General features: G+C 51.4%; 2 protein-coding genes across 5 annotated transcripts in view; both read right to left on the reverse strand.

Moving 5' to 3' along the window:
- LOC111145954 (solute carrier family 29 member 4) overlaps positions 1–1,471 on the reverse strand; it is a 24,816-nt gene extending 23,345 nt beyond the window's left edge. Inside the window, exon 1 of the mRNA XM_022501279.1 lies at positions 1,429–1,471. The gene's annotated coding sequence lies outside the window, so the exon portion shown is untranslated. The remainder of the gene's footprint in view (positions 1–1,428) is intronic.
- Positions 1,472–20,876: 19,405 nt separating this feature from the next.
- LOC111145977 (WD repeat domain, phosphoinositide interacting 2) lies at positions 20,877–57,299 on the reverse strand. 4 transcript variants are annotated; one of them, XM_022501326.1, is made up of 13 exons: positions 57,061–57,299; positions 50,520–50,602; positions 32,969–33,138; positions 31,546–31,642; positions 31,082–31,179; positions 30,612–30,704; positions 27,459–27,529; positions 24,753–24,860; positions 23,845–24,009; positions 22,998–23,105; positions 22,201–22,291; positions 22,058–22,064; positions 20,877–21,119 (listed from the first exon to the last, which is right to left on the reverse strand). In XM_022501326.1, exons 1-13 carry the CDS (start codon positions 57,132–57,134, stop codon positions 21,007–21,009), a joined length of 1,278 nt encoding a protein of 425 aa, XP_022357034.1. In that variant the 5' UTR covers positions 57,135–57,299; the 3' UTR covers positions 20,877–21,006. The 4 variants fall into 4 exon arrangements, with proteins under 4 accessions (XP_022357034.1, XP_022357032.1, XP_022357035.1 ...); XM_022501324.1 differs by lacking the exon at positions 22,058–22,064 and having other exon boundaries at positions 22,161–22,291; XM_022501325.1 differs by lacking the exons at positions 20,877–21,119; positions 22,058–22,064 and adding an exon at positions 21,516–21,882 and having other exon boundaries at positions 22,161–22,291.
- Between the last annotated feature and the right edge of the window lie 13,237 nt (positions 57,300–70,536).

Here is a 70,536-nt window from a genome sequence, read left to right on the forward strand (position 1 = left end):
CGAGGACACAGAGCCAGCCCAGCACACCGCCCCTGTCTCTGTGCAAGGACGGCGACGTCAGGCTTGGGAGAAGAGGAGACCCAGCCATCTGGGCAAAAAAGGCAAATCAAATAAACAAGCAAAGCCCATAATTCTCTCCTGAGAGGGCAGAGACACCCATGCAGTGCTGAGTGGGGTGGGATGGGGGGAGGGGGGTGGACACATAGAGACAGCAGCCAGGGGCCAGGCTCTGCTCAGATTCTCACCGCGACTCTGGGAGGGGAAGCTAGGACAGAGCAGGGAGGCTCCTGTCACACAGCCAAGCCAGGTTGACACACGTCCCTCCTCGGCCACCCCTGTCTGTCCTGTGGGTTATGCCATGCCCGGGACCCCTACACCCCAGGCCTGGAGCTCAAAGGGGTAGCATCCCCTGACCAGGCTCGAGGACCGGAGCCCCCAAGCCATAAGTGGGCTCCCAGGTCTCCACCCCTCAGGATACCCCAGGTCGGCCAGCGGGCTGCGATGAAGGCTCCCGGGGCTGCCACCGCTGGAGGCAGGCCAGGGTGACAGAAACTGCCTGGCCTGGCTCCCAGAGCATTGAGCAGGGAGAGCTCTTCATTATGGCTGCCGTGGGTGAGGTGGGGGTGGGGGTGGGGGAAGCTTGAGGACCCTGGGACCTGCGGGGAGCCCTGACGCCACCCTCCCTGCCGGGTCCAAACCTTTGGCTCCCCTTTCCACCTGGCCCATGCACCACCTCCCTGTCACCCCAGCCACACCCAGTCTTCCTGTGGCTTCCCCCTCCCCCCACAGGGAGGCGACTCCTTCCCGAGCTTTACTCACAGAGTTCCCTCTACCTGGAGGGCGCATTTGTCATCACGAGCTCCCCTCTACCCCATCAATATCCGTTTGTCTGCAAAGGCTGTGGGCCACTGTCCCCTCCTCCAGGGATCCTCCCCTGACTTTGGTGAGGTAGGGATGACCCGGAGCTCTCACTGGGTATCCAGCATCATCGAACCCTTGCTGAGATGACGGCCTGATTTACAGGTGGGGATGAGGCCCAGAGAGGTGAAGGCATTTGGCCAGCATCACACAGCTAAGCTGCTCTCTGTGTCTCGGCACAGGGCTGGACCTTGGTGGGAGGGGGGCGCTCCAGAAGTGAAAGGGGCTGTTCACAAGTGGGCTCTTGTCCATGGGGGGCGGGGAGGGCAGAGTGACACCAGCCTGTTCGCAGAGCCCCTACACGCTGTCTCGCGTCCCGCTGCTCTCACGCCCATTTCACAGATGAGAGAAGGATGCCAGGGAGCCCCAGAGGCTGGCCCGGGCTTTCCCAGCCGGCCTCGGCAGAAGGGGCGGAAGCAGGGCTGGAGCCCGCGCCTGTCTGCGCCTCGAGCCGGTACCCCGCTTGCCGACGGGGCTCCGGGCCACACCCGCGCCACACCTGGGCCTTACCTGGGACTTGCTGTGCTCCGCTTGAGGGCTCTCCGGTGGACTCGGAATTTGCTGGTCGGGCACGCTGTTCGCGGGAGCCTTTGTACTCTCTATTTACAAGAGGAGGCTTGTGAGCAAATTAGCAGGGTAACCAGGGAAAATGTTTGGCTTCCGTGGGTGGGAATTGGAGCCATCTGTTCCCAAGCGCCGAGAAAACACTGGAGCAGTCCAGGGGGGCCGCGGGGGAGGGCTCCCTAGAGCCTGCAGGCTGTGTGTCCCAGGGCGGGGAGGTCACCCTCTCTGGACCTCACTACCTGCCCTCTGTAGAGCCGATGGGGACTGCACAGCTGCCACAACCTCAGAAGACGGCCCACCCGCCTCCCCTCTCTGCCCGCACTCCCCCACCCCCTGTGGTGTAGACGCGGCCCCTCCCAGGCAGAGGAAACACAGGAAGCTGACAGCGAGGACAGCTCGGGCCTTCCCAGCACCAGCTTCTGGGGTTTTATCTACCATTGGATTCGTTTTGTTCCCAGGCTGAAAATAGCTTTATTGTTTCCTCTGACTATAAAGATGGTAATTCACCAACCCAGGCAGGTCAGCCGAGTGAGAGGCGCTGCTCCTTGGATGGAGGACAACTGTTGAGGGGGCTACGGGTCTAGACGTTTCCGTGAGCTGCTTGCCACGTCTGGGGGCCTCGTGTGCAGTGAGATCACCGACCGGGAGACGGCAGAGAGAGACAGAGGGGGGCCACCCCACCCAGGACCCTTTGGTTCCTCATCAAGGTCCCTGGAGACTGTCCCCCCGGCACCTTGTCCTTTCCTCCACTCGGGTGAGCAGAAAGCTTGAGTTTGAGCCTCGTCATCAGACGAATCTGAGTCCAGCCCGGGGCCTTCTGCCTCCTAGCCGTGGGACCGCTGAGCAGGGCTCACTTGCCTCATTGGCCAGAGGAGGTCCTGACAGTGGCTGCATCACAGGATCGTTGCTAATGACGTGAATAACACGTTCCGACCATCGAGCCCGCTGGCACTGAGGTCAGTGCACGGCAGCCGCGAGCCACGCTCGGCAGGATCAACAGTAAAGTGCCCGGGGCGTCTTGCCAGGCATGACTCTAGATGCTCTGGGCTCTGTGCCCGGCGTGCAGGGTTTCACGGTGAGGCTGGACCGCCCAGCCCGAGGTCCGTGCAGGTGGTGGCTCTCTGCAGGCCGCCCGGTGCAAGGAACAGCTCAGCCTGCAGATGCACGTGGAAGAACAGGTGACGTGCCTTGTTGGGCGGTGGGGGGTGCTTTTCGTCCCACGGTTCCAGAACATCCAGGCAATCCGGTGGGGGGATTAGCAGCCCGGGCAGGCCTGAGCAGGAACCCCTGCGGGGCAGGGCAGGAGAGGAGCAGGGGCCCCCAGAACACTTAGGGCGTGCGGGCCTGGGTGCTGGGGGCCGATGCAGGAGGGGTCTCCACCAGCGACAGGGATCCTCAGCCTGCCCACAACCAGAGCGTCGGGGTCTGCAGGTGTGTTCGGCACCTGGAGGTCAAGCTGTCCTCCAGGCTGGGAAGGGGGCTGGATGGGGCCCTTGGGGGGCGGTGGGCACAGTACCCATGTCCCTGCACCCTGTGGGATTTAGTGAGGGAACATTCTAGATGCTTCAGCTCTGCCTTCTCAGCTCCCCCAGATCCTGCCAAAGGGACGCTGCCAAGTGTCCCCACACTGGTTCCCTATCTGAGCAGTCCCGAGCCCCCTACTGGGGCTCTGCGGGGACGTTTTCCCTGATGACAGGCTACGTGGCTGACGTGCAGCCCCGGAATGAGGGTGACCAAGGGGCGTGCAGGCGTGGAGTGTGAGGATAGAACTTGGCCTCGAAGGCTGGGGTGTCCATACTCCTGCACGTGTGACGTTTCACCGGGAGCAACGGGGCTGGCAGGGGTGGAGAAGAAGGGAGGTAGTGGACTGGGGTTGGCTAAGATGGGGGACGAGAAGTCAGAGGTCGGCAGTGGCATTGCCTACCACCCCCCAACCCCGTGTCCTGGAAGGGAGCCCGGTTCACGCCAGGTTGTTAGAGGGTGTGAGACAGAACACATTTGTTCAACATGTTTGCTTGATTTATACCCACACGGGGGGCAGGGTGTGTGTGTGTGTGTGTCTTCTGTTTGACCTTTGACCCAGTCCCTGCAAATTCAGGGACAGGCCTGAGCCCACGTTCCAGATGGGATACCTTTGTTCACGTGGTTGGATCCCCTCTCAGAAGCCTTCCTGAGCTGTTAGATGCCGCCAATGCCTGTGGTCGTTGTAATCAATCAAGGGCTGTGGGGTTAGGAGGCGGGGCGGTCCGGAGGCCCAGAGTATTTGCTGTGGGGTCTCCTGCCTGTTCTCCAGGGGCGGGCCGACACTCAGAAGAAACGCAGCGCTGCTGGAAGGCAGCTCTTTTGTCCCTGGAAGGAGCTTAGCTTGGCTGCATTTTCCTAATCCCCTTGGAGGATTAAAGAAATTCAGTCCTTGTCCCTTGATAATGCCATTTAAGGATTTACAGATCTCAGACTCTCCCCAGAGAAAGCCCAGACGACTTTGTTCTCCGCGTGCTGGGTGACCTTGATCTGGGGCTCTGCTCCTCCTCCTGTAAAGGAAAGAGGTTGGCAGTGGTCAGTGGCCCCTGGAATGTCCGGTGTCTAAGGGGGTGGACTGTGGTTGCCGCAGTTAGTGCTGGTTCGAAAAGCTTCCTCATGCCACCCCACCCCCCAGCCCCTGTGGGGGAGGTAGGGCTGTCGGGCACGAGGCAGAAGGCCAGTCTCAGGACAGCATCCATGGGAACACAGCGGTTGGTCAGGCATGGGCGCATGGCTTGTGCACGGCCCCCCAGAGCCTTCCTCAGAACTGTGGCTGGATTGAGCTCGTGGGCTTCCCCTGTGGGGTCTCCTGTCTTGGGAAGCTAATATCAAGCTGTCCACTATGTGCCAAGCACTGACATGCAGAAGGTGAAGTTCAGGATGACAAGCAAAGGAGAGAGAGGCAAAGCCCTGGCCATGCTGTGACCCTGGATCTAGCCTTACCTGATACCTACTCTATGCGCCAGTAAATTCCCTTTCTGGTAGAAAGCTGTTCCAGCTGGTGTTCCTGCTGCTTGGGATTGGAGGAGATGGGGATGTGCCTAATGCCAGGAGGAGGAACACTTGGATTTCATCAGATCCTCAGTGAGGCCCCCGCTTCCTCCCAAAGACCAAGAAGCCTCCAGGGAGATTTCTTCCAGCTCTGGAGGCCCACACATCTCAGCAGCACTGATAGGATAGCCATGGTGGGTTCATCATCAGACTACACAGAATGTCTTCCTGTGTTTGCCTTTCGGCTCCCTCCAGTCTGCTCTGTGCCCAGAGAGGCTGACCCGTAGGTGCCACACCAGCGGGGTCCCTCCCTCGGCTCCTTGTTGGGTTTGGTCAGTGGAAGTCCCCAACGAGAGACTAGAGAGAGGGAGGAGGGTGGGCTCAGGGCATGTCTTCGCTGATTCCCGTCTGGGGACCTCGGCTGGCGGCTTCTCTGGTCCCGGTATGGCCTCCCAGGGCCCCTCTCTGCGTGACCCTCTCCTTCCAGGCTCCAGTATCTGACGCTTCCCTGACTCCCTAGGTTTGGGGGCAGCTGCTCGGGTCTCTGTCCCTGCTCTTGGAGACGAATCGTCCTGGAATTATCCCAATCTGAGTGTGCCATCTGTTCTCTCTGGGGGTCCGGGTGACACGCAAGCTGTGAACACCACACAAGATTGGTTGAAACGTGGCGGCTCTGGATGGAGCAGCAAGGGGGGCGGCAGGGGTCAAGGGGCCAGTAACGGGCCCACGGTAGTTCTCGCACGAGCCACGTGGCTCTGGCACTCTGCTTCCCCATGTGAGGGACCAAGACTCCCCAGACAGCCGGGCTCCAGAAGGCGCATCGTGGGCTCACAAGCTGGCGTCTCATATCATTTACCAACCATCAAATGGTCACAACAGCGCTGGACGTGATGACACGCAGTGACGGTGACGTGAGGGAAGAGCCCCGCCCAGCCCTTGCTGGGGGGAGCATGACATGCTGTGGCCATTTTGGAAAGTGGGGTGCTGGCTCAGTGATCTAGTGAAGCCTCCCCAAAACCGAGGCTGAGGCAACGGCAGCCACTCATTCTGCTCACGGATCTGGAAGCGAACTGGGCTCAGCCGGGCAGTTCTCACTCTGCGTCTCAAGTGCGGTCTGTCCCATGCTGAAGGTGGCTTTTCCCCTCGTGGGTCTGCTTCCTGGGCCACGGCTCAAAGTGCGGGGGATGGAGCTGCCGTGGCTTCCTCGCTACACCGCTCCCCTCTATATGGTGGCCTCACACGTGGTGGCACGTCGTGGCTTTAATTGTGGCCACTAAAAGTACGCCTAAGTCCTAAGCCCCAGTGCCGGTGAACGTGACCTTGTTTGGAAATAGGGTCTCCGCACAGGTTAAGAGGAGGGCCGGATGGATTGACGTGGGCCCTATTCCAATGTCCAGTGTCCTCAGAAGCAGAGGGAGATGCAGCTACAAGCAAAGGAAAGCCCAGGATCACCGGCTTTCAGCGGGAGCTGGGAGGGAGCCCGGAGCAGACCCGCCTCTGGCCCCAGCAAGATGCCGCAGGGATGGTCTCTCTCGAGGCCTCTCTCCTTGGCATGTAGGTGGCCGTCTTCTCCCATGTCCCCACGTGGCTGTCCCTCTATGCTTGTCTGTGCCCTGAAATCCTCCTCTTCTAAGGACACTAGTCCCGCTGCATTAGGGGCCCCCCTTGGGACCTCATTTTACCTTAATCCCCCTTTAAACACCTTGTCTCCGAAGACACATTTTGAGATCCTGCGGGTTTTGGAATGCATCATTAATTTGGGGGTCGCAGTCCAGCCCACAGGATGCTCTGAGTCGTCGGTGTGTGGTACGTGTTGCAGAAGCCACAGGGGCCGGGTCCACAGCAACTCTGGGCTCCCGAGCGCCTTTCCCGAGAGACCCGGTCACTGCGGCCTGTTCTGTCCACGGTGGGTTTGCAGACGCCCTCTGACCCTCGCTGAGGGAGGCGTGGGCTGGGAGGAGAGGTGAAGGTGAGAAAGAAAAGAGGGAGATGGAAAGTGACTGGAAATCAAGGTTCGAGCCCGTGAGCCCGTGAAACGTTGCACACACTGTGATGTTCGGGGGAATGTGCGTCGCTTTGTGAAGTCTGAGTGAGACCCGTGTAATAAATATTCATGGGGACAAAGAACGCCGCCCTTAGCCAAAGGTTCGCCTCTGGGCTCTTGAACATCTGTCCACGGAGCCTGGGGACACGGAGGATTCGGACGTGTTGACGACCACACACCCTAAGGCATCACGGTCTCCAGCCCCCTGGCCTCCAACATGTCACAGGGATGAAGGACCAGGCCTGCCTGGAAATCCCTTCCCTCTTTGCAAAGGCCTATCCTCAGTGGGGCTCAGACGTGGAGAGCTCTTGGCCTCTGGGGTTTGTGGCTTCACACCCACCCCAGACCTAATTGTCCCGTTGTGGCCAGAGGCTGTGAGGGGCCCAATGGTGTCCCCATCTCAGTTTTCCTGGGCTTTTAAGGGATTTTTAATAATTGATGGTATGACTGCCTTCCGAGCCACTGGGAGCTGAGGGGGGCTCTGGATTTTTCCATGTCCCTGCATGGGGGAGGCAGCCTCCCTGACCGGGGGGCTCGGGCCAGGGGAGGCAGGGCCTCGGAAGCACTGGAACCGGGGACCGGCCTGCAGGGAGGTCCTTTGCCTGGTCACTCACGGCTCTCCACCCCCATCTCCCAGGAGGGCCTGACCCTCCTCTCTCCATCCCAGCGGGAGAGGCCCAGGGCAGAGTCCTGGTCGACCCGGTGTGGGTCCCGTGGCCACCCAGTGGTTGACGGGAAGCAGTCGGACGGCCCCGTGGCTGGGGGAGCTCATCCCAAGAAGGGGGTACTGTTCCCAGACAACATTCATAGTGATGAGGGTCACACTACAGCATCTAGAATATTCATTGGGAGGAGAAAGCCAGAAATTGAGGGAGAAAAAGTGTCGATGAGTTAAGTGGGAACCAGCCCTTCTATTCTGGTCCCTTTGATCCTTATCGGTGTTGTGAGGTGCTGTCAACTCCATGACGACAGGGCACCTGCGCTTTGAAGCTGCAAATGATTTTTGTAAGCAACCAAGTTTGTATTTTTATCCCCTACAAACCCTCCCAACGACGGCTTTCTCAGGGGCGGTGGTCAGGGCACGGAAGGCTCTAGAGGGCTGTGCTGCCTGCAGGGCTGGGGACGCTCGGTGGGGGTGGGTAGCTTCTGATTCTGTCCTGTGACTTCATCGTGCTGCTGGGCTGGGCACGGTGCGGCTCAGCTGGTGCCCGGGGCCCCTCCCCCTCAGCTGAGACAGCCCGTGTCCTTTGCCTCCTCAAGGACATTTACAGGCTCTGAGTGTCTTCCCTCAGCCTGTGTTTCACTGGAAACCACAACCTGGAGCTCGAGAGGCCACACACAGTGACACAGACACACACACACACTCAGCAGACATCCAGACATGAACACACGTGCACACGCACGCACGCACGCACGCACACACACACACACACACTGACACGCACAGACCCTCTCCGCAGACCAGTCTCTCCATGCCGGTGCCAAGGTCGGCCTGGATTTGAATCTTACTCTGCTGTGTGTCTTTGGTCACTCTTCTCAACCTCCCTGAGCCTCAGGTTTCTTATAAAATGGGGAGACCCGTGCAGTGCTGATGCAAAGAACATGCATGTTTGGGAAGGCGCCCGTGCAGAGCCTGGTGCGCGGCGGTCCAGTGGCCAGAGGCCCAGGGCCACAGCAGGCCAGTGCTCTCCAGCCTCAGGGCGGCTTGGGCTGAGGCTCCCCACTGTTCTTGGGTGGGACTCGGGCTCCCTCCAGGGGTACAACTTGGGGCCTTGCCAGCTTCTGGAGCCTGGTCTCCTCCCTCCCTGTCCCTCATGCTCCCCAGTTTGCCCCCAACACACCAGAAATCTGCGTCTTGGGCCTTTGCACAGTCTGGTCCCCACCCCCCGACCACCTGCTTACTCACCCCTTTGTGGGTCATCAAAGCCCCATCACCAGCAGCTCCCCAGGGCAGTCATTCCTGACGCCACCTGCTACCCTCGCTGTGGGGCCCTAAGATCAGGGGCACACATTTTGTCTGTCTTCCTGAGAAACTGCCAGCTCCAGAGGACAGAGGCTAGTCCGACACCGTGTGTGGCACGTGGCAGGACGACCGCATTGTCAGGTTGGGACCAAGTGGGTCTAGAGGCTCAGCGCCCCGAGAAGCTCTGGCCGGCATCGATGCAGGCGTGGCCTGGGAGCAGCAGCTCCTGGCTCTTGGGGACTCCACCCCAAACAACCCCAGAGCCCCGCCTGCATGTCCCAGTGCCCGTGTGTCCCCGCGGCCTCCTCTGCCGCAGGAGTCCTTGCTGACAACCGCACTCCGCCGGGTGTGCCCCAGAACTTTGGAGCGCCCCAGCTCTGGCAGGAGGCCCCGGGAGGCCCCGCACGGCGTGGTCACACGCTCTCCATGCTGGCCGCCAGACCCAGGTCTGATGGTGACCGTCACCCCCCGCAGGCCAAACCTCAGTCTCTGGAGCCCCACCTCCTTCCTGCGCCCCCAGACTGGAGGGCTTGCCAGTCTGGATGGGGGCCGAGGCATTAAGGGCAGGGGTGGCCAATCTGGCCTCGAGATGAAGAAATTTAGCAGATTGGGACCAGGGTAAAAACCAAACCAGTAAGCCCAATGTAACCTGGTGCCGTCCCTTTGGAAGAGAGTTCGGCGGTTTCTAAATAAACTCCGCCTCTTTCTTCCATATGATCAGGGGTTGGACCCCATGCTCCAAGCCCCCTTGAGCTCCCACGGGAGCGAAAAGCTCATGTCCCCATGAAAACCTCTGCATGGATGCCTACGGCAGCTTTATCCACAACTCTGCAAACTAGGAGGCAGCCAAGACGTCCGGCACAAGGTGATGGGGAACGTGTGGTCCATCCAGACGGGAACAGTGTTCTACAACGGGTTCACGTTCATACTACAGAGGAAGGAGCCATCCAGGCGTGAGAAGACAAGGAGGAACCTTAAAGGCATATACTTAGGTGAAAGAAACCAGACCAAAAATGCGTGGACTCCAGGATCCCAACTCTATGACGTTCGGGAAAACGCGAAACGTGGTGGATCCGTGGTTGCTGTGCGGGCGGGTGGTGGTTGGGGGCTGAGGGGCACGGAGGACTGCAGGGCTGTAAACCTTCTCTGTGGGATGCTATAATGACGGCCGTGTGTCATCACATGTGTGCCCAAACCCACAGACCGTATGACCAAGAGCAAACCTGACTGTGAATTACGGACCTTTATGTTGTGTCCACACGGGCTCATGGATTGTAACGAAACGCGCCATCCCGGTGCAGGATGTCGAGGGAGGCGGTGCGGGTGGGGAGGTGGGCAGGGGGATGCGGGAAGCCTCTGGATCTCCCTCCTGATTTGGCTGTGAACGTGCAGCCTCTCTGGGCTGGCGATCCCCACAGGCCATTGTGGGGGACAGAGCTGCAGCTGCTGAGCCATGGGGCTGAGCATCCACTCTCTCCCAGGTCGTACCTCCCTCCTGCCTGCTGTCAAGAGGCCTCAGACCTCTGCTGGCACCTGGGGAGTCCCTTGGAAGCCAGTAGTGCCCAGAACGAGAGCGTTTTAATAAACGGAAGAGTCTGGATAGAAACCAGGTGCTGAGAGTGGCGGGTGAGTTTGTCTGACGCTGTGTTCAGAGTGAGCAGAGCCAATAAACCCAACCCTGAGGCCAGAATCCAGCCTCTCCCTGACCCCCCATTCCAGGCAGTGTGACCTCCCAGGGCCTGCCCCCCCAGCACGGGAAGCTGGCTCCCATGGGGACTTGGAGGCTGAGTGTTCAACCTTCAGAAATGAGGCAAGCCACTATGAAGAACTATATTACATCAACATATGATTAAATAATTCTCAATGTCAAATACTAGTTTGGGAGGACACCGTCAGGAGGAGATGTCATTTGGGGGTGCCTGGGGAGCTCAGTCGGGTGAGCATCTGTCTTTGGGCCTGGGTCATGATCCCGGGGTCCTATGATCAAGCCCCCATCGGGCTCCCTGCTCGCGGGGTCTGCTTCTCCCTCTCCCTCTGCCCCTGCTTGTACTCATTCTCTCACTTGCTCTCTCAAATTAAAAAAAAGAGAGAGAGAGAGAGATGCCCTTTGGGGGTTTCACACAGTTGTTTGTGGGCTCGCCCACCAGGGGGGCCTCTCTAGGCCAGCTGTCTCCTCCTGGCAGCCTCAGGCCTGTGAGGACTCTGGGGGAGCCCGGGGTGGGGGGGGGTGGCCCTTGGCTTCCCTCACACAGTTTCCAGTTACTCAGGCAGAAATGCTGGAGCGGAAGTTATTTCTTCTGAGATTTCAGAGGCAGTGAGAAATGTCACCTTCCAGGGGGCCCCCTAGAGGAAGGTGGGGAGGGAATGGGCGTCTCAGGTCCGGGAGGCCTATCTGGAGCTGGGTGATGGGGTCCTGGCACGGCTCATGGGAGGGGGTGGCTGTTCGGGCCCTGGGCACCTGGGGGGGACACCCCACAGCCTCTCCTGGGCGGCTCCCACAAGGAGGACCCAGGAAATCGTCCTCTGAACACGTGGGACTCGATGACATCTATAGGCTCCCAGAGGGAAGGCCTCCCAGCTGGGCGAGTGTGAGGTTTCCCGGTGAAGGGCTCTTACAGACTCTCAAGAGGTCCCTGACCTCAAGGAGAGGCTCTTGAGCTCTGTCTCGGAGGGAGAAAATGAACACGTGCTGTGTGCTGGGGAACGGCCTCTGCCTTCGGAGTCCACTCGGGGGCACGTGGCCCAGGAACACGGAGGTCAGTGGCCTGGTCCCAGCTTTGCCGCCACCCGCCCAGGGGAGTGGCAAGAGGTTCCCGGGACCTAGTCTGAGCCCAGACCCGCTCATTCGGCGTGTGTGCATCTCAGCCTGCCGCAGGAGCAAGGCTGGCTGCTGTCCCTTCTTCCCCATCACAGACTCTGAAAATCCGGCGTCCTGTGTTACCCCAGTATGTCAGGTTATACGTCTAAGAGAGGGCACTTCTGCAAACCATCCCCGCGGTACTGTTACCGCACTGAGGAAGAGGGAACGATGTCTCCTTAACATTGCCACGGACCATCAGTGCTCGTGTTCCCCCAAATGCTTCGTAAATCTTCCCACTCTTCATTTTGAAAAGAGTCAGTCTTATAAAGGGGTCGGAAGGTCTGTAAAAGGAACACCAACAGACCCTCTGCATTTGCTCAGATGGTCATCTATCCTTACTGATGTCCAAAGTTTCATCCGTAGGCACACGAACATAATTTTCACATCCCACACAAGCCATTATTACTGTTTTTGTTTTTTTGTTATGGGTCTGTAGGTCTTTGGGCACCTGGGTGAAGCATCTGCCTTCGGCTCAGGTCATGATCTCTGGGTCCTGGGATTGAGCCCCACGTGGGGCTCCTGGCTCAGCGGGGAGTCTGCTTCTCCCTCTGCCTCTCCCCCTGCCCTTCCTCCTCCTCTCTGTATCTCTCTGTCTCAAATGAATAAATAAATTTTTTTTAAAGATTTAAAAAGATTTTTTAAAGATTTAAAAAAATTTTTTTAAAGCATGGAGCCTGCTTCTCCATGCTGAGCAGAGAGCCCAATGCAGGGCTTGATCCCAGGACCCTGAGATCATGACCTGAGCCAAAGGCAGAGGCTTAACACACTGAGCCACCCAGGCGCCCCAGAATAAATAAAATCTTAAAAAAAAATCCGTATGTCTTTATATTCATCAAAAGAATCATCAATGTCTTTGCTCATCACTGTTGTTTTTTCCCTCCCAAAACAGGATACAGCTTTTCTCTTACTCTTGTTTCTTTTTCTTTGCTCTGGGAAAACGGCTTCATTCACTACATAAGTGTTACCTGAGTCGCTCCCTGTGTAGACTGGTCATTTCATTAAGCGTACTCTTCGCGTCGTAGACCTCTGCTACCGTGTGGCTCGATCTCTTGTTGCCCGCTCTCACTGCTGTGTTTTTCTCACTATTACCAGCGCAGAAGACTTGACCTGTGTGGTTTCATGACCAGACACCTGACTGAGCATTCTTCTGTGATCGGACACACTCTCATGGGTTTTCTTGGGCTTTCCAGAGAGACGATCATATTATTTGCAGACGATGAAAATTCACCTCCTCCTTTCCACTATATTTTATTCTGCTTTTAATTGGGGTAAAATATATTTCCTATTTTAGCCATTTTTAAAAAGATTTTATTTATTTATTTGACAGACAGAGATCACAAGTAGGCAGAGAGGCAGGCAGAGAGAGAGGGGGAAGCAGGCTCCCTGCTGAGCAGAGAGCCCAATGTGGGGCTCGATCCCAGGACCCTGAGATCATGACCTGAGCCGAAGGCAGAGGCTTAACCCAGGTGCCCCTATTTTAGCCATTTTTAAGCATAGAGTTCAGAGGCGTTCAGTACATGCGTGTTGTGTGACCTTCACCACTAATTCCGGAACCTTCCATCATCATTCCAGACAGAAAGTCTGTCCCTGTTCCCCGAGCCTTCCCCACACTGCCGCTGCCACCCCGGGCACAAGGCACGGGTCCCGGGTCTTCCTCAGGGCTCGTGGCCGGGGCTGTCCTGTCCCTTTTCAGCAGAGTTGCCTTTCGAGTTTCTCACCCTGAGAATTTCCCCTTTTTTCTTTGGAGCCCTGTTAGGCGTTTGCGTTTCTAGCTGGAGTGGGGGTGCTTCTGCGTCCACCAGGTTCGTTCCCGTTGCTAGAACCCTCCACGTTTCCCTACCAGCCCACACAGACTTCCATGGCAGGCTTTCCATTTCTGGAGCAGAAACCACGACGCCTGCCTGCCTGCCTCCCCCGTGGGCTCTCCGGCATCTCCTCTCAAAAGGGAATGCTCTGTCTAGTCCATGATCGGCTGAAGCACAGTCAGGCGAACGCAGCGACGAGCGGAGGGCTGAGCATTTTTAAGTGACAGCTGGGGAATGACATCTTCTCTTCACAGGCCGGTTTCTTTACCAGGTTTTATTTTAAGCTCCTTGGAGCATGTGTGTTGCTATTGCGAACCTTTGCTCAGAGCTCTCTGGCAGCCAAGCTCTCCCCCAGCTTATGCAAATAGAACCCCCCAGAAGGCAGCCCCCACGCGATGGCACAGAGCTCTGGGTTCTCAATCAGCGGAGCCGTCAAGCCCGCCTCTCCACGGCCCAGGGATCTGAATTCCGCTTTCCAGCCGTGGATGTGGGGTGGCTCTTTGGACGTGGGGGGTGGGGGGGGACGGGTGTGCTCCTTTTTTCTGTTGTAAAGACACATGTGTGAACTAGATGTTCAGTGTCCCATGGGGCGGGAAGACACGCACGGACCTGAGTCTGCACAGGCTGCGAGGGGAAGTGAAAACTGGTCCGATCTTGGAGCGGTCTCTAAGCACGGAGGTCATCACCTCTCCCGTTCTGCGGGAGCGGTGGCTCCCCGCCCTCACGCCTGCCCCGACCCTCTGACCTCTTTTGGCCGGGACAATGAGGTCAAGGGAACAGTGTACCAGGTTTTGTTTGTTCTAAAGAGACCTGGCAGACGCCGGACCACCAGCAAGCCACCATGCAACCAGAAAGCCCAGGCAGCCCCGAGGGGACAGAGGGGCCTGGGCGCCCCAGAGCGATTCCAGCCAAGTGAGCTGAGAAGCCTTCTGGGGAGCAGCGGGGTCCAGCCCGACGGCAGAATGGAGACCGACAACGAACCGTCTTGAGCAGAGTTTTGGGTGATCGGCTGTGCGCGAGGACGTTTGTTATGCTGTAACTATCTTGCACAAGGTAACTTGTCCCCCCGGCAACCCCACTCCTGGGTAAGAAAGAGCCCTGCAGGCATGTCCCAGGACACGCGGGTACAGGGATGTGGGCAGAAACCCTGTTCGTCACAGCCCTGAACAGGAGATAAGCCACACGGCCAGCCCCAGGAGGAGGTGCAAAGGAGTGACCTCCCTTGCACGGAGAGCGACTCGGCCACGAGGACACGCGGGGATTTCCTGAAAACCCAGGAGGAAAATGTATGTACGTGTCCTATTCTAAATATATCCTCAGGGATTCTGCAAATCCCAACAGAAAGCCTTTGCATTCCTTCCATCCACTCACGGATCTGTGTAGCTGTGGATCATAAGTGAAATGCGCTGTATTTGAGGGGGATGAAGGCTGCGAGCGGAGCCCCCCGAGAGGAGGCCGTGAGCGTGGCCGGGGCACTCAGAAAGTGGAAACATCCTGCTGGGCCTGCGGAGGGATTAGAGGGGAGACCCAGCCCACGGGCCCCTTCAGGCAACCACAAGTACTGAGGACCCGCGGGCCTTCGGGGCCACCAAAAAGGTGGCAGAGGAGGTTGCCTGCTCGGCCCCACGTCCAAGCACCCATGAGAACCTGGAAGAGGGTCCTGGTGGCCGGGACACTGTCCATACTAAGCATCTGTGTTTATCATTGGATAACCATTACCCCGGTTTCTGTTTGAACAAGGAGGGGCTGGGCTGTGCCTCACGCTGGGGGACCCCCTTACTCTCCACTCCTCCCTGGGCAGGAGGTAGTACTGGCCACCAGGCCCCCGTGTCCTAGGCCTGGGGAACGGGGCCTCTGGCCCGCACAGTCCAGCAGCTCAGAGATAGAGGAAGACAGCCCGGCACCCGTCCCCGTGGAGTGGCAGCTCCTATCCGGTGGCCGCTGTGGAGCGGGGGTCTGCCCACCCCCCGGAGGGAGGAGGGAAGGGACCGACAGCGTCATCACGGGAGGGTGGCATCTCGGGCTGATGTAGGACAGTCGTCCACACCTCAGGAAAACCTTACCTTGAGGGCTTCCGAAAACGAGTCTCTCACTGGAGTGTAATTACAATCCAGAACAAGAGGTTTCAAGTTTTAAATAGATTTGCCATGTTTATGTAAAAGGAGCCCAGCAACCGAGGGCCCCTCCCACCAGACTGACCTGGGAGGTCCGAACCCACGGAGCACAACAGGGAAGCTACACTGAGGTTCAAGACCAGGAAACTGACAGTGACCTGTTCCTACCTCTCACGACCCTGCAGATGGAGGGGACTTGAGGGAAGGTGCCCTTGGAAAGCACGGCCAGCAGTGACAGAGCCCTGTGTGACCTGACCCCGTGACCTCCCAAACCCCTGCCCCCCTGAAGAGCCTTGCTAGGGGCCATGCCAACGTGCCTGCCCCTTCCTCTCTGGGAGGTCATGCGCAGAGCAAGCCCGGCCCCGGGGGGAGCCAGGGACTCGGGGCAGCTGGGCCGTCATGGAAATGGGAGCAAGCGCTCACTGTAAACGTCGTCAGTCTCCAGGACCACAGCCACCGCGGTGATGACAAAGGCGGTAGGGAGAAACTGGTAAGGGATTCACTGATTATACTTAAAGGCTTGCTTTAGGGCTGGTGCTAGGATTGGAACCAGAGTCCCCAGGGCATCATCTCGAAAAGGGGTCGGACTTGAGAATGCTCTCCGTTTACTAAGCACAGTGCCTTCTGGCTTCAGGTGCCTCGTGCCCTGCAGAACTGGCCCCTTATGGACACAGCCCAGCGTGTTCGATGTCGCCAATCCCCGGCTCAGCATTCCTGCCCCTGCGGACTTGCCTGGACCTGCTCGTGTCCGGGTCTGGCAGACTCCCAGCTAGCTCAGGGAAGGTCAAACGAGGGCAGCCGGGGGGACCTCCTCCAGAGACGTTAGAGGGTGGCAGAAAGCCCCACTGCTCCGCTTTCCCCGCCACTCTGCCTCCCGCTCCCTGGAAATGCTGTCTGGCCGCTGCAAGGAAACGCAAGTCCATCTTCATGCTCGTCCACCAAAAAGAGATACAGCAGGAAAAACAAAACCACAAATGCCCTCTGTAGAAAATGGGAGCCAAAACGAGCCCATGGCAAGACAGAAGGAGCCTTGCGTGTTTCCCTGAAAAACTGGCTGGTGCGTCCGTGTCCTTGAGCGAGCGGCGGGTGGGACACAGCGGGGAGGCCATCCCCAGGGGCTTTGGGGACTCACCTGCTGGGGGCACTTCGGGCTCTTCAAAAGCAGAGCACTAACCAGCCCTGTTGGAGCCTTTGATGTAGAAGGAGTAAGTCCTCCTGCCTGGAGGGAGCCGCGTGGCACAGCCATGTCCCGCTCAGAAGGACGTGCTTCTAACAGAAGCCACCGAGCTAGCCCGCCCCCAAGTCACAGCTGAGCCCAGGCGGGAACGTGCACAGAGCTCCTCCTGCGGCCTCCCTGTCACCGACAGGCTGTCACCTCCAGCGGCCTCCACGCGGGACAGCCCTCACCTGTCTGAGCCGAGCCATCCCGCTTGAGACACAGCGTCCCGAGGACCACCTGTCAGGGGAGGCCCAGAACGCTGGTAGAAAGAACCCGGTCATCTCGTTCACAAAGGACAGAAATCAACTCTGGATGAAAACCTTTATGAGATTTCAGTCGGGCTGCAGGATTCTGCTATTTTGCCATAATATTCTAGGTAAGGATTACAGTGCGTTTAAATGTGGTCACAAAAGAGAGGTACAGCCTGGCAGAGGGGAACGAAGCGACCGGGGGAGGAAAAGGACACCACAGGTTTCACAGTCTTAACGCAGTTGTAAAATGCAAACGGCGAGGGCTTCCCAGTCTGATTGGGTCTGGAATGTTACCAGTAGCACATTTACTCATAGTACATGCGCGTGTGCACACATGGGCACACACACTGCCGCCTCCCCCGACCCCATACACACGGGCAGCACGTACAACACGTTCACCTGGAAAGGAAATGTGAGAAGGAACAGAATTAAATTACAACTCAGTAAAGAATGAAATAATATGAAGAAAACGCATCAAAACAGTCCCTTAAAATTCTAAGCTTTGAAAAGATTTAATTTTCCCAAATGAAAGACTTTCCTGGTCTGATACCAGCGAAGGAGAAGAGGGACTGCCAATTTTTTGTGTGCTTCACAAAATCCACGGGATGAAAAGCTCCAGTATGGGCCATGGGGGTTAGGACGTGGGTGGAAACTGGGATATGCATCAGTGAGCTCTGCTTGGCAATGAACTACTGTTACATATTTTCAGTAAGAAATCAGTTGTTCACAAAAGAGAATTCTGTAGAAAGCACTCCTCCCCAACAGAACACCAGTGGCTTGAATGCAATGTTTTCTTACGTCTCTGACACCGCAGGACCCAAACCCCAAGTTCTCAACCTGTCCATCTTAAGAATTAAGTACACTTGGGGACGCCTGGGTGGCTCGGTTGGTTAAGCGGCTGCCTTCGGCTCAGGTCATGATCCCAGCGTCCTGGGATCGAGTCCCGCGTCGGGCTCCTTGCTCATCAGGGAGCCTGCTTCTCCCTCTGCCTCTGCCTGCCATTCTGTCTGCCTGTGCTTGCTCTCTCTCCCCCTCTCTCTCTCTGACAAATAAATAAATAAAATCTTAAAAAAAAAAAAGAATTAAATACACTTGTAAAATAACATATTTGGATTTCCAGCTGTGTTAGCTACAGTGTCGCAAAGATATTTTAAATGAGAAGTCCTATCATTCCCTGCATGCAAAAGGTGGGACCTCTGGACATTTAGGATGGGGGACATACAGACCAACCCAGCACAGCTGGCACAGAGCACGGAGGCCATTACCAAGGCTGCCACAGACAGCTGTGTCGAGCCATGAACACTGTTCCCGCCACCAACCGCCTCATTTCCCTTTGTGAGTCTGTGACTTGAGGATGCCTAGTCTTTTCTGTATATGACCCCATCTTTTTATCTGCTCCCAAAATGGATCCATGAGGAGGCAAAGCCTGGGAACTCCGTGGTTCTTGGTGGCCAGGGGGCAGATTGGCCACTGGTGGAGGGGGCTCTGTTCTGGGGCGACCACGGACCAGCAGTGCTCTCGCTGCATGTGTCCCCACACCCCTGCCCAAGATCCACACAGGGAGCCTCTTAGTGGCCCTGGAAGCCGGGAGCGGAAAAGGCAGGGATGAAAGGGAGCCACATGACCTCAACTGTGCCACGTATGTTGTTATTTCCCCTTTCCCACCAGCTTAGTACTCAGAGACAAGAACTGAGAACCACCACTGGCTCCGCTAAGACCCGTTTCTGTTCCGGGGTTTGCCAGGTGCCCGTAGCCCGCCAGGCAAGGATCGTCCTGTGGTCCTGCACAGGAGACTTGGGCCCCCAGGGGGCCCACGCAGGCCACGGCAACAGGAAGGCACTAGAATCGGGGGCTGCACGCAGGTGTTTTCAGCTCTGGCTTCAATCCACCCATGGCTTCCGCAGCTTTAGAAACATGAAGGGTTTTGTCCCAATCCCCAAGGGTCAATGAAGGAAGCGTCTGGTTTTGTTTCCTATCCCGATTCCTTCAGGAGCTTGGAACACTCTGATGTAATACAAAGTTAACCCTGGTGTACAGTGAGCAACCGAGGGCCACGTCGGGTTCAGCCGGGTGCCTTTTCGTCTCAGGAGCCCCGCGAATGGGCACCTTGGCAGCTTCTTCGGGTTCCCTCCTTTCCCATGTTCCCACCCGTGTCTCAGGCTCGAAGCACCTGGCCAGTCCTGCCAGTCACAAGCCGCTCAGGTCGCCTGTTCTAAGCGCCCGTCTTGCCGTGGAGGAGATGGTGGCTGACAGGCAAGGGAGTCCCCAGGCTCCCAGGACAGACGTGGCCACGGCCTCTGCCAGGACTAACCACAGAGCCGATCTGACTCCCCACACATCGCCGCGAGCGTCGAAGCCGGCAAGCAGACGCCAAGGTGGGCAGTATTTAACACACACAGGAAAGGCAGTTCTCTCTTCGGTAATGAGGAGGCCCCAGCTCCCGGCCCCCCACCCACCACGCGCACCTTTGATGCCGATTTTCGCAAGAACGCTCACCCCGGCCACATGTGCCCCTGAGGACACGGAGTCCAGTGCCTTGCTCCAGAGGGGACAGAGAGAGGGCTTCCCAGGCCTGACACAGCGAGTCTGCACCCACGAGTCCTCGGGTGAGGAGGACCCCTGCTCAGGGCTCAGCCAATGCAGAGACGGAGGTCACAGCTCATCGGAGGTGCAGGCGGGCGCCGTTGAGGGAAGCTCATCTCTGACTAGCACAGCGCCTCTGGTGGCTGCCGTAACCAGCGCTTCTAGAAACTTCCGCCGCAGTTGGGATGCCCTCTGCACAGAGGCTTCCACCTAAGCTGACTGCTGGACATGCAGCCCCAGAACTGTGGACTGGCCTCGAGGTCGGGCACGTGGAGTGGGCCGTCCGCGCCACTGACGACTGCCCTTCCCCTTCTCCAGGCCACACGGCGGCCTCAACCAACACAACCCAGAGCTCTGGCCCCATCTGCTCAGAAGCCCTACAAAGGGAGAAAGGAGAGCGGATCCAGTATTTTTTTTTTTTTTTCATTCCCGTCCGTAACCGTCACCATTCCAAAGACTCTATCATGATTTTTCACACCATTAACTCCACTTGAATTGCCTCAAAGCTTGGACTGCTGGATGTGTTGGTTTGGAGTGCAGAGTGCGAGATACCTGCACTTGTGTAACTCTGTAAGAATGAAAAGGGGAGCTGGGCTAACACTAGGACCTGTGACCACAATCTTGCGACACTCTGAACAATTCTGTAAGGTGAAAACAGAAAAGGCGCATCTCACCCCATAAGGCAGGTGCTCAGAGCCAACTCCCACCCTCACCGTGCTTCTGTCTCTAGTATTTCTAACACAGGTGAGAAGAGCCCCTGACAGAGGGCAGGGCTCAAGGTCAGAGGGCAGTTTGGGTGCCCCCCACACTCTGATTCTGTGCTCCATGGGTACAGGGAAAGGCTACAAAATTCCCTAAAGACGAGCAAACCCCCCCCCCACTGCAGTTTCTCACCAGGAAAATTAAAGACCAGGTCATTTAATTATACAAGTGAGACCACTTTGCTTTGCTCTGGCCTTCCGATGTACTCTTTCCAGTGCACGTGCTGTCCAAGAGGAAGACTATGAATACCAGAAAGAACGCCTCTCCTCCAGCACCCACATGGAAAATAAGGCCAGAAAGAAGATAAAAGTCCGGCAAACAAGAAATCCCAGAATAATCCAATTTGGAAAGAATTTAATTAACAAAATAAAATGGGGAAAAGGTCCCAGGAGGGGCTGTGGGGAGAGAGGACTCCTCCCCACAGCGGACGCCCCCGGCCTGGCAAGCCCGGAGAGGGCTCTTGGACCCGCCCAAGCAGAACCCGCCTCGACACCCAGAACCGCTCTGCACGATGCCGTCTCATCCTCACGCGCGCGCCTCGTTATATGCAGGTTTTAGAAACCAAGCAACTGCGGTTGTCAAAAAGTGGCTTCTAGTTCTCCTACGCCGGCTTGGCACATTAATGCATGCAAAGCAAGGTTTCAAGGGCTTCACCAAACAGTTAATTTTGGCAAAAAGAGAAAACAAACAAAAAGCTAAGATTCCTAAGCAGGATTTAAAAGCCACTGAAGTGAAAACGATGTATTTCTCAACAGTATGGAATGAGACTACAGCTACGATCTTTTTTTTTTTTTTTTCTTTTTAAGTCTCTGCCATCCTCTCCCAACTCAGGTCAAAGTTCATAGCAGCATACAAAGTCCTCCGTCAAGCCAGTGTTCTCTGCTTCGGGGGTCAGAGTTCACAGATCAAGTTCAGTCTGTCCGAAGAATCATAGGAGGGTGCTCGCTGTCCTCCTCCAGCCGCAGGGCACTGGCCTCCTCTTCCAGACACGCGCCGCCCACTGCTCCCAGCTCATCTGTGTAGGCTGCAGAGACAGTGGCCGTGCTCAGGGGCTGGGAGGCTGGGAGGTGAGGGAGGCTGGGTGGCACAGAGGCTGGGAGGCAGGGAGGCGGGGAGGCTGGGAGGCAGGGTGGCAGGGAGGCAGGGAGATGCGGAGGCAGGGAGGCAGGGAGATGGGGAGGCGGGGAGGCAGGGAGATGGGGAGGCGGGGAGGCAGGGAGATGGGGAGGTGGGGAGGCAGGGCCTGGCAGCTCCAGGGGCCAGACCCGGACAGCCGCAAGCTACAGTGCACAAGACTGAACTGTGATCCCTCTCTGACTCTCTGACTACAAGCTTTCTGCAGCCTTGGGCAGCTCAAGATGAAGTCCTTTATTTTCCCAAATTCGTAAATGTCAGAAGGACGGCTGCACAGTAAATAGGGGCTTCCCAACAGGCCACAAGTTTCCCTCAGTGAACAGAGAAGACGGGGACAGTTCTCAAACTGGTGATGCCCAACGCGGACACAAGACATTTGGCGCCTCACCTGATGGGAAGGGCCACCTCATCTCAGAGTCACGGTGAGCGAGCACAGTCTCCCGTGTGAGCAAACCTATAGGATCGCTCACCTGCAGTCAAGCTGACTAGCGGGGAGGGGCGGCTGCACGGCCCATCTGTCCATCTGCTCACCGGCCGCCCAGCTCCCGAAGCGGGGGCCCGAATGTCGGCCTACAGCACTGTCCTCCCGGGGCCCGAGCGCTGAGGGGCGTCCCACGTGGGCTTACTGAATGATGACACAGGACCAAGGACACCTGCTTGGCAACGTCAGAATTTAGGGTAATATTTTTTAGCTGAGCGGCAGCAACCTAAGGATAATTCCGTGTACCCGAAGCAGCCCGAGCCGTCGTGACTATTTCTCCTTCGAAAGTGGACACAGAGGATTCAGCCTGAAATCCCCAGCTGACAAGAGCTCGCCTCTGAGCCCACCTGTCCCCTGCCCGCAGCGCAGCTGAGGGGAAGTGCACCAAGCGCAGACTGCAGCGGGAGGGACTGGACCAGGCACCTTCCAGGCTCGCGTCACGGCCCTTACCAAGTCTGGTCGGAGACGAAGGCACGTGAGCTCCTGTGGCGGCCGCTGTGCTGTAGGTCTGGGTCACTAAGGGGCAGTCGTGAGAGGCTGAGTCTAAGATCTCATTGGTTGTCTCCATGCTGCCATCCAACCTGGAGGAAGCAGAGAGTGAGAACACTGAGGACGCTCGGGGGTCCTGACCTCATCGCCTTGGGGCCTGCGGGGCCAGACATGCCGCAGCAGGGGCCAGAGGCTGCTTGGGATGGACATGCGAGCGTGCTGCTCGCCCGGCACTCAGTCAGCTCCTTCCCTGCGTGCCTCTTCACGTGGAGCTGGCACCAAAATTTGTCCATGGGAAGTCGGATGAAAAAGTTATAGCTAGTGAGATAATCTTGCAGTTTTAAGACTGAAGATCGTAAACAGAACTTACTAAAAAACACTCCCACTTTCCCCATTACAGTTACAGTATTGTAGTGTCATTTTTTTTAGAATTTCTGGATAGTTTTAAAAAAGCAAAAGCAAACTGCACTACCTCCCATCGAACAGATACTAACGCCTTCCTTTCAGAGAGGACACCTGTAGGTCGCAGGGAGACAGCCGGCGCTCCGGGACGCACGCCACACTGGGGAGGACACCAGGAGCACTGCCCCTTTCTCGCAACATGCCCAGTTCCTGCCGCAGTGCTCCTCGCCCCACACCAGCCACCTGTCCGCTCTCTGCCCAGACAGCAACGGGACGCTGGCAGAGAGGCGCGGGAGCACGGGGAAGCAAGGCCTCCCAGCCCAGGCCAGCTCCATGGGGACGCGTCCCTTCGCGCCCCTGGCTTCCGCGGGAACGGCCGGCGTGAGGCCCACTTACTTGTGCTGTTTCATCAGGGTGCACTCGCCGCCCTCCTGCGGGTCCAGGTTGTACATGTACAAGTACCCGTCGGACGCCCCCACCAGTAGCCGGGGGATCTTCTGAATTCTAGCAAGAAAAAAAGGAGCCACGTTCCAGGACCGCGGACTGCAGCCGACGCTGTTCCTACGCCTGCAGCCCTACCTTCCGCGCGGCCGGGGAGGAAGCCCCTCACCCCTGCCCCACAGGAGCCACAGGTCAGTGCCATGCGCTCCACAGATCATCTACTCGGGACAAAGATCACACCCGCCGCGCTGCCTGAGGCCGCAGCATCGAAGCCGAGGGAGCACTTCGTGCATCTAAACACCGAAGCCCACGGGAGAACAGGTGCAGACAAGGTCAGTCTCACGGCTTCTCTACTTGCTAACGGTGAGTGTTTTCATAAGCTTTTTCACCTGAGTTATCAGCTGCACAAGAACGAAGTAAAATGACATTTATAAGATTCATGGAACCAGAGATGTGCCAACCCAGGAAGGACCGTACTTCCCTGCATGGCTCTGCTTCGGGCCATCCAATGAGGCTCACGAGATGCCACGTGAGATCCGTGTGCCCCAGGGCGACACAGACAGGGCCCCACAGGAGTGAACCCTGTACCCTCCTGCAGTTTCCACTCTACCACTCACGTCTAGTAACAGGGAAGTGGCACCTGCGTGCTTCCTCCACTGCCGCTTCGAACCAAGTTCCTGGCCCAGGAGAAACCTAGCCCAGCCCCAGTGCTGCCAGCTTGCGGAGGGGGGGGGTCTGTGACCAGGCTCTCGACTGGACGGACAGCGGCAAACGGGAGAGCGGCAACCCCAGCCATACTCACGTGGCCAGCGAGCAGATGTTCTTGTGGCCGCAGAAAGGCAGGCGGACTGTGGCAAAGGCTCTGCCCTGGTTGAACATCTCTGTCACCTGGGAAGGCAGATAGCTGGTGGAGGCCATGAGAACCTTCCCAAAGTAGCCGGTCCAGGTGGTGGGCTCCTCCTGAGGCCTGGGAAGGGGGAACCATCATCAGACACAGAGCGACTCATGGGAGCCAGGCCTGAAACCTGAGGAGGACTTCCCCATCCCTCAGGAAAAAGGGGCAGAGAAGGACAACGTCTCGAGAGCCTGGGAGCACTACGGGCATGTCTTCCGGGAAGGGTCACAGGAGGACTGTCACAGACCAGTAGATGATCAGTCCCCCACCCCCTGCAGCAAATGCGAAGATATACGAGGCCAAATTCACGATCCACCCCCCACCCCACATGCTTTTAACACGAAGTCTCCAAAAACCTGATAAGCAAAATCTCAAATTATTTTCCCAGAGCCCATTTTTGTGGTTGTCCATCTTGCACATATTTTAAGTCATCTGAAATGATCTTTGAGACAGCACACAGATAATGCTCACCCTAGAGGGTCTTGTGAAAACGGAAACCGCCTGTGGGCAGCTGGAGCCAGCACTCACTCCGCGGGGGCGCCCTCCCTTAAGTGTGTCTGTGGGTTAAGGTGGTGCTAAGAGGCGGACGGGTGCACGGCCCCCAGGACGCCCATCGTCACCCTCCCAGCTTCATCTCTCAGGGAAGGCCATTTTTCTGCCGAGCCCGGACCTGGTGACACTTACTGGAGAGCCAGCTCCAGGGCCTTTACTGGCAAAAATGACTGAAGGCAGGGCAGTGTCTGTGCCGGGGCTCCCATCCAGGCAGGGGAGAAGGGCCTGGTGTTTTGTGCAACAAACGTGTCTTTGCAACTCACTTTTCTTTCACAGTCTCGAGTTTGAAGATGTGCACAGTCTCAGTGTTGCTAGACGCAGAGAGGAACATGCTGTCCATGCTGAAGGCCAGGGAGCAGATGCTCACACACCTGGGGGCAAGTGGAATGAGGGGGTTACGCTGTCGCCCACAGCCCCTGGTGCCCACGATCCGCAACCTCTCTCCAGGGACTTTAAAAAGTCAGAGAAGAAGTTCCCAGAATAGGACACTTGAGTCTACCAGTATCTTTCTTACTCCTCTCCAGATCGCTTTCCCTTTTTTTTCCCCCCTAAAAAGATTTTTATTTGAGAGAGAGAGTGAGAGAGAGCACGAAAAGGGGAGTGGGGTAGAGGAAGAGGGAGAAGCAGGCTCAATCCCAGAACCCTGGGATCATGACCAGAGCTGAAGGCAGACGCTCAATGGACTGAACCACCCAGGCGCCCCTGCAGACATCTTTTCAAAAATTTTTCTGAAGAAAAGAAAATGTTTTAAAGGGAATACCAAGTTAAGAGCAATTCTTTGGTTATTTTCTTAGCCCATTTTCTTTGACATTCCAAACAACAAAGGGCATCGGGGCTTCACGAAACCATTTTCAGCTGTATTAGGCTGGATTTACAGCACTAAGGTTAGCAAAAGAAAAGCCAGTAATTTAAATTACAGCAACTCTTAACGTGAAGAAAGCAAACTAACAACCTTGATAATATTTAAGAAAAAAACAAAACTTTCAACATGCTAAGACTCTACAGTTGATTTTTTTTTTAAGATTTTATTTATTTATTTGACAGGCAGAGATCACAAGTAGGCAGAGAGGCAGGCAGAGAGAGAGAGAGAGAGAGGTGGAAGCAGACTCCCTGCTGAGCAGAGAGCCCGATGCGGGGCTCAATCCCAGGACCCTGGGAGCATGACCCGAGCCGAAGGCAGAGGCTTTAACCCACTGAGCCACCCAGGCGCCCCTCTACAGTTGATTCTAAGAATCACTGTAAAAATGCCAAAACCTCCAGTAAGTGCACTTCCTTGAGGCCGGACAAGGACAGGGCATGTTTTGCCCTGAGGCCTTGGACAAAGCCCGGGGGATGAATCAGGGACTGCTCAGCAAGGCGTGAGTGCGGAAGGGAAAGGTGCTATGAGCCAAGGTGTGCCAGGGCCGCGCTAGAGGAACAGGGGCTTATGAGAGGGTCCGGAGGGCCTCCCCAAGGCAGAGACACTCGATACAGACGTCAAGGGCTCAGGAGTCGGCCCCATCACAGGTGTGACACCAGCATAGGAGACCCCGTATGGACAGATCAGTCCTCCACAGAACCACAGTTCCATGGGGCTGGAGCTGGGAGCAACTGGGAAGAGAGCTGAAAAAGCAGGGTGTGGGAGGCCAGGCTTAGAGAACAGTTAGCCCTACCGGCGGGAGGTGCCCCGAAGGCTCCACATGGGTTGTGCTGACTGTGCGGACACCCTTGCTGAGCAACCGGGGCGACGGTCTGACAAAACAGACCAAGTGGGCCAACAGCAGAGACCAAGGGGCATGGAAGTCACGCGGTGGGGATCCAAACTGGGTGGGCGGGGGTCCTGGGGAGACGGAGGTTGGTGGGACTGACCTGGGCACTGACACCCCCCTACCTAGCTGGAAGCAAGGAAGGGGCCAGTGTCGAGCCCCTCTGAGCCACTCTGGCTCAGGTACTGGATCGGACAGTGCCAGTGTCTCCCAGGGTAAGGCCTATGAGCGACGATGGGCAGATAGACGGGGGCACACTCTGGCTGGTAGCTGAAGGGCCAGCACCAGGAAACAGCTCAGGAAAGCAGCCTGGGCCCCACAGACAGGGGAGGGGTCACCAGCACATGGACAACACGGCGTGGGAGCTGGGGGGGCTGCACAGGACAGGATGAGAGCGGCTCCTGGGCAGAGGCGAGATATGGGAAAAGGAAACGGGGCAGGAGCAGCCAAAGAGACCAATCTAGAATGGTGTGGTATAAGGAAAACAAGGGGAAAAAGGAAAGAAACCCAGGAGGCCGTGATGGGGAAGGGCTGGGGCACAGGAGATAGGACCCTAAAATATGTGTGTGCCGTCTGTGGGAAGGACCCACAGATGAAAGACAGCAGTGAAACAGTGTAAGGTCCTGGGGGGGGCGGTTCTAGAACACCTGCTGGCCCAGTTTCCGCCCTGAGGCCCTGAGGTGGGTGTTCTCAGCTGCCCCTTTGGAATGGGGACCAGAGCCCCTGAGCCAGTCCTGTGGTAGAGGCTCCAGGCCTCAGCAGGACAGACGATCCTTCCTCCCAAGCAGGCATCAAGGAAGGGAGGTGTGTAGACAGGGAAATAAGTGGTGACGGGGTGGCGGGGGAACGGGGTGCAGGTTTTCGGGGGTAGAGAAGCAGGACAGGTGCAGGCTGGCCAGGTCAGAAGTCACTGGCCTGCCACCTCGGAGTAGGCGGAGGAAGCCATGCGCCCCGCAGGCCACTCCTTCCTCATTCCCGGGCTGTCCGGCCATCGCCCTCCATTCAGTGGGACCACAGACAAAGGAAAACCACTTTGCTTTATAAAAACGTCCCTCTACCCCTCGGGGGAGCTCCAAAGCCTCCGTGGACCATCCGGCTAGGCTGAAAGCACTTCTGCATTCAAGTGCGGTGCCCAGCCCGGCTTGAAGTCTCCAAGTGACCCAGAGAAACGGTTCTGAGGTCCAAATCAGTGCCAGATCAACGGCGAGGACTTACGTATCTTACCTCTTCACTCCTCTCCGGAACTCAAAAAGTTTTTGTCCTTCTGGAATGGAGAACACCCGAATCACGGTCCCCTGTGACAGGTGGGAAAGGAAAGAGAAAAGGATTTTAGCCAAGGAGAGCCAGCCCGTGTCTCCTTGCCACGAGACTGTGAAGGACAGACGAGGGGGCCTCGCGCCGGCAGCGTCTGTCCCCCAGCAGTGTTCCTTCCTTTGGATGTGGCCGCCGCGACTCACTTATTCTCCCCAACACCAACAGCCTGGCCGTCACACGTGCGCCAGCTCTAGTCCTAAGGCCCGTGACACCTCGCCTCTCACGCACCGAGCCCCGAAGCACATGCTACACGTCGGGGGCACCACCTAACCCAGCCTAGGTCTGAGAGGTCCGCGGCCCCCGACATCCTTCCTTGTACTTCAGGCTGAATTACTGACCGGGGTGGGGGGTCCGGGACCGGACAGAGGAGGCTACAAGCCAGCGGTGAGCTGCCGCACTTCCCCGCGTGGAGACGAGGCACCAGTGAGATGCCAGCACCCCCAGGGCCCGCCTCCCCCAAAGTGACAGGACTTGGGACATCTAGGACAGGAAGTCAAGAGAACCAAGAAAGTGAACACAAATGGGACTTTCGACACTGAAATGTTAAAAGAATACTAGCAAGCTACAGTAATAAAAGAGCACAAGAGACTCCTAGAACAAAATGGAAAACCTGAAAACAGGGAGTATCTCAAATTCGCGGGGCTGGAAGAACTATTCAGTGTGTCACCTTGGAAGGTTCAAACTTATTCAGTATTGAAACTGTTAATAACATCTGACCTGTTTATTATACATAGTAAAAATAAATTAACTACAAACAACCGAATTACAGAACACCAGAAACCGTTTCCCTTTCTTTAAAATGTTATCTAAAAGGGGCAGTTGGGTGGCTTAGTCCGTTAAGTGTTCAACTCTTGATTTCAGCTCAGGACATGGTCTTGGGGTCATGGGATGGAGCCCAGAGTCAGGCTCCGTGCTCAGCAAGAGGGCCACCCCTGCCCCATGCCCCTCCCTAACCTGTGTGTGGTGCACACACACTCTCTCTTTCACTTTCTAAAATAAATCTTTACCATAAAATGTTTTTTTAAAGACAATCATTCTCTCTGGATAAAAGAATGCCAAATGAGTTTATAATTCTTGAGAATTAGAGGGACAAAATAGCGCAATCACATACGAAAATAACCACAGCAAAGGTTTGATCCTTTGTGGTCTCAAGTTTCTTTTTTAAAAGTATTTTATTTATTTATTTGACAGAGAGAGAGAGAGAGAGAGAGAGAGATCGCAAGTAGACAGAGGCAGGCAGAGAGAGGAGGAAGCAGGATCCCTGCTGAGCAGAGAGCCTGATGAGGGGCCCGATCCCAGGACCCTGAGATCATGACCTGAGTAGAAGGCAGAGGCTTAACCCACTGAGCCACCCAGGTGCCCCGGTCTCAACTTTCTGATTTAGTTTTGTTTTGTTTTTTTTTTTAACTGGCATACCTAGTGCATAAGACTAATTAACAAAGGGCCGCTGGCCCCAGCTGCCCCACGGCCCCCCCCCCCCCGCCCGCACTCCTAAAAGCAGGATTAGGCACACATCTAGGCACAGCCCCAGCACCCAGCACCCAGAAGGATGGGGAGGGACACTGGGGGGTTAAAAGGAAATCAAAAGATTGCTCTTCCTAGCCCAGGAAAAAAAAACTGTTCTATTCTTAATGGCCTTGAGATTCCACAAAGTGCTTTAGGGAGTTTTCGGGACCTAACGAAAACAAGGGAGATGAGACTATTAACCAAGGTGGCCGCTTCAGCAGCAGTGGGCAAGGTAACAGTGTCAATGGCCAGAGGTGTTTAAAAGCAAAGCCAGGGTTGGAGTCCAAGTCTCTGTGGCCGCCCAACCTGGTGACTCTGAGCATATTATTTAAAGTCTCTGAGCCCCTGATATGAAATGAACAAGTGTTGACCTTGCTGAGGGGACGGAATGTGGTCATGAAGATAAAGGATTCCTGAGGACTGAGTGATCCACAGATGATCTTACAGAAACCGCGTGTGAGTGTCAAGCTCGGAGACCCACACAGGAAAGTTCAAGTGAGCTGACTTTTCTCGGCTCTTACTTGGTTGGCTGGGCCGAGCTGAGAGGCAATGGGAGAGATGCTACTTTCAGTTTTTTGTGAGAAAGCATCAGAGCTAAACTAGGCAGCTGGAAAGCTGGGACCGGTGCTCAGAAGGGAAGAACAAGCCAGAATGAAGGAGATCATCAAGAGCCAGGCCAGAGAACAGAACTATCGAGATGTGAGGACCAGCGAAGGGACAAGATGTAGCAGCCTCGTGAGCAAGAGAGAGAGGGCCCTTTGCTGTCATGGAAGCTGGAGGGAAGGCCAGAGTCACTCTGTCCTGCGTGGAGAGAACTTCAAAAAGACCACATCCTTTTACAGAAAGTCTGCCCACTGGACTCTTCCTTTTTGGGGGGAGGCGGGCAGAGGAGGAGAGAGAATCTTAAGGAGGCTCCTCGCCCAGTGTAGAGCCCAACATGGAGCTCGATCTCACAACCCTGAGATCATGATCTGAGCCAAAATCAAGAGTCAGAGGCTTAACCGACTGAGCCACCGAAATGCCCACTCACAGCAACCTCTTAAGTGAATAAAGATGCACAAAAAAGATCCATATGTAAGAATCATCTATATTCTTAATTAGTTATGTTCCAAATGTTATTATACCATTGCAATCTAAATGTTAGGAAAAATGGAAACCTCCCCAAAGGGCAACATTCCAGTAAACTAGGACTGAATACGGTACAGCCACTGAAGTGTTTTCCAACTCAGAGAAATCTAGCATTACGCGGAGTGAAAGAGAACGGTGAATCAATAACAGAAGGAGCAAAGGAAGCACACAGCAGCGTGTTCAGCCCTGCCGGGCCCAACACGCACTCGCGGCCCCGGGGAGCTCGCCCCCTGCGCCTGACTCTGCAGCTCCCGCCCTGACCACAGGCGCTCCGACGGCGGGGAGCGCGCCCCAAGCGGGTTGTCACGTGTGCTGCTCTGGGAGGCGGTCGGCACAGAAACCTGTTTGCTACCTGGACCGTGTGCATGTGGAGCGAGACGGGGCCCCGAACCCCCAGGCCGGTTTCCTACCGGGCCACAGCAGACGCACCTTCTCCGAGGCAGTGGCGAGCTTGGTTCCGGTGGAGTCAAACGCCAGCGCCGCCAAAGGGCTGTCGTGAGCCGGGATCATGTTCGCCGCCCTCTGAGAGGCAAAACCACAGTGACACGGCCACCACGCAGCAAGACAGGCCCTCAGGCTGAAGGGCCAGCCTAGTGTGGCTAAAACCCCAACCGGTTCAACACGAAAATCACGGGGTGGAGTGGGGGGAGCTGAGGAGACGCCGCTCTTTGGGGCTCTTTCCACTCCCCCAAATAGCCACATGGCCGGGGGCTCCGTGCCGTGGGAGCACGGGCAGGAATCTGCAGGCAGAGGCTGCCCAGCCCTGCGCCACCACCAGGAAGGCGGCCGTGAAACCCGCCTTGCCCACCCAAGGAAAAGCGGACGCTAGCGACACCCCGGTGCTTGGGGCAGAGAGTGGGGCCGCTGGTGAGAGGGACCCGGTACAGAAGGGGCCTCACCAAGTTCATGGTGTCGAAGACTTGCACCTCTCCGATGGTGGCACTGCCTGGGTACGCCAAGTAGCCATTGTCGTTGTGTATGGACAGCGCGCACAGGCCTGCGGGACACGCGGAACCAAACACGGACAGTCAGGCCCGGGGGGGTCCTGCTGAGCTGCTACCCGCAGGTCAGCCCCTATCACAGGTGTGTGTCTCCAGGCCCGGCCGCAGCAGCCCCCAACCATCTCCCCCAGGGGCAGACTGAAGGCCACGGGTGGGACCTCGTGAGCAGCCTCCGAACTGGAAGCTGATGAAAACAATGATTTCTGTGGTCGCCAGACTAGCGGCAGAAGGCCGGCAGCTTGCTTGGTTTCAGATCAATACTTTCAAAAGCGGTCAACCCCGGTGGGACCTACAAGGAGAAAACAGCTCATCTTTGAAAGTTACAATCAGAAAAGCGGACGATCTCACCCTGCTAAGCTTACCTGCAGGGTTGGGGGGCGTCTCCCTGATCGTGTGCAGGACCTTCATGTCCCGAATGCTGTGTATATAAAGAGACTCCTCCAGACACACTATCAGCCTCTAGGAAGAGATAAGAATGGAACAGCAAACATCAAGGGCCAATTCGATCCTTGCTCCCTCCCTTACTGAACCGACTCCTGGCCGGAGACACGCCCGGTTCTCTCCGGAACAGCACGCAGACCCGGCCATGACCAGGTGGCCTTCCTGGAGCGCCACGTCCGCAGCCAGCTGCGCCTGCCCCCATGACCGCTTCCGCCAACTGCACCAGGACCTCAACCCGTGCGACTCACTGCACGGCTGCAGAAACTGGCCAAATGCAGCTGAGGAAGGTACCATCTGGGTTTTCAGTTTGTCTGTCCGCATCATCCCTACCTTTGTGAAAATCAGAGCAAGTGCCTAGGATGGGTCTGGTAAAGGTCAGTTGCTTTCGGAAACCCATGCTGAACGGAGTCTGCCAAGACTGAAGTAAAAGCCTGGGGGTTTCTAAAGTCTCAGAACTCACTACCCGCAGGTGTTGAAGTCCACACCCACACCCCACAGAGCAGGGACGTGCTTGTGGTCCGTGCACCCAGCAGACGGTTAAGTCAGTTGATGCGTGAGCGTACATGTGTATGTTCTACGTTTAAGGAATATTCGACATGTTGTGCCTTGTCATTTCCCATCATAACCACGTCCTCTGGTTTGCAGAGCAATGCCAGCAGGCCTCTGCCACAACCATCTACCCGGTGGGTACACTGTGGACGCCCTCCCTCCGGGGTGATGTGCGAGCCACACCGGGCGACTGCGTTAGCTTTCCACGCGTGGGGTATGTGACTGTCACAGAAAAGCTGGAGGATCTCAGGGGCTGTGTTGCATTTGGTGGGGAAGCGAAAGCCACAAGATATTGTCGTGAACTGAACTCAATTGCCAGCCACTGAGTCCACGCTCTGCGCCAGACGTTTTGTGAGTTTGGCGAAGATAACAAAAGGAGTAAGTCCTTCATCTTAAATTAGTAAAGGGAAACAAGAAGAAGATGGGAAGAAGATGCCAGCAGACTTTTTTAAAGTAACATGTACAAAAGTGGAAGAAAGTGAATAAGCCATGGCACAGCCCTACGGACGAGTGTACGGTGTGCGGAGAAACGCTACGGCTCGTGTCTCGACGGATGAGGAGACTCAACCTGGGGGACAGCAAGGGATGGCGTGCTCTGAGCAAACTGCTGAGGAAACAGAGCTGAATCGGGGAGCTGGCGTGAGGCGAACCGGTGCAGGGCCAAGGGCTGGGGGCCCGGGACCACCAGCTGTCCCAGACCACTGCAGGAAGCCGCGATGGCGGCGACAGGCACGAGGCATGCTGAGCAGCGACCGCGGCTGGCACACCCGGCAGTCTGGGCCACGCGCCACTCACCTGCCTGTTCAGCTTCACGGCCAGTATGGTGTTCGAGTAGCTGTAGTTGCAGATCTCGGTTCCTTTCTTAAAGTGGCAAACCTTGAGCTTCCGAGGAGCTTTGAGGCTGACGATGGCCACCAGGCTGCTTGAGAACAGCCTCTCGACAATGCACACATCTTCAGTATCCGCTGCAAGAAGGAAAACAGCACGCATGTGTATTCACGTCAACAGCTGCAGTCCGTACGCACACACACATGCACGTCCAAATGCACGCGCACGCCCAGCAAAGCGCCACAGGCTTACGTGGTGGCTGTCTGGTGACAGGACCGGGCTGTAGGGACGGTTCCAGAACATAGCTGAGGGTGGAGGTCACAGCCTGCGGGCAGACAGACTGGGGCCACACTCACGGCCTATGAGCTGCAGACAGATTGCTCCCTGGGTCTCCCTGCTCCCCTCCTTGTTCCTCATACCATTCTGCTCACTGGGTGGCTCCTTATACACACCCTGGAACGTGAGCTCGGTGAGGACAGAGGCCTCATTTCCCTGCTCGCACCTGCGGTCCTGGCCCTTCCCCACTGGCACTGGACAAGTCACGGGCCCCAGGTAATCTCTACGTGACTCGCTCTCTCCACGTCTTGTCCTCCTCATGCGTAAAATGGGGATCACAGCTCCTCTATGTTACTGCTCAGGGGGTTGCAAATAATGGCCCATAGCCAGTACTCTACACACATTACCTCCCTGCTCCCCACATCAAGTGGGGACACCCTCCATTCATAAGATGGCGAGTTAAAAGTGAGTGTACACGACATCTTGCATAGAAAGTCACAGGTACAACAGAGCTTCCGAAGATAGTATCTTACACCCAGCCACCCCCACTAAATGCCCACAGGTCCCCCGATCTTTATTCCTGCCCTTGTTTCAGTGGTAAATACCTGGTAAGTTCAGACCTAGAAGCAAAGAGAAGACTGGACTGTAGAAAAACCACAGAGGCAACAATCCACATTGCTTCCGCATGTGGCCTGCCTTTCTCCGTGCCCGGTGTTTCAAGCACACACCCGTTCGTCAACCCAACCATGACCTGAGGCCACACCCTCTCTCTGGACCAGCACTGGGCACACACAGCAGAGATGACCAGACAGGTCCAGCCCAGGGGGACTTGGAAGGTCGGACCATCAGAAGCCGCAGCAGCGTTTCCACTGTCAATCAGATGCCCGAATATGAAAACGCACACAAAAGACAAAATACAAAGTTCCTCGAAAGGATTCCTTTCCATTAGCTCTGTTGCTGGATTTAAATGTTGTAACAAAGACAGGCTTTAGTTTAGAAACCCAACTACTAGAGACAATGAAAGAACAAGCTCTAAGGGACCTTTTATTAAGATAAAACGATTTCTAGGAGCACCTAGGTGGCTCAGTTGGTTAAGCGCCTGACTCTTGATTTTGGCTCAGGTCATGATCTCAGGATTGTGGGATCAAGCCCCGTGCTGGGCTCTGCACTCAGTGAGGAATCTGCTTGAGGTTCTCTCTCTCTCTCTCTCTCCCTCTGCTCCTCCCCTCTGCCTGCTCTCTCTCTAAAATAAATCTTTAAAAAAAGAGAGAAACGATTTCTAGGAAAATGTGTGGTATCACCCATTTCGGTGTGGCTGTGACGGCCTGATGCGCTCCACACGACGAGGTACTCACATACAGGGTGGTAGCCAGAATATATGTGTATGAAGTGTGACATGACACATGGCTGTGCAGGAGAACTATAGGATTTTGCTGCTCCTTAGCACGGAACAGGCCGTGAAATCAAGTGTCTGATTCCCAGTCACGTTTACACAGAGCACAACTTCTTCCCAGCACAGCAGGCTGGGCTCGATGCAGACACAGTAGGTCAGTCAGCAGCATCTCAGAAAGTGGCCAGTCCCTTCTAGGCCCCGACTCTCCGTGGAAGGGCAGAGTCAAGGGAGGTCCTGCTGCCACACGCAGGCAGGGTGTTTGGTCTGTCCTTACTGACAGCGGGTCTCCAGCCTTCGCAGTGCTGTCTGGCACACGGCAGAGCTCAATCACCAAGGCGACCACGCTCAGATGAGACCGACGGGAAACCAGACTGTCGGTCATGTGCAGGGAGAAGGCCCTTCGGGTCCCAATACTTGCTTTCCTGACCAGCCCCTTCCCCCTGGAACCTAGCGGGGACACCACATTATGACCAGTAGCTTGTTTGGTGAGCAGCGGGCCCGCTGGGCCGGCAGATGCCAGGAGGGCTCCGGGCCACCAAACTTGGTTGCTCAGGCCCAGGGGCCAAGGGCACTTCTTCCATCCCTCTTCCATCCCTGTCCCCAGTCTCCCTCTTCAGGCTCCCCTTGCCCGTTACACCTTGGTCTTTCTTCAGGATTTAATGACTGTCTGGGATGCACTTAATCAATCACTTTCTCTGCTTCTCATTCTGGTAGTTATCCCATAACCACTGGCCAGCCAGAGGCGTCCCTGGCCAGGTCAGGGTGCACCCCCAGGTCTGGCACCCCAAGAGCAGCTGGTTAGAAGTTTGTCCGATGACTGACACAGACCTAGGATTAGATTCTGGGGTACGTCCCAAACCTTTCAAACTACCATTAAACAAAACGCAATCTCTTGAATAGGGACCTATCTAAAAATGGGCTAATGCTGCCCACGGTATTTGTGTCCATGGTGAAGGAGCACCACGCCCTTGGGTGGTAAAGTCCAAGCGCGTTCGTTCTAGCATGAGCACCAGGCAAGCGCTGCTGGTACCACAGTACTCATGAGGTCGGGGGTATGACGGGGACCAAGAGAGGCAGGTACCCCGTGGAAATCAGACTGAGTCCTGACTGTGCTGTTCATTAGTTATAAGACCTGCTGTGGACTCTGAGAAACAAATTAAGGGTTTTGGAGGGGAGGGGAGTGGGGGTGTTGGGTGAGCCTGGTGGTGGGTATTGAGGGCACGGTTTGCATGGAGCATTGGGTGTGGTGCATAAACAATGAATTTTGGCAAACACACACACAAAAACTAAATTAAAATAAATTTAAAAAATAAAATTCTCTAAATCTCCCCCCCAAAATCAAAACAGCATATGCCAATAAAAATTTAAAAATTTGAGAATTCTTAAAAAAAAAAAAAAAAAAAAAAGACCTGGTACCCAGTACACACTTCCTCAATGGCGAAATAGGAGCTGGAGCCTCAGCTTCATTCACTGCACGACCGGGAAACAGTGAAGAGAAGGTGGCCTATGGGACACTGAGTTCTTACAAAATAAGTAAAAGTTACTGAAATTCACTACCCCGTAAATTAAATCAGTGGTGAAAACAACTTATTTCCAAGTACAGTCGATCCTCATTATTCAGATTCTATATCTGTAAATTTGCCTGGTTGCTAAAGCGTATCCGTAACCCCCCAAAATTAATACTTGCGCTGCTTCTACAGTGGTCCGGGGACACGCATAGGGCAGAAAGAAAATGTGGAGGCGCGGGATGCACATGCTCCCATCAGAAGCTGAACAGGGTGCTACCCGCCGCTTTCTAGTTTTCAGCGCACACCGTGAACAACTGTCCTTTCCACGGTCTGTGTTTTCGCCTCCTGCACTTTGGGTCAGTGATCCCACAGCTTACAACAGCCTCTGGCCACAGCGCCGTCTGGTGCTCCCAAGGGCAAGAGGGCCGGGCCGTGTCCCCCGGAGAATCGTGTGCGGCTGGTAAGCTTTGTTTAGCAGGAGTCCGTGTTGTTGCCGTGAGTTTGTCGTTAATAAATCGACAATATGTATTCAAATCAGATGTCTTTAAACAGAAACATAAAACAAGCTCAAGCATTCATCATCTGATGAAAACACTGTGACCAGAGGCTCACAGGAGCCCCACGCCGGGAGCAGCTCTTCCGTAGCCGCTAATCCACTATTCGCGGTAACTTGACAGAACCGGACGACCGTAGTAAACAATGAGAACGGACTATTTTTCTTCAAAGAATGGATTCTACTCATCTGTCTGACACAACCTTATTTCCTTCACCCATTCGACACATGCACTTAGAGGCTGCCAGCAGCGTCTGCTCCAGGCACGAGGAGGGAGGGGTGAACAGGGGCCAACAGCCAGTCGCGTGGAGCCGAGGGCCCTGGGCGGCACCGAACAGTTCAGGGTCAGGCAGAGGAGGGGAGCCAGCAACGGAGACTGAGTGAGGGGGAGAAGAACCAGGCCCCCATGACCCCGAAGCTAAGGGAAGATGCTGCGGTACAGAAACATCCACTGTGCCCAGAGTGGCTGCGCGGCACGGTCACTGAATCTGGGGTGACCTTGACAAATCTTGACGGAGAGGTGGAGGCAGAAGGGAACGTGAAAAGTGGGGAGGAAGTGAAGAAGTCTGGCCACGGCAGGAGCCGAGCTATGACGTGGGGAAGAAACACGGGGAGGGCTGGCAGCCCGTGTGTCGCTCAAACGCATCACCATACGGTTGAGGTGTCTGTCCTCACACACGAGCTGCCCCGTGTGACAGTGGAGTGACTGATGACGTGGTAACGACTGGATAAACGGACAACTGGAGGGGGACCGCAACCTGATCCGGGTCATGTGTGACAATCAGCAGCTGACACGGCACTCACGGGTCAGCACGGAGAGCTTCCTCCCCTAAGAGCCGGAATAGGACCCGGTCGCCCACTCTTGCCACGTCTATCCAACACAGAGCCGAAGCCCTGAGCACAGCCAGAGGAAAGCAAACAAAGTAAAAGGAGGCAAGAATACCCAACGGGTAGAAAAATCTCTTCAAGACGGTGCTGCGAGGCCTGGACGGCCACATGCAGAAGGAGGAGCCCGGACCCCTTCCTCACACCGCACACCAAACAGACTCCAGATGGACTGAAGACTGAGATGTGAAACCTGAAACCATGAAACTGCTCAGGGAAAACATAGGCAGTGACCTCTGTGACCTCAACCTTGGCAATATTTTTCTACATGTGTCTCCTCGGGGAAGAGAAACAAAAGCAAAAATAAACTATGAGGACTGCACCAAAATAAAGTGCTTCTGCACAGCAGAGGAAATGAACAAAATGGAAAGGCAACCTACTGAATGGGAGAAAATATTTGCAAATGACATAGCTGATAACGGGTTAATATCATATATATATATAAACTTGGCTCAACCAAATAATCTGATTTAAAAATGGGTAAAGGACCTGAACAAACATATTTCCAAAGAAGACAGACATGGCCAATAGACACAAGAAAAGATGCTCAACATCACTAACCGTTAGGGAAATGCAAATTAAAACCACAATGAGATACCTCCTCACACGAGTCAGAATGGCTATCCTCAAAAAGAAATCACAAATACTGGTGAGGATGTGGAGAGAAGGGAGCCCTGGTGCACTGCTGGTGGGAATGTGAACTGGTGTAGCCACTCTGGAAAAGAGTACGGAGGCTCCGCAAAAAATTAAAAATGGAAATACCGGGGTGCCTAGGTGGCTCAGTGGGTTAAGCCTCTGCCTTCGGTCATGATCAGGTCATGATCTCAGGGTCCTGGGATCGAGCCCCGCATCGGGCTCTCTGCTCAGCGGGGAGCCTGCTTCCCCTCTCTCTCTGCCTACTTGTGATCTCTGTTTTTGTCAAATAAATTAAAAAAAAGAAAAATGGAAATACCATATGATCCAGAATTCTACTCCTGGGTACTTACCCAAAGAAAATGAAAATACTACTTTGAAAAGATGTATGCACCCCTACATTTACTGCAGCATTATTTACAATAGCCAAGACCTGGAGGCAACCCAAGTGTCCACGGATGAACGGAAGGATAAAGCTGCGGTGGCCATGCACACTGGAGAGTATTCAGCCATGGAAGAAGAGTGAGATCCACAAGGATGCACCTAGAGGGTATTATACAGAGAGAGACGAATACCACATGGTTTCACTTAGGTGTGGAATCTAAGAACAGAACCAAAGAAAGACTCATAAATACAGCGGACAAAGTGGTAGCTGACAGAGGGAAAGGAGTTGGAAGAATGGGCACGAATGGGTGGAAGGGAAAGGAGGGAGGCTCCCAGGTATGAAGTAAGCCATGGGGATGGGAGGCCCAGCGTGGGGAATGCGGTCAGCAGCGGCGCAGGAGTGCCGTATGGAGACAGGCGGTGGCTGCAGCTGCCATGAGCGCGGCATGCCTTCAGAGTCGTGGAATCACGACGTTGTACACCTGAAACTAATGGAACGTTGTGTGTCAACCATCCACCAGCTAAAAAAAAAAAAAAGCAGGTAGGTAGATCAAGATATATAGATATGAATCACTGTCCATCCTGCCACACGAGTTGGCAGTTTTTTTCCTACTCTGGAGAGAAAAATCTGTCCTGCTTTTCCAGTAGACTGACTGATATAATCTCCCTGGGATGTGCAAAGAGCTCAATCAGCCACAGGCACGGCAATGCTAGTCATGGGATTCTAACAGATGCGGTCCTCTGGCCTCGCCATATGACCGTTTTCTTGAAGGCCTTAAAATGGGAAGGGGGCATATCCACAGTGGAAAAGAAGTAAAACGATCACTACTTGCAGATCACATGATACTATAATATGGAAAACCCTCAAGACTCCACCAAAAAATCATCAGAACTTACAAATGAATTCAGTAGTCAGAGAAGACAAAATTAACATGTAGAAATCAGCTGTGTTTCTATAAACTAATAATGAGCTATCAGAAAAAGAAACTAAGAAAACAATCCTATTTACAACTGCATTAAAAGAATATCAAAATAAGGGCACCTGGGTGGCTGTGGGTTAAAGCCTCTGCCTTTGGCTCAGGTCATGATCCCAGGGTCCTGGGATTGAGCCCCGCATCTGTCTCTCTGCTCAGCAGGGAGCCTGCTTCCTGCTTCCCCCCACCCTGCCTGCCTCTCTACTTGTGATCTCCGTCAAATAAATAAATAAAATCTAAAAAAATATATATATATATATCAAAATACCTAGGAATAAATTTAACCAAGGTGGTCAAAGACCTGTATTCTGAAAACTATAAGACACTGATGAAAGAGACTGGAAAAGACACAAATAAATGGGAAGATAGTCCATGTTCATAGATTGGAGGATTTAATATTGTTCAATGCTCATACTACCCAATGCAATCTAGAGATTCAACACAATCCCTATCAAAACACCAAAGGCATTTTTTACAGAACCAGAAAAAGGAATCCTAAAATTTATATGGAACCAGAAAAGATCCCACACAGCCGAAGTAATCTTCAGAAAGAACAAGAAGGCTGGAATTATGCTGATTTCAAACTATACTGCATAATTACAGGCACCAAAACAGCATGGTATTGGCACAAATACAGACACAGAGACCAACAGAACAGAGAACCCCGAAAAAACCTCACCCATACATGGTCAACGGATCTACGACAGAGGCGTCAAGAATATACAATGGGAAAAGACAGTCTCTTCAAAACACGGAGCCGGGAAAATTGGATCACCTTCTCACACCATACACAAAAATAGTTAAAAATGGGTTAAAGACTTGAATGTGAGACCTGAAGCCATGAAACTTCCAGAAGACACCACAGGTGGTAGCTCTCTGACCTTGGTTTTAGCAACATTTTTCTGGACCAGTCTCCTCAGGCAAGGGAAACAAAAGCCAAAATAAACAAATGGGGTTATTTGAAACTAAAATGCTTTTGCCCAGCAAGGGAAACCATCAGGAAATCAAAAAGGCAACCTACTGAACGGGAGAAGATAGTCGCAAACCATATATTAGATGACAGGTTAATATGCAAAATATATTAAAAAAAAAAAGGGGGGGCACCTGGGTGGCTCAGTGGGTTAAAGCCTCTGCCTTCGGCTCAGGTCATGATCCCAGGATCCTGGGATCGAGCCCCGCATTGGGCTCTCTGCTTGGCGGGGAGCCTGCTTCCCTCTCTCTCTCTCTGCCTGCCTCTCTGCCTACTTGTGATCTCTCTGTTAAATAAATAAAATATAAAAAAGAAAAAAAAAAAAACTTAGACAACACAACACCAAAAAACCGAATACCCCAATTAAAAAATGGGCAGGGGACTAGAATAGACACCTTCCCAGAGACATAAAGATGGTCAACAGGAACATGAAAAGATGCTCAACATGACTAATCTTCACAATGTGGCAAGTGCTGGCAGGGGCATGGAAAATAGGGAACCTCTGTACACTGTTGGTGGGGTGTCAATCAACGCAGCCACTTTGGAAAAGTAGAGAGGTTCCTCAGAAAATTAAAAATAGAGCTACTGGGCACCTGGGTGGCTCAGTGGGTAAAAGCCTCTGCCTTCCACTCAGGTCATGATCTCAGGGTCCTGGGATCGAGCCCTGCATCGGGCTCTCTGCTCAGCGGGCAGCCTGTTTCCCCACCTCTCTCTGTCTACTTGTGATCTCTCTCTCTCTCTCTGTCAAATAAATAAATAAAGTCTTTAAAAAAATAAAAAAAAATAGTGCTACCAGAGGCACCTTAGTGGCTCAGTCAGTTAAGCATCAGGTCACGATCTCAGGGCCATGGGATCAAGCCCCTAGTCCGGCTCATGCTCAGCAGGGAATCTTGAGATTCTTTCTTTCCCTCTCTCTCTGGACCCCACCACGATCTCTAAATAAATAAATAAAATCTTAAAAAAAAAAACCCACAATGACTTATCATTATGCACACATCAAAATGGTTAATATTAAAAAGATTAGTAACAGCAAACACTGGTGAGGACACAGGCCCAGACTCCCATACAGCACGGGTGGGAATACAAAATGGGACAGCCTCCTAGGGGAGAATCCGGAAGTTTCTCATAAAACAGAACACACTTTGCACTCTAGATATTGACTTAAGAGAAATGAAAACAGGTTCACAAGAATGTTCATAACAACTATATCCGTAACAGCTAAAATTGGAAAAACTGTAGATGTTCATCAATAGAAGGACAAACCCATGTATTCACACAGCGGGCAACTGAGACACGTATGGAAGTAGGAGCCCTCAGAAACACTATGTGACTGAAAGAAATCGGACCCAAAGAGTACACACTGCATTTTCATGATGTTTTGTTACAGGCAAAACTCAACTACAGCCTGGAAAACCCGGAACACGCCTTGCCTCTTAGGGGGCGAAAGGGAGCTGGAGCTGATGGGGGGCAGGAGTATGACGGAACTTTCTGGAGTGACAGTAAGCCTTGATATGTATGGATGATTTGTCAAAACACAGAATGTTTACTTAAGATTTATGCAGTCCATTTTAAGTAGATACTACCTCAAAATATAACAAACAGCGCCCCCTAGTGAGTAACATTTACGGTGGCGTGTTTACGGGAAGTATGCGCTGATGCCTGGGATGCCTGGGGAAATGCCCACACAAGACGGACAGACGGACGTGTGACAGGATGAATACTGTGAAGTGTTAATGAGACTCTAAGGGTGGACATATGGTGCAGCTGTACCAACTTCCCTGTGTTTGAAAATGTCCATGAACAAAATGGCGGGAAGAAGACAGCATGTGTCATTCATCTGCTTAAATCTGAGTGCAGAGAAAGTGAACAAGTAGTGGGTTGGGGTGTTTGCTTATTTTTTCTACCAACTACAAATCTGAAAAATTTTTTGAAAATTTTTTTAAAAAATTTTATTTATTTATTTGACAGACAGAGATCGTAAGTAGGCAGAGAGGCAGGCAGAGAAAGAGGAAGGGAAGCAGGCTCCCTGCCGAGCAGAGAGCCCGATGTGGGACTCGATCCCAGGACCCTGGGATCATGACCTGAGCTGAAGGCAGCGGCCCAACCCACTGAGCCACCCAGGCGCCCAATTTTTTGAAATTTTAATGGAGGAAAAATAGTCTATGTAATTTTAGAATGTTCTTAAATGGGGGGATGCGGGAGGTCATAAAGCTTTTTTCAACAGCAAATACTCATAAAAGAGAACAGTATAATAAACCTCCTATACCCATCGCTTGGAACACATCTTATCTTTCTGCCATTTGGCTTCAACTATGTTTTTCTTTTCTGAAGTTTCAAAAAGAGGCTCATTATTATCTTGACATTTCACCCCAAATACTTCAGCAAGTCCCTCTAAATAACAAAGGACACGGGAAAACCATCTTTCCAGCCCATGAATACAAATGAAAGATATCATCACATCAAAATGCATTCCAGGTCGATCGAGTATTTAATGTAAAACACAATACCAAAATACTAAGACACCACCGGAGAATGTTTTACGCATCCCCGATACAGGAAACGCCTGTCTGGAGCCTTTCTGGTGCTCCAAAGCGTGGAAGCCTTCAGAGAGCGGACAAATCATCCGAGTAGGCAAAAACTCAAGACTCCAACCCGGCAAGAAGACCACAGACAAGGTCAAAAAGCAAACCATCCAAGGGAAGTATTTGCAACCTGCACCAAGTGGCTGATTTGCTTTAAATCAGTCAAATGGGGGCGGCTGGGTGGTTCAGTGGGTTAAGGCCTCTGCTTTCGGCTCGGGTCATGATCCCAGGGTCCTGGGATCGAGCCCCGCATCGGGTTCTCTGCTCAGCGGGGAGCCTGCTTCCCCCTCTGCCTCTCTGCCTGCCTCTCTGCCTACTTGTGATCTCTGTCAAATAAATAAATAAAATCTTAAAAAAAAATCAGTCAAATATTTTTATTTATTACCACATAGTCCAATAGAAAAACAGGCAAAGGAACAGTTAAAAAAACAAGAAAGAAACAAGCAGTTAAAAAAAAAAAAAAAGCACATGAAAAAAATAGAGTTCCATTTCAGGTAAGATTTAAGATACGTAAAGGCAAGTGAATGTATTTTTTAGCTCATTACTACGAATTTAGATCATTACTATGAACGTCTGATAATGCCCAGTGCCACAGTCAGAACACAGGCACCCAGACCCTGTTAGTAAGAACCCTTTTCAAGGGCGAGTCGGCAGTATCTGTCCATTTACACACGTTCTTCTGTTGATCCCATCATCGCAGCTCCGGTTTACGTGACCGCTCTACTCACAGTGGGCCAAAGAGAGATCTCACCCAGCAATTCCACTTGGGCGGGTGTCTCTCTCCTCAAGAGACAAGAAAACACGCGTCCACACAAACGCTCACAGCGGCACCATTTACAAGAGCCGAGAAGGAGAAGCCCCCCGGCATCCCTCAACAGAACATGGTGTGTCCATGGAAGGGGATATCGCTGGGCAGTGAAAGAAATGAGGTGCCAAGACAGGCTCCCACGTGGATAAACCTTGAAAACATTCAAAGTGAGAAAAGCCGGCCGGTCACATCGGACTCCGCTTATCTGAGCTGCCCAGGGCCACCGGCGCACCGTGGCAAAAAGCAGATAGGCGGCTGCAGGGAGGCGGCCAGTGGCCACGGAGGGACTCAGGGTTTCTTCTGGGGAGAACTAGGTCTTCAAGTTAGATTACGGTATGTTGTACAACTTAGGAAATGTATTAAAACCACTGACTTGTACACTTTAAATCAGTGATTTTTACAGTATGTAAGTTACATCTTGAAAAAGCTGTTACACAGCACAGATGGGGCATCTGGGTGGCTCAATTTTTAAGCACCTGCCTTTGGCTCAGGTCATGATCCCTGGGTCCTGGGATAGAGCCCTGCATCCAGCTCCCTGCTCGGCAGGAAGCCTGCTTCTCCCTCTCCCACTCCCCCTGCTTGTGTTCCCTTTCTCGCTGTGTCTCTCTCTGTCAAATTAAAATAAATAAAATCTTTTTTAAATAAATAAATAAATAAATAAATAACAGCACAAACGATGGCAGAATTGGGATTCCGGCCAATATGTTAAGATGCAAGGTAAGAAGTGTAGGCAGCAGGGGTGGAGGGCGGACGTGAGTTGCTGGGTGGCACCGCCTGGCAGGGGTGGGGGTGGGTGGGGTCTTCTCGGAAGCTCCAAGGCCCCGAATCCTAGAAACCTCTCACAGGCCTCGGGGTCTCAGAAGCCATCACAGCTCTCGTCAGACTTCCAAAGGAGCCGGGAACCAGGAAAAGCCCAAGGTCCTTGTGCAAAGGGCAGATTGAGTCGGGTGACCCTACAGCTAACCTGCTTCCATCCCCACTTGGGAAGCGGCGACCACACACAAGGACTGGCCTTGGGGTGCCTTTCTGTCCTGCACCAAGGGCCTCCGCCTTTTCAGAAAGAAACACACCTTCACAACGCGCCCTGCCTTTCTGCGCTGTCGGTGGTTAAAGCCAGTTAATTTTCTACTACAGGATTCCAAGAAGCTCTGTAACATTCTTACAGGATACCTCACTCCCAAGAGCACCTTTAAACATGTAAACACGGGCAGTCATTTCCCACTAAACTGAAGCAGACCCAACACGGCCTTCCCACGCAACTATGGCACACCAGCCATCAACCCGTAACCCAAGGGCCCAGCATCCAATGAACGCGGGATAAAGAAGGCTAATGTCTGTGATTCTTCAAGGTGGCCTGTCACGGAGACTCGGGCCCCAATAAACACTCCCCTGACCCACCGACCCCTAAGAAAGTCTGAACATAAACCTCAGTGACCTCAAGTGTCGCTGAAAGCTTGGCCTTCAAGGCCCATTCTAGGAGGCCTTGGCTACAGTTTCTGACAAATGTTCTTCCCAGAAATTGCCCATCCAAAACTTCATTTAAGAACGCAATTACTTGATTTAAAAAAGAATGCTGTTTTGCTTCTGCAGGTGCTGCTTAGAGCTGACAAGGATAAAACTTCTAGAAACCAGGAAGAGACAAGACGCACGTCTAAACAAGGCATGTCTGCCGGACGCCTGCTGCTCTACGGAGAGGCAAGAGCCCGCTCTTCATCACAACAGATTTAGGCAGAGAGAGGCCGCTGGATTTCTCCCCCTAAGATCCAAAACCATGTTTCACAGAAATGAATATTCTAACCAGGGTTGTCTGTCAAATCGGAATGATCTCAAAAGCACCATTTCTCAGACCTTCAGGGGCAGGTGACGGCCTGTAGGGTCGATGACGGTGAGTCTTCAGGTGTTAGGTACTCTATGTCTGGCTGGTGACAAAGAAGGTGCCGGTTACCTTTGTGCAGGTCAGAACAGTCCGCCTAAGCTCGATTTCAGAGCTCAATGCTCCTGAGGTATGTCTTCTTAGCTCAGACACTTAAAAACGCAAACATACACAATGTAGAATGTGAAAAGCCAACTTTTCCTCCCAACTTATGGGCTACTCTACAAATAACATCTACACACCCTTTATTTTGTCTACGGGGGAAGGATTTCACTGCAATCCTGTTTCAGGGAAGGGAGATCAACACATCTGCACGTTATGTATTTATCTCCACACACACAAGGGATAGAGAGTGGAGAGAGAGAGAAAGAGAGAGAATGAAAGGACAAAAGGGCACAGGCACAAACAACAGGAAATGCATACATGGGAGTTCCTGCAGAAATTACAATATAGACGGGAAAAAAATCTTCCACTATTACTGGGGGAAAGGCTTTTTTGTTTGTTTGTTTGTTTGTTTGTTTAAATCACCAGCAGAAGAATGAGCAGTTGTTTATTCTGTTCTTCCCAAGACCAGTTCTGGCTCATTCTTTCTGTGACAGCAACAGTGACCGAGAGTAAAGATCTGAGTTTGTGACACGCCGCTGAGATTACAAGCCTGCACGAAACCTCACGTGTATTCTTTGCTCTGGGTCTATTTGTAGAAAAATTCCAGAAACCAATCTTGATTCAGTAGCTGACCTGTTTCTGAACAGACATTCTTTGATCTACTCAATAAAAGTATGTGTGGGAGGGGCGCCTGGGTGGCTCAGTTGGTTAAGCATCTGTCTTCAGCTCAGGTCATGATCCCAGGGTCCTGGGATCCAGCCCCACATCAGGCTCCCTGCTCGGCGGGAAATCTGCTTCTCCCTTCCCCACTCCCCCTGCTTGTGTTCCCTCTCTCACTATGTCTCTCTGTCAAATAAATAAATAAAATCTTAAAAAAAAAAAAAAAAAAGTGTGCGAGAGAGAGGAGAGTTGGACAACGTTCCAGGAGAAAAAGAATCTCATCACTTCCCGTTTAAAGTATTAACCCTTAAAAAAATTATTTGTCTGTTTTCATCACCTATTTCTAAGGGTCAAAGTTCACTGAGAGAAGACCAAAGAAATCTTCCACCTTACCATGTAGGTCGCTAAATACCCACTCTTTCTTTTCACAGTATTATCAAGACATCACATTTTGTTCCACCAAAAACCTTTAAAAAAAAAATGAGGCACCAAGAATCAGTGAATAAAGTTCAAGGGAACAGATGAGTGATTGAACTGATTCCATCTGGGGAAGGGTAAAGACACCCTTTCTCAGCACTGAGTCTCCGAATGCGGGCTGGGGGTGGGGGATTCTACGGATTTCAAAGCAGGTGACTGACCCTAGTCACTACAGCCACACTTTCACTGCACAATTCAGGGGCTCACTGGGGCGAAGAGTTAGTGAATGTTTTAGTCATTCATAAAAGCCCGATGGAATCCAGTGATCAGGCTACCCTTCTCTGAAGAAATCCCCTGCAGGGAACAATCCTATGTGGGACCATGGGAAGGTGACCAGTTTGGAGATTTTTTCAAACTACGGCCAGCCACCTGAGATAAGGAAGCACACGAGTTCCCAGCCGTTTTATCACCCAGATCGCATCTTCGAGCTACATACAAGAAAAAAAGGCTTTTTGAAAAGAAGATTTAGTAATCATCAGCAGGCCAAGTCTGAAGACAAAAAAAGGAGTAAACTCTAAGGCAACCCACAGGAAGTATGAGTCAGAGACACTGGAGAGCTCCTGGGGGAAGGCCTGGGTGCTAGCCTTTGGGGCAGCAACAAACAATGGAGAGAAGTCCGCCACTCCACTGATGGAGGGGAGGGGTCACCCGAAGGGCTACTGAGGAGAGGGGGCTGAGGCCTGGAGGGAGGCTGTAAACCCTCTCCCCTAGTGGTGGACCACAAGAACTCCCCCATCTCAAGCAACAGGCAGAAGAAGTGACATTTCCCCAACATCTTCATCTTATGCAACAGGGGTGGGAGGCGGTATTTGTGTCTGTGCTTGTCGCCGTGTCCCCAGCCTAACACTGGACACAGATACACGTATTCTGTTGTCTCTCTCCACTTAACCACAAGTGTCAAGGGGACAGGAACGTGGCCCTACCGCATCTCCATGTGCAGAATAGGGCCACACACAGCAGGTTCCTGAGATGTGTTCATGGAGTGAATGGAAACAAGAACGAAGGAGAAGCCTGCTGGCCCTACTCGCCCCACCTCCCCCTTCTTCAGAGCTATCGGCAGGCAGAGTAGAATTCCAGAATGGAACACCAGACCATCAAGAAAGCAAAGTTGGCAGCACTGGAACAGTCGCTCAGGAGGGAGATACTGACGTTGTTAATAAGGAAGAAATCGGACGGCACAACTGCACGCTCACAGAGCTGACATGGTAAGTATTCAGTCTCTCCCTGAATGCACACCCCATGTGACCAATTACAAGAAGTATGCTGTGTGGACAGCTCCTAATTCTCTAACAAGGATTCTTAACTGAGGTCAGGCCATAGGCAGGTTTCGGGGCTGCTTATCATAGACAGAGAAAATACTTACAAACTGCATGTCTTGGGGCTCCTGGGTGGCTCAGTGGGTTAAGCCTCTGCCTTCGGCTCAGGTTATGGTCTCAGGGTCCTGGGATTGAGCCCCGCATCGGGCTCTCTGTTCAGCGGGGAGCCTGCTTCCCCCTCTCTCTCTGCCTGCCTCTCTGCCTACCTGTGATCTCTCTCTGTCAAATAAATAAATAAAATCTTCAAACAAAACAAAACAAAACACCCACATGTCTGACGAAGGACTAGTATCCAGAATATAAAAAGAACTCTCAAAACTCAACATCAAAAAAGAAAAACCCAAATAATCCCACGAGAACATGGGCGAAAACGTGGACATTTCACTAAAGAGAATATACGTGTGGCAAATAAGCATGCGAAAAGATGCTCAACGTCATTAACTGTTAAGGAAAAGCACATCAGAACCACAATGAGACCGCACTGCTGATACCTACCAGGATGGTCACAATGAAAAAAACAGTGATAACACCAAATGCCAGCAAAGACGGAGGAAGTGGATCTCTCATACATTGTCAGTGGGAAGGTAAAACGGTACAGCCACCCGGAAAATACTTAGGTAGCTTCTTTAAAAAGAAAGAAAAAAAATGGGGGGGGTGCCATATGACCCAGCATATACTCTTAGGTATCTATCCCAGAGAGATAGAACCTTACATCTACCCAAAGCTCTGTTCACAGCAGCTTTATCTGTAATCGCCAAAAACCAGAGTCAGCCCAGCTGCCCTTCAACAGGGGACTGGTAAACTGTGGTCCGGCCACACCCATGGAATACTTCTCAGTCATAAAAAGGAATTACCGACACACACACAACGGCATGGATGAATTTCCAGAGAATTATGCTAAATAAAAAAAGCAAACCCCAAAAGGTTATAATCTTCCATTCATACGGCATTTTTGAAATGACAAAATTTAAGAAACAGAGAACAGATGTGTGATTAGCCAGGATTAGGGTGGGGGGACAGGAAGAAGACAAGTATGGTCATAAAAGGACAGCAGGAAGAATCCTACCATGTCAGAACTTTCTAGAGTCTTGCTTTTGGTAAAACGGGAACGTACAAGGGCGTTAAGACCGTACAGAACTTATAAAAACTCACGTCCGTACAAGCAGAACTGGGGAAACCTGAATGGGAGTGACGGGTCCCATCAATGTTGCTCTACTGGCTGTTGACACTACCCTGCGCTTTCACACAACGCTAGCACTGCGGGAAACTGGGAAAAGGGTATAAGGCATCTGTATTATTTCCAACATTTGCATGTAAATCCAATCACCTCAATCTAAAAGAGGTCATGTTTTTAAAAACAAAAATAAAGAACAAAGCGTATTACAAGCTCGCCTCTATAAAATGAAACCACACACAAAGACAAAAGTATACCTTTACGTGTATTTTACATGTGTGTAACTACGTTAAGCTCATAGAAAATAAGTTATGTATATAGGAAGAGCCCCAAGCTTTCTAGCATATTCACTCTGGGGAGGAGGGGTCTGTACCTCCCATGCAATCTCCAAGCATGACTTACACAGACACACACAAACGAAAACCAAAGAAACCCAGGTCTGAGATGAAGCAGTCTATGTAAAGTCACAAGTGAGTGACTGAGCATGAAGTCAAAGCTCACACGACCCTTCCACAGTCCCGTATCGCCTCTGACATGTGGGTGACCCGACTGCTGGAAGACGACAACAGAAGAAAATAAATCATTCCTACAGCAGCTGTGAGGTTTTCCATTTTCTGGAAGCCCTTTAGAACAGAAACCAAAGTGGTTTACACAATGGCATTTAAAGTGGGGAGCAATGACAGAATAGTACATACAACATGGTATCATGTGTTAGAAAAAAACCACCCATAAAACAAATGTTTCTATGCGTACCCGTGGAAGTACGCACACGCACAGACCTTGGAGGCCACGTACCATCTGTGGGGATCAAGGGACGAGAAGAGTACCGGTCAAGGGGTCTCGGGGCTTCAATCACAGTGTCAGAATTTGAGATTGCATTCCAATTCAAGTATCATTTGTCTTTTTTTTTTTTTTTAAGAAAGGGGAAAAATAAAGCAAACACTTACTGCATTCATAGATCTGTTCCAGCTTATCCACAGAAGAAAGGGAGAAAAATTTATAACCGGACTTACTACCAACAGCTAGGGACCTGCAAAAAAGCCAAATCAGAAATAAGAGCTGATACGTGTAGACAGTGATAATGCACAAACTAGCTCCAAGTTACCAACCAGCAACCACCATCTCTACCAAAAATTTGCACCAATCATTTCAGATCATTTGCAGTAGGTGAGTGGTGGCTGAGCAGGAAAGGGGAAAGGGGCAGGGCGAGACGGCCCGGCTCACAGCCAGGGAAAGGTGAAGGTCAATGAAGTACAGGCAGTATTCTTGTCTAAAGCCTACAAAACCTTAAAGATAAATGTGACAAATGAATGGAAGTAATCGGCCCTAAGTCAGTGACCCCCTCCGAGCAGAGTGGGGTGTCTCAGGTGATCTCATCTACATGCGAGTCCAAAGGCTAAATAAGCTGACGCCCCAAACTTTAAGCAAAGATAAGGACAGCGCAGGGGACGATGACGCCCTTCGGCCTTTCGGCCAGACCCCAGCAAATGCAGTTCAACCACCTGTGTTACGCCCGGGCCGGACAGTGGGGTAGAAATAAAACGGAGCAAAGAGCTAACTTAGAATCCGGCAGCAGACTGCACAGCTGACCTACGAAGAAAAGATGAAGCCACTCACACCTGACACCAGCCCCCGGGTGGTGGCTGAGAGGCCTCAAGGGACCTCGCGGGCCCTCCAGGCCCCCAGCACAGGAGCCAAGGGACACTCCATGAAGGTTTTCCTCCTCAGACGATTACTACCCGCTGGAACGTGACTGACCGCAGGAAAAAAAAACAAACAGAAGAAAGCACAGCTTTGAGACACAGAAGATGAGCCAAGGAAGTAGGAAGCGTGGGCCATGCGAGGAAGTGGCGACTGGGATTGCTGTGAATTCAGTGTCTGGGAGGACGTGGAGACAAGTAGAGGCAGGAGACAAAGCAGAAGACGAGACCAGGAGTATCTCTGCACAACAAGAGAAAAACCAGGGCCCCTCTAATGGCCATTTCACCTATTAAAAACCTTATTAAAAACTTGAGATTTCCAACCTCTCTTTCATCCATATGCAGGAGGAGAGTACATTCTAAGAACGGAGCTGCTTATAAGCACTATTAAATTTTTAAGCTGTAATGGGTTTCTATATCTTAGATGTATAAACAGAAACAAAACTCCTTCTACCAGTCTGTTTTTTGGGGAAAAAAACACCTTCACTGTACTGAATTAATTGTATCGATGAAGCGATTAGGTATTGTTACCTGTAAATATTTTGAAAAGCAATAAAGGTGCCAATAAAAAAAAAATAGAAGAATACCTAGGAAAGCTAAAAAATACGACAAACTCTCAGCAATCTACAACTTTTGGAAAGTTGGGTGTTTGGGAGAATGTTTTCCAGATAACTAACTATTAAGCACCAATACCTCCCCTCCACCATTTCTGATTAAAAAATGAGAAAAAGTCGCTTTTGTACTATATGCTTTCCTGTGTTCCTATCACAAGGGGATGGGAAATTCTTAACATCTTCCAGGGCTCCCATCATTAAACTTACCCTACTATTAGAATACAGTGACCCTCTCAGACGCTAGTAAGGAGTTGAGGGTTTTGTGTACTGACCTCAGATGGCCAGGCTGTAGCGCTGAGTTTCTAAATACATTTTCCACCTTTTGTTCTGCTGACAGGTGTCACTTCCTTGTGGCCCTGCCCCCAACATTAACAGCCCCTCTCCCATTCTAATTTCTTGTTGACTTAGGAAGCAAATCACCAAGCCTATTGGCCTTATATATAAAAGAAGCTTAGAGAGGCTTTCTTTCATGGGCAGAGTTAAGGAGCTTTAACTAGTTAATGAGAAGATGGATTTTGATGCTGTGCTCCTAACAGAAGAATCTGTCAAAACTGGGCTTTGTGGGGGGCGCCTGGGTGGCTCAGTGGTTAAAGCCTCTGCCTACGGCTCAGGTCACGATCTCAGGGTCCTGGGATCGAGCCCTGCATCCGGCTCTCTGCTCCGCGGAAAGCCTGCTTCCCCCTCTCTCTCTGCCTGCCTCTCTGCCTGCTTGTGATCTCTCTGTCAAGTAAATAAATAAATAAAATCTTAAAAAAACAAAACTGGGCTTTGGTGATCAAACATCAGAACTTAGATGTTCTTACAGATATTACAAAGCTGATTTAGGATATTGAACACTTGAGCTAGAATTTTAACTGCACGGTTTACAAAACCTCAATCAGCCAAAAATGTAACCAAAAATATTTCAGTTATTTCAATTATTTTTTGACATGCATATATGCTATAATACGAATGCATACTTTATCAATAAAGGTAGATGTTTTTAAAGGGTGGTAACACCAGCAATCAGGTTCATACATCCCTCTTTGGGGAACGGTCCTGTTTTTAATAATTTCTCATGACTTGCCTGACCATACAACGGCAGACATATTAATGGGAGAGGCAGAGTAATAGAGAAGTTTGAGATTTCCTTCTTAAATAATCTTATTGCCTAATAAACGTTTGTGTGTGTGTGTGAGAGAGAGAGAGATCTTTTATTGACAAAGGGAAAACCCCCAGCTCACTATAATAGAAAAAAGGACAGATCTACTCAAGCCCCTACTTCACTACTACACCCCTGCCTTCAGAGGCACCTGCTGTCAAAATCGAGACCACCATTATATACCCTGGAGACAAGGTCCAAGTCCTCTGCCAGGATGGGAGAGGGAGTGCTTCTGGAACATGCTTGGGGCCAATCCTCTGTATTGTCATCCCGTCCCCCTAATCCCACTTCTGGAGCTTCCCTAGACTGCCAATCCTGAGCCTGGGGATTCTGCACTTTAAACTAGGTTGGCTCTCCGCTTTCTTCACTAGCAATTTGGGAGTCACGTTCCTTCACTACTTGTTAGCTGCCAAAATGTTGTTGCTGGTGACTCCTTCCTTACCGGTCTCAACCTTTTAAAATATCTTTTGGTATTTTATTGGTTGATATTTGTAGTGGGGTTTTGGGAGGGAGCCAAAATAAATGTTCGTGTCTGACCCACCCTCTTTAACTGCAAGTCTGTCACTAAATTTAAATTTGAGTGTACACTATCTAAAAGACAGTGATTGCCACTAAAAACAAAACAGCAAAAACAAAAATACCCTCAAATGTGAATCGGATCTCTTTCTTAACTCCTTTTTTCTTTTCTTTGCCTTCTTATCAGTAATTAGTCACGAAAAGCTTTCCCTTTTACTTGATTAAAGGGCTGCACAGCATCTGTCCACACCCATAAAAAGGAAACCACCTGAACTGCTGACCTTGGGCCCTCTCTAGTAAGCTAGTCGGGCAGCAGGCCCTTCCCTCAGCTCACAGGACTTCTACCCCGGATCTCCACCTGGATAGTCCTACGGCCTTGAAAATTCCACAGGAGCCAAAGCAGAATTCATCCTTTGTCCCCAAACTGAATCTCCCTCTAACCTTTCCCCCATAATAGAATCACTGTTCACCCCAAACCCAAACCAGAGATTTGGGAGTAACCTTAAATGCCCTGCACTTTCCACATCCCACAGGTCACACCAAGTCCCAACGGCTGATCAGTCTGCTCTCCACGGGCCACTGCTGTTGGACGACATCCTCCTGGGTGACTGTCCTGCCTTCCTCCAACACACTCTCTACCCAGCAGGCGGAATGACCTAAAACTTTAAGGCTGAAGGATCCTTAAAATCCATTCACAATCAAGCCTCTCAATTTACTGATGAGGAGAAAGTGGAGACTAGTGACTTTCCCAGAATAATCTCTGTAACCTAGAAGAATCTCATTTAAACAAGCGTCTCTATAACTTTTCTGGACACTAACAACATCAATGCTACAAACGAAAAACTTGGAAAACCAAGTCCCTTTCTTTCATCTGCCCCTTTTGGAGTGTTGTTTAAAACAGACGTTGCCGAACTACGGGCTTCCCACAAGCTAAGAGGCATCCGATGGAGGACTTCAGTCCTTGACATTTTCATTTAAGTGACACTCTGCCACTTATTAGTTTGTTAACTTCAATTTCAAAAGCCAAAAATCCCCCCAAAATAAGCCTTCCACACTGTTACTTCCAGAAACTAGGATTGGAACTAACCAGACAATAGGTGACTGAGATCAGCTGTTTTAGTGCTTTCACTGCTCTTGCTTAAAAAAAACAAAACAAAACAGGGGTGCCTGGGTGGCTCAGTGGGTTAAGACCTCTGCCTTTGGCTCTGGTCATGATCTCAGGGTCCTGGGATCGAGCCCCGCATCGGGCTCTCTGCTCAGTAGAGACCCCGCTTCCCCCCCTCTCTGCCTGCCTCTCTGCCTACTTGTGATCTCTCTGTCAAATAAATAAAATCTTTAAAAAACAAAACAAAACAAAACTTATTCATACTTTCAGGGAAAGAATCCTAGAAAACTGAGCACACTTTCTGGACAAAAAAGCAGGATATAGCTTGCTATACAAGGAGTATTCTTTGTTAAGCCTTCCTGCATAACATACACCTATTCTACTAAGTGAAATGGCTTCCAGATTTTCTCACTCAATACAGTTAATGTGGATCCCACACCAATAACCTTTGTCTTGTGAAAAACTGTGTTCCTCTACAGTTTCTGGAGTTGGATAAGGGAGGCAAAGGGGTAAACCGTGCAGCCTTTCCTCAGGAACTCGTGCGTTTCTTTAAGACAAATTACAGTCATTTTAACTGATAAACTTCTAGTATAATCTTAACTTACCCTTAACAATTTATGTTCACACTCTATCAAGGTCTCTGGCAAGTCCAAATTAGGACACAGAAATCTCAGAAATCTCTTGAACTTCAGGACCCACTGAGGAGTGGGGAAGCACATGATTTTCAAGTGTGAAAAGGTCTAATTTCAAGCCAGACTGATACAGTCTATTATATATGGGATGTGGAGCCCATTTGAAATGAGAGCCAAAGAGAACACCTTCTCATATTTTATTTACTTTCAAATAAATAATGGGTAGTGAAAACCTGAGAAAAAAAGGTAGAAAATGTTTTGGAAATTCACTAATTTATAGAAGACATAAAAACAACCACGAAGCTACCACTTCTTACCGATCTCAAAATACTAAGGGCTGAAAAACCAAATCACAGATGGTTTGAAATGCTCTATTCGCTTCTTGGATGAATATAATATAGTCTATCCCAATTACAACCATGTGCAACAGGTTGTCCAAGATGTTTCTGTTGTACTGGTTTTTGGTCACACAGTATGCTTATATATCTGGCTGTTATAATCTTCAAAGATTGCTACAGTATGATTTCTAAATTCACTGTCCTCAAACTCCTACCTTTTAGGTAGAAAAGACAGTGGGGCAAGGTGGGAAGATCACTGGCAAAGAAGTCAGTCCCATCCCCCACTCCACTATTGGCCAAGTGGAAGATCCAAGCACAGCTCTGGACCTCTGTGAACTTCAGGTTCCTCATGTGCAGTCCCTGAAGGAGACTGGCTTCCTTTTCACCCTCGGTGGGGTCCCCCTGCTGGACCCTCTGCACTAACCTCCCAAATCTGGGGAGATGCTGCTGAGCACCTGCTGCTTGCCCCCCACAATGAACTTTTCATTTAAAAAAAATTTTTTTCTACTTTGCTGATACCATTCAGCCAGTAACAACTCAATCAACTACTTACTATGAAGCCAATGACCCATTCCTCCTCACTTACATCACTTCCTCTTACTCACTTCCCAAGATGGCTCTCCTCCCTTCCAGTTCCACTCCTCCTTCCTTCTCCAGAAACTTCATCTATTAACTATCCTCACAGGTCACCCACACAGCCTCCGAAGAATCAGCCTCAAACCCACATGGGTTTGGACAAACACCGTTCCAAACCATGGGTGGGCATCAGTGGCCGCTCTTCCCCTTGGGACATCCCCAAGATGTCCCTCTTGGCTCAGTTTCTCCCCAGATCAGAGGCCAGGGTTATTGCTAAATCTGTTTCTTGCTCGGGCAGGACATCAAAGTCACCTAAAAAAGAACAGCGAGACAGGAAGTAAAAGAAAGCAAAGAAGGGAAAGAGGCCCTAAGATGATGAGGCGACTAGGAGAAGGGCCTGAAGAAGGGAAAGAGTGGAGGAAGAGAGCTGACGAAGAAGGGGAGGTGGAATACAGGAAGAAACGCACTCTCAGCGCTCCGGAAGCGTCTGAGACAACAGGTCAAGCCACAAAGTTGTGCCCCAACTTTGTGAGAAGGGAGGTCCCACAGGGTAAAGCAACCTTTCGGTGGGTGGGTGCAACACCTCCCTATCTCCATCACTTTCCCCGCCCAGAGATCGCAGCTCCAGCGCAAAGCGCGGAGGGTCCCCGAGCAGAGCGCCCCTCCCTCCACGCTCCGGGCCCGCCCCCAGGGGCGCCCCCGCCCTCCCCGGCCTCCACGCCGAACCTCCAAGGCCCGATCTCGGGCCCGGCCTCGGCCTCGGGGTCGGGGTCCCGCCCGCTCCAGCCCCGGCCCCAGGCTCCCGCCCGTCCCAACCCCAGGCCTCGGCCCCCGGCCCCGGCCCCCCGATACCCTCCCGGCCTTACGTGTTGTCCTGGTTGAAGTTGGCGAAGAGCAGCTGGCCGGCGCCGGCCTCGCCGCTCTGACTAGCCAGGTTCATGGTGGGCGCGCGACGGGCGGGCCCGGCCCGGGGCTCGCGCGCGAGAGGGCGTGTCGGGTGCGCTCAGGGTCGGCGCCGGGCCCCGATCGCCGCCTCGCTGGCCGCAGCTGGCTGCCCGGGGATCAACCGCCGCCTCATCCCGTGCCCGCTCTTGTTTATGCTCCGGAGCCGGGGCACCCTGCGCGCCTGCGCGGCCCCGCCTCCTCGGCGCACGGCCTCCCTACGGCGCAGGCGTACTGCGGAGGTCCCGCCCCTTCACCTCTGGCCGGGTCCCGGGGTTCTGGTCGAACACGCGCACGCGAGGGGACGCGCCGGCCGGGCTTGCTCGCGGACCCAGGGCGGCGCATGCGCATGGAAAAGAATACGTGCTCGGTACACTCCACCACTTTATCAATATTAAAAGGGCCCGCCGTGTGCCAGTCGTGCTAAATATTTATGTACAGCTTACAGCAACCCTACTTAGAGAACACTGCATTCCCATTTTATAGATTTGAAAACTGAAGCTCAGAAAGACTAACCTCTTTGCCGAGTGCTGGATCCGAGAACAGAAACCCCTTTCCGCAAGGCCCACGCGGAGGAGTCCACCTTATGTATATTCATACATGAAATAATATTTAGGAAGTACCTTCCATGTGAACTAAATGGGCCTCCTTTCCCTTAGAGAAATTACAGATTACTTGTAATTAAACACAATTACAAGTCGGGGTACAAGAGAGCTCATAATGAGGTCACTCAACCTAAACTTAAAGGATAAGGACCATGCAGTCAGAGAAGGCTTCCTGAAGGAGGGGAGCCCTGGAATTTGAATCATAGGTAACCAGTCCAAGGAGATGGAAGCATTCTGTATCGCAAAGGTCCACAGATGAGAGTGTGTCCCGGGAATGCTGTGCTCAGTGTGTCTGAGCTCGGATGGGACAGCGAACACGAGACAGATTTGACTTGTGAAATCGGAGGTGGCCAAACCAAGTTGGGGGTTGTTAAGCTACATTAAGCAAGAGACTGAATATTATCCTAAGAACAATGGACTACCATTGAAAATACTTAGGCAGGAGAACTGCACAATCAAATTTGTGGGTAGGGAAGTTATTTCTAGCCACAGAGTCAAGAGTGCCCTGAAAATCGTTGAGGAAAGTCAACGATTTTCTATAAAAGGTGTTGACTCTCCTATCTCACGCCAAACTCAAAAAACTAGTTTGAGATGGATTGTAGACATAAATGTGGGGATGAAACAGTAAGCCTTCCGGAAGCAAACATGGGAGAATGTCTTCATGACCTTGGGGTAAATAAAGTTTTCTAAGCAAGTACTTTAAAAAGTACTAACCACAATATAAAACATTAATCTTCACCAAAATTAAGCACAACTGCTTACCAATAGACTATCAAGAGACGTTGAGAAGGCAAACCTCAGAATGTGTTACATATACTTGCAATACATATATTTGCAAAATGAATTTTGACAAAGGATGTCTTTCCAGAATGTTCAAAGAATTTCTGCAAATCAGTAAGGAAAATACCAACTCATTTTTTTTACTGGGCAAAATACTTGCGCACAGGCACTTCACAAAATAGCAAAATGGCTAATGAGCCCCTGAGAAGGTGATCATCATTAATATTCATCAAGGAAATGCAAATTAAAAGCAAATGAGATACTGCGTGCATCTACCTGTTAAAATCAAATAGAAACAAAGACTAGCCAAGGGCACCTGGGTGGCTCAGTTGGCTAAACATCTGCCTTCAGCTCAGGTCATGCATGATCTCAGGGTCCTGGAATTGAGTCCCACATCAGGTCCCTGCTCTGCGGGAGTCTGCTTCTCCTTCTGCCCCTCCCACCTCCTCATCTTTTCTTTCTCTCTCTATCTCTCTCAAATAAATAAATAAAATCTTAAAAAAAAAAAAGGAAGAAACAGAGACCAGATTTGAAAATACTCTGAGTATACAAAACCAGTTTAGTCAGACAAGCAAAGTTTAATTTAGCTTATTTTGCAAGATAGGCAAGGCTAACTCGTCCTGAGTCACTTCTTGCTGGTGTCTCTGAAAATCATAAGCAAAACAAAGTAGTTCCGCAAAATTGATATGTGATAACTGCTAACCAATTCTCTTGCATTTGAGAAAATTCTAATATCGTAACCAATCACTGTGAAGAGTGAATAGTCACTGTAGGAGCTGCTGTATAATGATATACCTCTGAGGGGTGCCTGGGTGGCTCAGTGGGTTAAGTCTCTGCCTTTGGCTCAGGTCATGATCTCAGGGTCCTGATCTCAGGGTCCTGGGATCAAGCCCCGCATGGGGGTGGGGTGTGTGGGGGGGGTCTCTGCTCAGCGGGGAGTCTGCTCCTCGCCCCCCTCTGCTTGCCTCTCTGCCTACTTGTGATCTCTGTCAAATAAATAAGTAAAATCTTTAAAAAAATGATATACCTCTGAGCCTCCTAACATGTTTCGGTTTAAGTGCTCCTTGTTTGCAAACTGTCTCTGGTGTGTACACAATAAACTTTTTCTAATTACTACTTCAGTGATTTGTTGATTTTCTTTTTTTTTAAAGATTTTATTTGTTTATTTAACAGAGATATACAAAACAAGAAAAGGAACACAAGCAGGGCAAGTGGGAGAGGGAGAAGCAGGCTTCCCGCCAAGCATGGAGCCCAATGTGGGGCTTGATCCCAGGACTCTGGGATCATGACCTGAGCCGAAACCAGATGTTTAACAACTGAGCACCTCTGATTGTCATTTTTTATTCCGAACTTTTGACATCCTCTATTGGCTAAAATTAAGATAATTGACCTGGCCCCGCCGGGGGGCGGGGCGGGGGGGGGTGCTCAGTCATTAAGCGTCTGCCTTCAACTCAGGTCATGATTCCAGGATCCTGGGATGGAGCCCCGCAGGGGGCTCCCTGTTTGGTGGGGAGCCTGCTTCTCCCTCTCCCTCTGCCCCTGCTTGTGTTCCCTTTCTCACTGTATCTCTCTCTGTCGAATAAATAAATAAAATCTTTAAAAAATTTTTTTAAAAAGATAGTTTACAACACAAAGTGTAGACGATAACTTTGGAGCAACTGGAACTTTCTTTCATACACTGTGAGTACAAGTCTAAATTCTTAGAATCAGGGCGCCCAACTGGCTCATTTGATAGGGTGTGTGACTGGAACTCAGGGTTCTGAGTTTGAGCCCCACACTGGGTGTAGAAATTGCAGGTTACTTAAATATAAAATCTTAAAAAAATAGAATCATTTTGGAAACTGGACAGTATTTACTCAAGTTAAACATACATATTCCCTATGACTCAGCCATTTCACTTCTAGGTATATCCTCAATAGTGATTACTATATATTTCCCCCAAAAGACATGTATAGGAACACTCCTAGCTGCTTTTTCATAATAATCCTAAACTGCAAATAACTGAAACATTCATCTATGAGAGAATGAATAAGCAAATTGTGATACATTCATACAAAAGAATACTACAGAGCATTTAAAAGGCCACACACACGTGAATGAATCTCACAGGTATAATACTGAGTGAGAAGAGTAAAAAGATACAAAAGAACATAATACTATGTGAGTCCATCTATATGAAGTCAAAAACAGGCAGAGTTGTGGTTCCCTCTGGTGGGGGATTGATTGGGAGTGGGGAGGAGGGAGCCCACTGGAGTGTGGGAAGTGTCCTGTGTCCTGATTTTAGTGCTTGGGCATATATATATGTATATGGGCATACATGTAAGTATATGTAAATATAGAATATATGTATATACATGTATAAATATATGCGAATATATATTTATATTATATATTATATAATATTTATATTATATTACATTAATAATTATATAATATAACATAAATATATAAATAAATATTTGTAAATGTATAAATATACCTATGTGGCTGCTCATAGAGCCCACCTCCAATCACTAAAGTCAAGGTGTAGCGCAGAAGCAATGTCTTTAGTGGTTCTGTCTTTATCAGTTGGCAATTTCCTGTGGACCATTATTTTTGAACAAAGACGTGTAGGGAGGTGCCCAAATAAATCCCCTGGGTTCTAGACACCGTCCTTGACTTCATTTTGAAAAGCCACCCAGTTTCCCCTTGCTCATCAGAATCTATTATTTCATCCAGGAAAATAACTTCTCTCTCCATTGGTTCAGCCAATGAAGATTTCTAAATGGTGGGGGTTGGGGGGTGGAGGCTGGGAGGGGTAGACTCCATTTCCAATTTACCAGAACCATGACTCTGTTCCCTGAAAATAGGGGTCCTTGAGACTAGAATCTCAAAATCCAGTGAACCCAGGGCTGTAGGGATAGAAACCAAAAAATTTTTCAGTGGATTATTAGTTGTAATCTGCAAGGAAACGCCACTATCTCTACTGCCAGTTGACGGCATGTCCTGAATGTTGTAGAATGACATCTCAACCCCACAGGGAGTGGCCTCTTAGCTGGCTAAGCCTTCGGGAGGCCATTCTACCATCTATGTGGGTAATAGGATACGTGAGAGGAATGGTGAATTCCAAGGGCATGAGCCCATTGTCAAGTTTCCTTCCCCTTAATGTAATTTCTTGGCCAGAAGACATATGGTATGAACACCTGGATAACCCTTTTAAAAATGGTAACCTCCAAAGCGTCTGCCTTCGGCTCAGGTCCTGGTCTCAGGGTCCTGCTCAATGGGGAGTCTGCATCTCCTTCTACCCCTCTTCTCCCCCTCCAGCCCTACTAGAGCTCTCTCTTTTCTCTCAAATGAATAAATAAAATCTTTTTTTTTTTTAATGGTAACCTGGGGGTGCCTGGGTGGCTCAGTGGGTTAAGCCTCTGCCTTTGGCTCAGGTCATGATCCCAGGGTCCTGGGATCGAGTCCCACATCGGGCTCTCTGCTCAGCGGGGAGCCTGCTTTCCCCCCTCTCTCTCTGCCTGCCTCTCTGCCTACTTGTGATCCCTCTCTCTCCGTCAAATAAACAAAAAAATCTAAAAAAAAAAAAAAAAAAAGGTAACCTCCTCACATTCTCTATCCCTTTCCTTGCTTTATATTTCTACATTGGACTTAACACTTTCCAGGGGACTACAAAACACCCCCTTCTGACTAGAACATAATCCTCCAGGAAGGGAGGATTTCTGTCTCTCTTGTTCACTCTGAGCTCGTATTACCTAGAAACTTGGAACTTAGTGCCTGAGGAACTAAACTCTGGCCTCCATTCGTGGTGCCCATAATGGGCTGGAGCTGAGGGCTGCTGCCCACTCACCCTGTATTGGTCCCACTGCTCTCCTCTCTGGGTGGCCCCGGGAACCACAGGCCAGTGTTGCTGGGGAGTAGTAGGCTGGATTTGCACCTGAGAGCTGACCTGTGTGTGACTCAGAAGCGCACTCTTGTGTCCCAGCTCACCTGGGGACGGCATGAGCTGACATTCCTGATGGCAGGTAGAGCAGGAAAGATGCTCGGGACCTTCTCTCATCACTTTAGGAATCCTCCAGCTAACTGACCTGACGATGCCAATCCCATGAAGAAGAGGTTCCCTTCCTCCTTTCAACCTTAGAGCAGAACCGTCATCTGCTGGTGCTTAAAGCATTCCTCAAGTAGTCTTCTCATGCGCCACATTCAGAGATGAGCAATCCTCCCACGGGCGAGTTTCTCAATAAACCCGTGGGTTGAACCCCTGGCAGAGAGGAGGGAACTAGGGGCTGAGTGAAAGGGTGTTGGAGTGCACCTTGCGGGAGGTGAGGCGGTGGGAGGGAGGTCGGGACAAGCACAACACTGAAATCAGACAGGCACACTGAGGTTCAAATCCAGATTCAGGTTCTTAGGAGGTATGTCTCCTTAAGTAAGATCGTACCCTCTCTGAGCATCTATTTCCTGAATAATAACAAGGGCTAGATAATTCGCCTCTTGGGGGCGCTATGGAGATTGGATGAATGGCAGCAAGCACTTCCGAAGAGGGGGGCAAGAATCTTTGAAAACCATCCCTCCGTGCAAGCAATGAGAACACTGCCCAAAATGAGCAAAATTAACTTCTTCGGAACTCTTAAGGCTTGCAACCTTCTAAGAGGCGTTTATACAAGCACAACAGCGGAATCTCTGTAAAAGCAGTGAGATTTATAGCATTTTTAGTTTTTCCTGATACCATCTCTCCCTCTGAACTCCATGGTAGCCTTGAATATGGGTAGCTTTGAACATCAGCAGCCTTGCGATGGTGACAGGTGTAAAAACAATCAGTCTAGCCATCACTGGAAGGGGTGGAAAGGGCTTGGAGCTCCCCAGAAGTCCCATCCCCAGAAAATGGTCACCATTCTGGTACAGTTTTTGCCGAAGAGCTCCATTTGCTTTTCTTTTTTAAAAGATCTTATTTACTTATTTGACACACACACAGAGAAATCACAAGTAGGCAGAGAGGCAGGCAGAGAGAGAGGGGGAAGCAGGCTCTCTGTTGAGCAGAGAGCCCCATGCAGGACTCGATCCCAGGACCCCGAGATCATGACTTGAGCCGAAGGCAGAGGCTTAACCCACTGAGCCACCTAGGCGCCCCAAAGAGCTCCATTTTCAAAGCGTGTCTTTATTTGATCCAAGAGTCTGCTAGTTCATCGTGTGGATGAAGTTCCCTCCTTTATTTCTATTATTCCGAATTGGTTGAGTTTCATTGTGAAACGTGGTTGGATTTTGCCAAAAGCATTTCTGCCTCTACAGGATGATTCCGTTTGGAATTTGTTTATTTGGTCAGTGGCTTGGTTGGACTGATTCTGAGAAGTCAGCCCAACCCTCGCATCCCCCAGTCCCACCCTGAGCAATCTCTGATTTTTTCCTCTTCTTTTTGCCCCTTAACATGCCTACCTAGGGTCATCCCTGGTTCAGCAGGAGCCACTGATGGGTCCAAGCTTATGCATAACCCTCTCCGCCAATTAGATTTCTGCCTTTCCTGTTGCATGTATGGGATAGACGCTGCTCTTGTAATTCAGAGAATTTACTTGTTTCTGCCATATTCAACCAGAAAGTCGTAGCTCAGTGTTCTTTCTCTGGTCTATCCCGAGAGGGTATAGCCCTGGGCACGTGCACCATCTTCCCTAAGGCCAGGTTGACTGGAATACCATTTGAAACCCTGGCTTGCTAGAAGGCACTATCGAGAAGCAGGAGCTAACTGTTCCGTGAATGCCGGTGTGAACTTCTGGTAAGCTCCTCGTGCCAATGAGGTTTCCACCTGTTTTGACGCAGCTGGATACAGCATGGAGAATGCCTTCAAGTTTACCCCATTTACAGCCGCTCTGAATGTTCTGGAGTGGTGCATTCTTCCTGGCTCCCAGAGCTGTCCGGAATCCCAGGAGGGCTGTGGGAATCTACCAGATTTCTCTTCAGGCTTGGAGTTTTCAACTCAGGCTTCTGAATGAAGTCAGTCTTCCCTGGTGTAGCAGGAAAGCTCTCCATCCTGGATCCCCACATTCTGGATTTGGCTGATTACTTTCCTGTGGGTTTCACTTAACACGAGGATAATTGAGAATGTTCCTCTTGTCTCTTTGACTTAGAACTAGAGGAAATAACATTTTGGGAAGAAGATATTATCTGTGATTCCCAGAGCTGGGGTCAATGGGGCCAAGGTCCGTGCATTTTAGAAATTGACGCGTATTGGGGCACCTGGGTGGCTCAGTGGGTTAAAGCCTCTGCCTTCAGCTCTGGTCAAGATCCCAGGGTCCTGGGATAGAGCCCCACATAGGGCTCTCTGCTCAGCAGGGGGCCTGCTTCTTCCTCTCTCTCTGCCTGCCTCTCTGTCTACTTGTGATCTCTGTCTGTCAAATAAATAAATAAAATCTTAAAAAAAACCACAACTTAGCGTTTAAAAAAATAAAGAAATTGACACGTATTGCTGAGAAGGTTACTCTGATTATACCCTCCTGGGACAGGTTGGTGGGTGAGCAGCCTTGTTCTCAGCCCTAGACACTTCCAGATTGAGCCAGCTCCCAGGCTTGTCATTTTTTATGTGCGATAATGTGATAATTCTGCTTCTGGCCACCAGAGGCCAGCAAGGCCCAGACAGTGGACCCAAGGGGATTCTCTAAAGGCTAGATCCTGTGCTTTGAATCCTCTTGTTGAGGCTGGGATCTGGGGTGTCCAGTAATCAGGAGGTAGGAGAGTAGGGAAGACTGGACAGGGGTGGATGAGGTCTGGGACATGTCTGAGAGGCCCCAGAGAGAGAAGGGCTGAAGGCCAGAGCAGGCAGTCAGCTCCTGGAAATTCAAACAGTGAACATTTCTGTGACTGATGTTAATTAAAGCTTATAATTATTAATTATAGCAAAAACTGGGCCTATGAGCACCACACACTTGAACTTTATCTCTTCTGCATATATACACATGACAGGTACAAAGATACGGCCTTTTAAAAAAATTGCTATAGGGGCACCTGGGTGGCTCAGTGGGTTAAAGCCTCTGCCTTCAGCTCGGGTCATGATCCTGGGGTTCCGGGCTTGAGCCCCACATCGGGCTCTCTGCTCAGTGGAGAGCCTGCTTCCTCCTCTCTCTCTCTGCCTGCCTCTTTGCCTACTTGTGATCTCTGTCTGTCAAATAAGTAAATAAAATCTTTAAAAAAAATTGCTATGCAAGGATGGCTTCGTGGCTCAGTTGTTAAGTATCTGTCTTTGGATCTAGTCATGATCCCAGAATCTTGGGATCGAGCCCCAAATCGTGTTCCCTGCTCAGCAGGGAGGCTGCTTCTCTCCCTACCCTGCTCCCCTGCTTGTGCACACATACACTCTCACTCTCTCTCAAATAAATAAATAAATTCTTTCTAAAAAATAGAGAAGATTGTTAGCAAAGAATCCATTGTTTTAGGCAAGGTCACCCTTCTAAGGAGAATGGATGGGATCTAGTCATAGATTTCCTAGAGCTGACTGGGGAACTTGCTTATTGACCTGTTAAAGGTTATGTTTCTGGGGCATTTGAAACTGCAGTTGGATTGGGTACCAAGTCTTGGTTGGCTGACTTAGGGCCTTAACCGAAGTGACGCCATTTTGGTCCTATGGTTTTCTCTTTAAACATTCGATTAAGTTTTGTGTTTCTTGTACGTATAAAACCAAAACAAAGTTTTTAAAACTTACTTACTTTTGAAAATGATATTTTCCTCCTGGGGTCCCAGGGAAATTTTTTAAATAAAAAGCCAGAGGACAATCCTCTCGTGTTGAGGGGGAAGTCACCTCCTCCCCCAGCAAGATGTTTGGTGTACATTCTTCTCATGACAAATCAGGTTATCATTACTGATCTTACCTGCCTGGTTGGTTTTGCTTTAAATCTGAGGCCCCCAAGTCAGTGGAGGGCCTGGATTTGAATTTGGCTTCAGCCTGTGTGGATGTGTCTCTGGGTCTAATGTCCTTTGAATGATGCCCTGGGCATTTGGCAAATGCAGAGGTAACTTCCAAATTCCTTTCCTCCTCCAGGATTTGGATAGTATGCTGAGATGAGGGGTGTCTGGAATGCAGAGAGCAGATGCCCCAGGATCTGGCCCCCACGCCCTTCCTTCCCCAGTTCACTTCCTGCTCTCATCTCTGCTGGTTTAGAAGCTCGGGATTTGGATTCCTGGTTAAGGCTGGAGTACAGCAGAAGGGAGAAGGGCATTCATCTGGAGGTGGTGGGAGGCTGGGACAGTTCAAAAAGGGTCCGATGAGGCACTTGCCAGAAATGAGGAGGTACCTTCCAAGCTGTCAGACCCCTTAAGGGATTGCTGTGCCCACCTTGTGCCCCTTTCCTGCAGCTGCACCCAGTGACTGGTGGATAGGAAGAACCCCCCCCACCTTGCTCCTGCTGTCCACCCCAAGAATAATCCCTTGATCAATCTCCTTGCCTTAATCTCCTCTCAGAGCCTAGTTCCCAGGAACCCTAGCTGGAACAAGCTGGTTTCTGGGAGCTACTGCTTTGCCTTCCTGCAAAGATCTGAAGCTGGCTCCGAGCCCACAAAGCTGGAAGAGAGGAAAGTCTCCCCCGCCCCGGTCACAGTGGTTTCCCCAGCTGAGCTGATCAGTGACCAGGACAAACCCTGCTTCTTCAGGATCAGAGCCCAGCACACAGTAGGCTAAACAGAGAATGGACAGTCAGAGTCCCAGTTCAGAGCGATGACAGGGGTCAGGGGATCCTGGTCAGACGAGCTCTCCAACAGTTAGACAGACACGGTTAAAAAGAAAGCTATCGGCCCTAAATGGAGTCATTTGTGTTAAGAACCTCACATCAGGAAACCTGGACTTAATACCTAATCTAACTGTAGTTTTCTACCTCTACCCTCCCCCCACCCCAAGGTAATCTTGAACCCATTAACCTGGAATTTCCTGGTTGGCACTAGGAAATTGACAGAAAGACACTTTCCTGTTCCCCTTAGGAGGGCAAACTTGTCTAAAATAACGCATTCTTTGCTTATAGTGTCCCTTTTCCATTCTCTCTGTCTCTTGAAAAACCTTTCCTTTCCTGCAGTGGAGTTTCCCTCTGCCTGCTGGATGGGATGCTGCCTGATATTCATGAATTGATTGGTAAAACCAATTATATCTTTACTAGATTGAATATCTGTTATTTAACAACCTGTATCAAATAAAATCTGAATATATATTATAAAATCTGATATATGCAAGTATATATATAAATTATATGTGAGTGTGTGTATGTATACAGACATACGTGTATATTTTACACATACATGTACATAGGGATGGATTATAGATAAAATATAGATATAGATACTGATGTAGGAAATGTTGGGGTTTGGGAGCGAATGGTCAAGAAAGAATTCTTGAGACATCTTTGGTGCAAAAAGGTGGTTTAATTAAAGCACGGGACAGGACCCCTGGGTAGAAAGAGCCATGCCCATTATATACTTTCAAGTTGAGAGGAGCTTAAGGAGAGCGTAAGTCTCTTAGGAATTTGGAAGCAAGGTTTCCAGGACCTTGAGGGGCTAGCTGTTGTTAGGAAAAGGATATTTATTCCTGTCCAGTAAAACCCTAGTCATGAGACCCTTCAGATGCGTATCAGTGGTCCACATGCTTGGAGGATGATTGCTAAGGAAAATCTTGGGGGAGGGGGTAGAGACAAAGGAAGTTTCCAAAGGATTTTTTGCGTGTTAAAGGAGAATTACAGGATCCTGGAGGTCAGGATAATGTTAAGCTAAGATTGCCTTTTGCCCTTAGCAAAGATTAACATGGAGGCAGTTTCTAGAGGAAGGTCACTCTGCCCATCCCATGGACTTGTCAATGGGCTGTAAGTCGGAAGGATATTTAATTTTTTGTTCTTTTGCCTTTGTTCCCCGCATCAGATCCCATCTGAAATGACCAAGAGCAGCCAGAAACTGGAGAGAAGCTTGAAAGGAATAACATTTGCAAGTTTGTAGCTGAGGACTGCTTCAGTGTGGATGTCAGCTTTCAGTGTGTTTGCTGTCATATCCTTAGAGGTGCAAGGGGCTGACGGAGAATTTAAATATGTTTCCGGCTTTTCCGCAGAGTGCACTCCACTTTGACATTGACCTCTATGGTCTCCGGTCACGTAGACGGCAGTCTGGTGGGTGGTGTTTGGAGAAGAGTGTGGACAGTGAGATCTGGGAAGGGGAGCCTCACCTCTGGGGGGTAGGGAGACCAAGGACAGACTTACACTCTAGACCCTGTCCGGACTTCATCCAGATTATCTGTAGAACCACACAGGTACTCAGTGGCTCCCCAACCAATTGGCCAGGGGCTCTGAGAGGGGGCCCAAGGCATCAGGACAGTGGCAAGCTTCCCAGGAAATGCTGGAAGGTGAGCACCCCTGGGCCAAAGTCAGTGAAAAAGCGTTCCCACAGCGACCCTCCACTGCAGAACTGACCTGGGGCAGTTGTCCAGAGACAGAAAAAGAGACTGATGCAGGCAAAGCACCTGTCTGGCTTTGTAATTATCCTTCTTCTTCCTATTTTGCACACCAGGAAGATGTGGCTGGATGGTGGCAAAGCCAAGTCCAGAGAAAAGTTACGTGGGACAGCTGCCTACTGTCCACTCATCATCTACCTACCAGTGGTGGGTGTTTACCTTGAACCCGGTCTTGTCCGTAGCCGTGGTCCCCATAGGTTAGAAGAAGCTGGGCAGGAAGCTGATCTCACGGCAGAGGGCTGAGAGAGGAAAGGGAGTCCCAGCCAGCCAGGAGCTGTCCACCCATGTCAGACAATGCCACTCTGTGACCCTGGTATAGTGAGACAGAGACCAAAACCAGCTCAAAAACTTGTCTAGCCACAGAAATTAAGGTCCCCACGCAAAGCACAAAAATACCAAAAAGCCCTACTCTCCTGGCTAATATAAATGACAGTCACGGATTTGGCAATCACAGCCCCACCCTCCCCCTGCTCTGTTCCCCTTTTAGAGAAGAAGATATGCCACCAAAAATCGGTCCTGCTTCCTAATAGTATCCAGTAAAAAGTACAACCCCACTTCCTTGAACTTCCCCAAGCACCTAAGGCAAGTACAAATTCTGCCCTGAGTCTTTCCTGACCCTTCCTGGAGGAGAGTCCTACAGTTCCCCATGGCCCTCTGAATTCTTGTAACCAGTCAGTAAACCTCCCTGAAGTCTTTCGCTGGTGGGCTTTGACAGGATAATACCGTGGGGCCCTGGGGCTGGTTCGAAGGTGGCACAAAGAGAAGGAAAGCCCGTTTCCTTAAAACCTCTGGCAAAAGTGACCTTTGAACTGGGTCTGGAAGAATAACTAGAGACCTGCTAGCCAAACTGAGAGGGAAAGGCCTTCCAGGTGGAACAGCATGTAGTCACAGAGCATGAGAAAGCTGTACCCATTCTGGGAGTCTGTTTGGATTCATTTGCTGGGTATGGGGGCTGGGCAAGGCTGTTTTATCCTAACTCCATCCTGAAGGGAAGGGGACCACTGAAGGATTTTAGGGAGAGGGACTTCATCAGACTTGTGTTTCAGAAAGTTGCTCTGGTAGGGAGGGTTTATGGGCTGGAGAGGCCGAGACAATGGGGACAATGGGGACTTTGTTGCTAAGCATATAGTAGATGCTCATGTGGGATCTGCTGATTGAGGATGGAAGTCACCAGGAGGGAGGAGGAGAATCAGGTCAGGTCAGAAGGGGACATTGGGTCCTGGGGAAAGATGGCAGAGGGTGGCCTCATGGGAGGAGACTGGTGATGTGGTCAGGGCTCCATCCAAGGAAGGGGTGAAAAGCATGGGTGGTTGCTGGGGGGTGGGGGGGGCTTTCTCTTCCACCCCACTTGCCATTCTGCCCCTCCAAAGAGCCAGGAAGACAGTAGGTGCTTAATCAGTGTGCATTCAACAGTGCAGGGCATTTCAGGGACAGACAGATGTAGGTCTGTGTGTGCTTGAGCACAGCCCCTCACCTGCAAACTAGGAAGGGCTCTCCTACCTTGTAGAGTTACAGAGGGGACTAGAGGGGTAATAACAGTGATGACTCTGGGCCCGGGCTGCCTTTGTTCCTTC

The sequence above is a fragment of the Enhydra lutris genome, unplaced genomic scaffold (genome assembly GCF_002288905.1).
Source record: "Enhydra lutris kenyoni isolate GAN:26980312 unplaced genomic scaffold, ASM228890v2 scaffoldscaffold13, whole genome shotgun sequence".
NCBI classification, from domain to species: Eukaryota; Metazoa; Chordata; class Mammalia; order Carnivora; family Mustelidae; genus Enhydra; species Enhydra lutris.

Bases quoted from the DNA above. Each gene is read 5' to 3' on its own strand.
- LOC111145977 (XM_022501324.1), bottom strand. From the start codon at position 57,134: ATGAACCTGGCTAGTCAGAGCGGCGAGGCCGGCGCCGGCCAGCTGCTC. The intron at 33,139-50,519 runs GTAAGTGTTTGC...TCCTTCTTGCAG, and splicing joins GGAACAGATCTATGAATGCA to CGGATACTGAAGATGTGTGC. The intron at 23,106-23,844 runs GTGAGTATGGCT...TTTTCTTGCTAG, and splicing joins AACATCTGCTCGCTGGCCAC to AATTCAGAAGATCCCCCGGC.